This window comes from Myotis yumanensis, unplaced genomic scaffold (genome assembly GCF_028538775.1).
Source record: "Myotis yumanensis isolate MYYU_CA2020_CCGP unplaced genomic scaffold, mMyoYum1.0.hap1 SCAF_1, whole genome shotgun sequence".
NCBI lineage: Eukaryota > Metazoa > Chordata > Mammalia > Chiroptera > Vespertilionidae > Myotis > Myotis yumanensis.
In genome coordinates, this window is record NW_027223752.1 from 197,419,204 (window position 1) to 197,491,292 (window position 72,089).

Genomic DNA, 72,089 nt, shown 5'->3' on the forward strand with positions numbered 1-72,089 from the left:
AAACATATTTTATTGATTTTTTACAGAGAGGAAGGGAGAGGGATAGAGAGCTAGAAACATCGATGAGAGAGAAACATCGATCAGCTGCCTCCTGCACCTCCTACTGGGGATGTGCTCGCAACCAAGGTACATGCCCTTGACCGGAATCGAACCCAGGACCTTTCAGTCCGCAGGCCGACGCTCTATCCCCTGAGCCAAACCAGTCAGGGCAGGGGTACTCCTTTTTAATTAATAATTTTTTAAAATTGTATTGCATTATAGTCAGATGTCTCATATACTTTAGAATTTGTTGAGATTTCATCTGTAATGCTGCATAAGTCAAATTTATAAAATGTTTCATGTGCACTTGAGAAGAATGTATGTACTCTATTTGGAGCTGCAGGATTCAATAGATGAATCTTGTAACTTTTGTTGCCAAAATAATTAATGTTCATACTAATTTGTATTTCGTCTACCAGTTTCTGAGGTATATTTTAAAAATTTTTTCTTGTTAATTCTTAGTGAATTCTTTCCATAGAAATGTTTCTGTTTATCACACTTATTATTATGCCTATTTTATTCTACTTTGTTTGATATTAATAGTATTGCATTAGTTTTCATTTAGTTAGTATTGGCTAAATATACACTGAGTGGCCAGATTATTATGACCACCTGCTGTTTGTAGGCAAATTAGCCGTACACTGCATCGTATGGGATATGGAAGCCCAAGGCCTGTTCGAACACCTTTGCTGTCTGCAGTTACCAAGATAAAACGTCTCCAATTTGCACAGGAACACAAGGATTGGACAGTTGAGCATTGGAAAAAAGTCATGTGGTCCGATGAATCATTTCCAGTTGCATCATGCAGATGGCAGAGTGGGCTGGCCTTCTAGCAACTTCAGTACAAAGTTATAGCTAATTTGCCTACAAACGTCAGGTGGTCATAATAATCTGGCCAGTGTGTGTGTGTGTGTGTGTGTGTGTGTGTGTGTGTGTGTGTGTGTAGCAATTTTAGGTCATTTTGTATTAGTTATTTCTCTTTTAAACAAAAATAACATACATATATTTCCCAATTCTCTCTACTAAGAGGACCCAGAAGCAATGATCTCCCAGTAGCAATGAGCACACCTAGTATATAGATCTCAGTTTCTAGATACTATTCCTCAAAAAAGGAGCAATGTCTTTTTGAACAAATGATTGAGTTTAGTCCTCAGGTAAGAAAAGTACAAGATGGCTTCAGAAAATAAAGTACACAAAATTATGAAAAACAGGTTAAAAGGATATGGGGGACAACTACAGAAGTCCCAATGAGTCAAATATGGAATTATTTCGGCAACAAAATTAATAATAATAGTTATGTACTATTACAGAATAAATTTTTTAAATCCATAAATCTATAGTGATAAAAATAAATAGAGAAAAGGGGATGCTTTTCCTTATGGTAGTCTTTCAATTAATAATTATAGAAGAAATTATTATTATAGAAATTGCCATTAGACAAACACCATCATAATATTTGTTTCATGTAAGAATTATCTATCAAGGAAAACTAAAATTAGAGAGCAAAAGGCATGATGATGAACAGTATTTACAATATCAAAGTATCTTCTCACAAGATAATTTCAAAAGGAAAAATCATAACTTTACAGTGCAGAGCATTGCAGACATCATCTTAATCAGTGATCAAAGTTAACATCACCACCAGTAAGATAGATTAACATCATATGCTTCCTAAAAATGATGTACTGAGAAAAGCACATACTCCTGTGGTATTCTTGCCAAAAATGCATAATTTGAATATATATATATATATATATATATATATATATATATATATGCCAAAGCAACCGTTACAACCAGAACGACCAGAAGTTGGACATCCCCTGATGGGTCCCAGATTGCGAGAGGGCACAGTTGCTATGATGCGCACTGACCACCAGGGGGCAGATGCTAAATGCAGGAGCTGCTCCCATTTGGTCAGTGCACTCCCACAGGGGGAGTGCCACTCAGCCAGAAGCAGGGCTCCTACCAAGCTGCTATGGCAGGAGCAGCAGGCTAGGGTGTGCACAAGCAGTGTGGCACCCAGCCCTGGCTCGGGCTTCTCCCTGGCTGCCTGCCAATTGGCACACTGCTACATCCCCCAAGGGGTCCCAGATTGTGAGAGGGCGCAGGCCAGGCTGAAGGACTCCCCCTCCCCCGTGCATGAATTCATGCACTGGGCCTCTAGTTTAATCGTAAGAAAACATCACGAAAACCTAAATTAAGGGTTATTATACAAAATAACTAGTTAGTAATTCATCAAAATTGTCAAAATTAAGACCCCCACCCCCCCAAAAAAAAGACCAAGGCATTATCCCAGATTAAAAGAGACTAAAGAGATATGACAATGAAATGCAACATATGATTGTGGCTTGGAACCTGATGCAGAAAAAGGTTAGTGAGAGAACAGAAAAGCCTGACCTAGACTCATGCTGTGGGCCCTGCACCTTACCTATACCCACATTAAGAGTCCTTTTCTAAAGAAACTGAAATAGTCTGGGATGAAATAAAGTAACTGGAAATGATGTAACGTCCAAGTAAAGCCTTTCTCATTCTGACATTTATGGGTCACCTTAGTTAATGTCCAATAATACATATTCAGCATAAAACTCAAAGCCAGCCAAACTCAAAGTCCTTTACAGGTACAAAGACATTCCATGAGTCATTCAATTGCTTCATTTTTAAATATAAACATCCAACAAGAGATGAGCACACATTTGGGAAAAGCTAATAAAATGGCAGAGTAAGGCCAAAATAAATAAATACACACACAGGTCAGAATAAACAGGCATAGTGAACAAGATAATTTTTAAAAAGAAAAAGTTTAATCTTATTAGCAACCTCAGAGGTAGTGAAAAATATGTCATCCACAAAAAGAATAATATACTGCAAAATGCAACAAGAGACTAAAGGGAGGGATCTTGTCTATTTCACAACTATTATACTCCATCTTAAACCCATTGTTTGCTCTACTTTTTGCTGTGGCAAGGAGCTTTACACAATTATGTGAGAGCAGACCTCTCACCTTCTGCACTAAGCCTTCTTTGACATCACTGTGTGAAACTGCTGAAGGAACACACCTCAGGTGGTCATTTGTAGGTCTATACCAGTGATGGCGAACCTTTTGAGCTCGGCGTGTCAGCATTTTGAAAAACCCTAACTTAACTCTGGTGCCTTGTCACATACAAATTTTTTTATATTTGCAACCATAGTAAAACAAATATTTATATTTTTAATATTTATTTTATATATTTAAATGCCATTTAACAAAGAAAGATCAACCAAAAAAATGAGTTCGCGTGTCACCTCTGACACACGTGTCGTAGGTTCGCCATCACTGGTCTATACCATACCACACAGCATCTTCCTGGGACCCAGTGGGCTTAATTCCAGTGATGTCACAATGATGATTACCTTGTAACATAATTTACTTTCCTCTCTTCCTGTTTCACCCTTCCTTGACCCCTACTCCTATACCCTATGTTTTTTCAAAATAAACTATTGCATTCTGGTTCTTTTTCAGGCTCTGTTTTCTGAGGAGAACACAGACCAATACAGTTTGTACAGCAACTGCTTCTGATTAATACACCTACAAGATGAGACTTGGATAATTCATTGATAACTGACAATAACGATATCATTACTGATAACATGTGCAATGATGATAACTCCTAGAACTCCTAAAATCACAATTGCATTATTAACTGATACACCTAGTATATTCTAGTATATTCTGCCCGATGTAGGAAAAATGTTTGATTCCTAAAATATTTGAAATTTTTTTTATGACACGATAATTAATTTGGAGAAAGTTGAAATTCTAGATTAATATTTTCCCTCAATCATAGACATTGCTCTGATATCCTCCAGCTGGTGACAAGACTGATGGTGGTGCAATTCCTATTTCTTTCAGGCAATCAGTTTTTTCCCTTCTTAGATCTTCCACATATCCTCCTTTGAAATTTCACAAAAATGAATATTCATCAGTTTGGCTCTCAATTAGCCACTTCTTTTGAAGATCATATACCTGTCTGTACCCTGGAAAACTTTGTTGCATTGTTTTGTTAATAATTTTCTTCTCTTTAGACTTCAACTTCAGTTCCTTTTTATTACTCAGTTCATCTTAACTGGACCTCCTAGATTAGTGCACCATTTATTTCAATTATTTTTTTGCCTTTTTTTTAAACTCGAGATTTCCTTTATGTTATGTTTCAACATACTTTTTGATTTATGTATTTTAATTTCAGCAATTTTTATCTTCTAACGCTATCTACCTTAGCCTAGATTCCCTCAGCTAAAACAGAGAAGGGCTTGCATGCTAGTGTTTTATTTCTGGAACTAATCCTATGAAACGAGTGTGGAACAAGGAAAGTGAACAAGAAAGGAGGGAAAGTCAGGGCCAGGTTATTGAAGCTGGTCATTGCTGTGGATAATTGGTCTCTGTCCTGCTGGGAATATCTGAAGTGGTGCATAGAACACTTCTCAGATTAGTCCCCCTGAATAATGGTAGAGACCAGAATGTTTTAACTGGCTTTTATCTCCTACTAGAAGCCTGATGCATGAAATTTGTGCACTCAGGGTGGGGGTGGGGTGTCCCTCAGCCTGGCCTGTGCCCTCTTGCAGTCCAGGAGCCCTCAGGGATGTCCAACTGAACAAGAAACTGAAATGCAAAAAAATCTTTCTTAAACTGTTTTATGTGGTTGTTTTTATATGGCTTGCTTCTATTGGGAGGAATTAATGGTTAACTTAAAATGTGTAAATATTAAGAGGGTTACATTTTAAAAGTAGAAAAACATCCATAAATTAGCTCTCTTAAACAAATATTAGGAAAGGAAACCTGAAATAAGCAATCATGTGATCAGAGTAGACCCTAAAATGTTATCTATATATATAAAAAGCCAGCGACCCTAATGCTGTAATGACCATAAAGAACAGTCGCTATGATGCCCACTGTGGCCAGCAAACTGGCCCAATCAAGGGGTGGGGACAGCCAGCCAACCTTGTGGCCCCTTCCCCCTGCCAGCCCACCCCTGATCCAACTCTCTCACCCCAATCAAGGGCAGGCCGGCCTGCCAAATGCCTTCCCTCCTACCACCCCGGCCAGCCCCACCCCAGCATGATAGGCCCACAGCCCCACCCCAATAGGGGGTGGGGCCAGCTGGCCAACCCCCCGCAGCTGGCCCCACCCCTGATCAGCCCGCAGCCCCTTCCCACCTGCCCTACCCCTGGTCGCTCCCTCACCCCAATAGGGGGACGGGCCGGCCAACCTCCTGCAGCCCCTCCCCCTGCCTGGCCCCACCCCAGATCAGCTCCCCCACCCCAATCAGGGGCAGGGCCAGCCGGCCAACCACCCATGGCCCCTCCCCATGGCTGACCCCACTCCCAATTGGTCCCCCAACACCAACTGAGGGCAGGGCCCTCCGGACACTTGCCCGCCAGCCCCTTCCCCAAGCTGGCCTGGATCTGATCGGGCTCCAACTGGGGAGGGCTGGCCGACCAACCTCCCACCATCTCCTCCCGACAGGCCCAGCCCCGATCTGCCGCAACTGGGGCCGCGATTGGGGCCGAGCAGGCCAGGCTTCACCCATGCATGAATTTGTGCACTGGGCCTCTAGCCAGATAAATGCTTGAACAAAATGTCAACATAATTCCACTGAGTATCATTAGTTCTTACACTAGAAATAGAAGTAAAATTTTAATATAATTGGCTCAGGTCAATCATTTCTGGCAAAATATGCAAAAACAGGCAAACGACTTCCTACAATTACTCAACACAAAACATTATTTTATGTCTACCAATGCATAAGAAAACAAACTTTCATCAAGACAAGAAAGAAATACAACAGGTAATTGTCAATCTTTACCAATTTATTTTATACAAAACAGTAGCAATGTAGAATGTGGGAATTATCTTCTGCTGCCACACAAGCAAGTTGTGAACATTCCAAGCCAATGTTTAGTTTGGAGGGGAAGGCTAAACAATAGCATCAACCATGCTACTGAACATAGGAATTTTTTTTTTGAAAAAGATTAAAAATTAGATCGAAATGTCTTCATAATATTGCTCTCATCATTGAAGACTGAAGAAAAATAAAAAGTCATTTAAAGTTTAAAAAAGGAGGGGAAGGGAGAAACCAAGAGGCTGCTACAACACTGCCATACAAACCATCATACTTCAATAATTGCATACTTGATAGCAGCATTATTTTTACTAAACCGTGTGCAACTATATGTAGAAACACATCAAAGCAAAATATCATGGCAGTTATCAATCAAAATCCAAAGAAAAGAAAGCAAAGGAAAAAATAACGCTAGGATGAACACAGTATAAGTAGATGAACATTTATGGAGAATAAATCAATATCTACATTTGTGGACTGTTCCATTTTGCCCCCAATAAAAGTGTCAACTCAAATTGTCAACTGTGCATTTTTTGGAGGATTTGAGTTTTTCCAGTTCTTATTATATTGCATGCTTGGAACAAATAGAGTCATAATAAATCCTTCTACACAATGAACTTTAAGTAGACAGCTGAAAATAAATTTACTACTTGTAAACACACACAAAAAAAAATACAAGATTTTTTTTATCTTTAAACAATCAGTGCTTCCAAAAGCTCATTATCTTCTGTATCGACCTCTCTCCCCTCGGTCTCTGTCCCGATCACATAATCGTTCTCTTTCTCTTTCTCTATCACGTCCTCTATCTCTCTCTCTGTCTCTTCTGTTATCTCTGGGGCGGTCTCGCTCTCGTTCCCGATCTCTTTCACGGGGTCTACTTCTCCGGCCACTGACAACAGCTTGTGTGCGACGAAGGAAATCATCCACCCTCATATCATAATCATGCTAGAAAAGGTAAAAGAAATTGCTTAGGTATGTCAAAAATTGCATGGAATACCTAGTCACTATTTCGTAATTATCGTCTTGTAGAAAGAAAGAATCTAGAGAAATGCACTAATGCAGTAATTCACAGAACGTAATTCTGACATTTAGAAACAGGACTCTGAGGTTTTTAACTAATTAGATACCTACAACAGAGGTTTATACCTATCTCATTAAAAATCATTTCATGCAGTTTCTGAATGTAACTTTAATGTCTTTTCCATCCAATCCCTTTAAATAAGATTTAGGCCAAAGTAATAACCTACTAATGACCATCAACCACATCATGCATACATGCTGACAATAATGCTAAATGTCATCAATGTTTTCCTATAACAGTAAACCCTACTAATAATTTCCTCCTCTGATTCTACAAGCTAACTTGAACCAAACTCTAACCTCTTAAAGTGAAATTAGGAATTCTCACAATCCAGATTTCAAACTAAACCACTGTTGATGACAATTTATGAAATTTGATAGAATTTTAAGAAAATATGTACTTCAGATAAGATTCTGGAATCTATTCCACATAAAGCTGGTAATATACGAAAGGCTGAGGAGGACAAGATTAACAACCATCTAAGTGAGATGCAAGTGGTCACTGTTAGCAATTCTAAGCTTGACCCCTGCTCTCGCTTTCTACTCTTACTTCTCACCTTTACTTAGTGACTTTTCCAAAGTCAGCATAAATATACAGCAAATTAAAAAAACACAATTCCACCTTACCTTTCATATATGTGAGTATTATATAAACATTAGTCAGCTAGGATTCTTAAACTGAATATTAAAGGTTCTAATAAGAAGTGATTTATAACCGGTGTGTCTTAAAACTTTCAATACCCGACTATTTAGTAAGGGGTAATGACCTCTTCTCCCTTAGATTGTCAAATAAAAAAATGTCCAACAATAGCCATCCAGCATAAGTGCCCTGTCTTGAACCATAAAAATATAGGTCATATAATAGACTTGCATCTTGCCCAGTTGGTGTGCCTCAGTGGTTGAGCCATTAACCAAGAGGTCACCAGTTCGATTCCCAGTCAGGGCACATCCTGGGTTTCAGGCTTGATCCCCAGCGGGGGCATGTAGGAGGTAGCCTATCGATGTTTCTCCCTCCTTGATGTTTCTATCCCTCTCCCTTCCTTTCTCCTAAAATCAATAAAAATACATTTTTAAAAAAAACATATAAAGTTGCATCTTATTGGTCATGTCACATAATAAGGTTGTATCTGATGGGTTAATTCTTGGTACCAGAAATCCTTATACACACGTATAGGCACCTCATTTTTTAAAAAGTCACTTTGGAACAAAAAGGTAATTATTATTATTACTACTATTTTTTTTTTTGTAAAGCAATAAAAATTATACCTAATATTTTTTGTCAGGTCAGCAAAAAATATATTTTTTTGTTATGCCGCATAATTTTAGTTTATGTGTGCCATGAGATAAAAAAAGGTTGAAAAATCTATGGGATAAGGGAAATAAATGACAATAGCTGAAAGCATCTCAAAGTCAGGGTAGGGTGGAAACTACTGGGCATACTGACCCTCTCAAATATACATACTCTTCACCCAAGTGGGAAGAAAAAGGATATTTATTTCGGGAGGGAGGTATTGGTGGTTGAAATTTCAAACTGTATATCCTATTTTAACAAAATATCCTTGTAAGGCTACCAAACTTACATACAGAGAAATTGTGTTAACAAGTACCAGGAAACAACTTCACTTTTAAAAATAAAAGTACTATTAGGGAAAAAATTGAATACCATTCAATGAACAAAATCAGTCTGATTAGGATTAGTATACCAAAAACCCAATAAACTCAAACTAGAGATTATTTTTCATTTATCCTCTTTTGAAGTGATTAAAAAAAGCTTTCAGCCGAAACTGTTTTGGCTCAGTGGATAGAGCGTCGGCCTGCGGACTGAAAGGTCCCAGGTTCGATTCCAGTCAAGGGCATGTACCTGGGTTGCGGGCACATCCGCAGTAGGAGATGTGCGGGAGGCAGCTGATCAATGTTTCCCTCTCATCGATGTTTCTAACTCTCTATCTCTCTCCCTTCCTCTCTGTAAAAAAAAAAATCAATAAAATATATTTAAAAAAAAAAAAAAAGCTTTCATATCAATCATATGAAATTATTAGAACCAGTAACTACTAAAGTACAATTTACTCTTCTGTTGCATTTATTAATATGTTTGTTATTTGCTAGCATCAGTCTAAGAATCAAAGATAGAAATGAAACAATTCACTTGGTACTAATTTTAACAAAATTTGATAGGAACAAATGACTAAATGAGATTGGAGATTTATCTATTAACTAAATAAATATACACCATCTGTCCTATGAAAATTTACTTAGTCAGAATATACAAAAAGCTTAGAAATGTCTATTTGCGCCCTGCTGGTTTGGCTTAGTGGATAAAGCGTTGGCCTGAGGACTGAAGGGTCCCAGGTTCTATTCTGGTCAAGGGTACATGCCCAGTTTGCGGGCTCCATCCCCAGTAGGGGGCATGAAGGAGGCAACCAATCAATGATTCTCTTTCATCATTGATGTTTCTCTCTTCCTCTCCCTTCCTCTTTGAAACCAATAATACATTTTTTTAAAATGTCTTATTTGCAATAATATTAATTACACATCTATAATTAAAGACAGTGGTATAGAAAGAAAATATCCTGGTATACTATATACCCCTAGGAAATTACCTAAGAGTTTTATGTAGGAGTTGCCTTAACTTAAGGAATTTGTGTTTGATCAGAAGAAATAGTCTATTTAAATAATCCAAAGGGCTTGGCCACTTTAAAAACAAGTTGTGAATTAAACAATCTGCAGTAAGAATATGAAACACCACTCAACATAATAAATATCGTAGCTTCCATATTTAAATTATTTACAGAATTCTAAGTAGTTCCTTCACTTTTGCTTTCTCATGCACTTACTACTCGTTTATCTCTGTATCTTGCTTCATGTGGTACTGGATGATGTCCTGAGTAAGGGGGATGAGCTTGAGGAGGTGGAGCATGATGCTGATAGTAAGGATGATGTGGAGGTTGTTCCATTCCAGGATAAGGAGCCTAAAAAAAAAAGCCCACTTCCATAAGCATGTACCAAATATCCTTATAAAACAACCACCCACCCCAAACAAATAATGTGATCTTCTACTTTGATGGTATAAAGGTTCTTCAAAATACCCTTTATATGCTTGTTGAAATTATGTCCGTAATAAACTCTAAACTCTAGTTACACATCTTTTAAGATTTAATGTTTTTACTTTTATACAATATCCTTTAAATACTAATAAAAATAGTGATCCCTTACATACTATGAGTTCGCACTATCCTAAACATTTTACACGTCTCATTTAATTCTCATAGCAAACCTATGAGATAGGTACTATTATTCCTATTTTACAAAAGAGGACACTGAGGTACCAACTAATTAGGTAACTTGATTTAGATCACACTGCTAAGGGGTGAAGCCGGGACACAACATGAGGCATTCTGGCTCTAGAATCAGTCATCGTAACCACAATGTAAAAATCTAGTCTTAAAAACAAACAAACAAACAAAAAAAACCAACCTTCAGGAGGTAATGAACTTTTAATAAATTAAGGGCAAACCAAAGGTCACTTTCCTTGTTAGTGCCAAGATGTTATTAAATATTTTTATTTTTTAAAATTTTCATAGACTCTAAAAGAAAAAACCTCACAATTCATCTGTATGTAGTACCGTGTTAATTTTTTTTTCTTTTAAAAGGTAAGAAATAAAAAATACTTAAATTTTCAAATTTTTTATACCTTAGGAAGTAATGCTTCAGCTAACCTCAATACCTTAAAATATACTCTAAGAATAATATTCAGCTTTCTTAAAGGAAAATAATTAGAAACAGGGTTTAATTAATCTTATTTTGTATGAAAAGTTTACTGAACATGTATTCTGTAAGTTTAGCTTCTCCACAATCCTATGAGACTAACAGTACTCCATTAAATTTTAAGCCATACAAGGACAGTTATGTCCATTTCATTCACCAATGCATACCCAGAGTAAGCACAATGCCTTACAGAGAGGGGGTAACAAATATTAGTTTGATGAGCCCAAGAATGAAGGAATGTCTTAGTTTTACACTCAAGAAAAACTAAAAAAGAAATAAAACTTGCCCGAGGTCAGAATTTAGAAGTTAAGATATATGAACTCAGGGAGAGTTTACACCATTAGCCACTACAATAACAAACCATAATCCTTATCAATTAAGTCTGCTATTAACACAAGTCAAATCATTTGTTAGTCTTTAGTTTTAAAAACAGCATGCAATTATTTACTACCAAAGATATATATTTAAGTCTCTTAATTGGTAACTGTTAACAATTATATTCCACATAAGCACTCAAAATATATGAAACTGCAAATAAATTTAAATAACTTGCAAAAATAGAATACAAACCATTCCTTGCCAAGGAGGTGGTGGTCCCATGTTATGAAATTCCCTCACATAATCATTGTAGGACTAAAATAAAAGATGATAATGTCAATAACAAATAGAAATCAAACCCAGAACTACAAAATAAATCAGATCCTGATTTTATGTACATTTAATACATGAAGTGAAATGCTTACCCCATTTAAAAATACATCTCGGCGAACTCCTGAAAATCGTCTGTTGGGAATAAGATTTGTGAAACTAAATTCAGGTAATTCATAAACTAGTTCCAAGAATGTAATTCAAAACTAAGCAAGAGTGAACCCAACTTACCTGTCTACTTCCTGGTATCGTGGGTCCTTTAAATACCCTGTTCAAACATCAAGCATTTTAGTAAATCAAATTTATAGTTATTATGGCATCATAATTAAACCTTCCTTACCACTCATCTCAATTCTTCCCATGAATACAGTGATGCTACTAAGTGATACTATAATTATATTATTCCATTTTTTGGATTTTCTTCTTAGATTGCATGATAATCTAGGAAGTAATAATTTACTGATACCATAGAATTATAAACTGCTAGAAATGTTTTTATATGGATCTTCTAAATCCACACCCCAATTTCACTAGATAGAAAATTTCTTCATTCTGCACCATAAGAAAGGGCAGAGAAAGTATCTTGAGAACACTGTAACAGAATTTCTTTAAAACAAATGTTTACCTTCTACCTGAGTATACAGCGTCTTGCTAGATCAACCATAGGATACTTTTAAAAAATGTAAACTTAAAGGGAAGAATAATAAAATTGCAAAAATAAAGATGTATACATTTTAAATGAAAGAACCATGGTGATAATATTCTTTCCCACCTTCTTTTCATAAGGACTCAGCAAATTAAAACACAAACATTTTGCGTGGCCATGTTAATGAAGAAAAATTAATTTCACTCTCTGTAATATCCCATTTTGGAGAATAAGGTTTATCAAGCCACTAATAATGCTCACTAATAGCAATTCCCAAACTGTCAATCTTTATAAATGTAACATTGTTTAAGATAATATCTTCTCATAAATACAGTTTTTACTTGTTTAAATTCCGTTAAGGAAAAGACTAAGTTAAAAGCTGGCTTTCAGATTATAAATAAAGTATTTCCCATTCCTCTCTAATTACATAAAGTTAAAGATTTTTACTTAAAAAAAATGAAGCATAATTTCAGTTTCTAGTCAAAGCTATGTCATATGAAATACTAAATATCATAGGGACTAAAAAGCATAAGGAGTATAAGATTGTTTTCCCTAACTACACCTAATCTTGTGCAATAATTATAAATGAGCAATTTCAGGTAATTAACAGATTTATGATCATGAGTCACACTAGAATAACTTATTCAACCTTAATAAAGGAGAGGATGTTTTACTAGGTAAGGACTATTATTAACTTCCAAAAGTTTAAGTAGTCATGTCCTAGTTTTCTCACTTTTAAAACTACACATTACATCAGAAGTTTTTGTGGTGGTGGTGGTGTTTAGAAATTTAAGTCAAATATCTGCAGGATTATAAAATATTAACCTGGTCTCTGGTGAAACTCAGGGGCATAGTCAATCCTTGGTTTCTTTCTGCTGTTATGAATATCATAATCTTCTGGTCGACGCCTACACAAATTAGACATATTAGAAATTAAACCAAAAACTGCTGGGAGAAGAAATAGCAAAGTAAGAGTTTCTGACAGAAGTACAGAGGATTGCCCATTATTTACTTTAAAATAACACCCAAATTTGTGATAAACAAATAATCTTAAAATGTCTAAATTTTAATTCCTCATATTACTATAAATCAATCTTTAAATGTACTGCTAGAAGCAGATATTCTCTGCAATCCTCACGCTATGATGAGACAGTTGGAAAGAGTACCCTGCTCAAAATACATAAATCACATTTTAGTACTCTAAACAAAAGTGAATGAACCTCGAACTAAAATAAATATCAGTTTAACAATCAATATACTTTCCCAAATAAAGTCTCCATTCAGGTGAAAAAGGGGAAAAAAAACCCAAAAACTTTATCATCATTACACAATTGGTAAAATCTATATATTTAAACTTACTAACGTCACTTTAGGATAAATCTCAACAAAATTAAAAATTTCTTAAATATTTTTCTTCTGCTTTGCACAAAATTATACTTTTTACATCATCATACAGAAAATTTGATATTTATAAAAAGTGACTTTACAGGAAATCTTTGATAATCTTAATTCTATTTTTTAAAAAAGTCTGTATTTAATAACATTTTTAAATTAAAGGAATCTCTTCCAGAGACAATGTCTTAAAATAGAACTGGCAAGTAATGGGGCAGAGTTTTAACAGAGTTCATAAAAGAAGTTCAAAGTGTAGGCTTTAGAAGGGGAAATTTTACTCTGCAGTGTTGCTCTTTACTAAGTCTTTCATAAATCTAAATGGTTAATGTAATACTTTGTTTTACTTAGCATTTACAAAAGAGCTACACAAAATTTTTAAAAATTCAAGTTTTTTAGGTAATAAATATATCTTTTTACCCTTAATGTCTAATAAACTCTATCAAAAACTCTGTCAAATAACCTGGCATCACTAGTTTTCCAGCTATTTCTGTGAATATCAACTGCTTTCATTAACTTTTGCAACATAAGTTCACGTAAACTGTAATTGCAATAACCCCAAGTCCCACCCCCAACAGAATAATACAGTTGCATCTACAATAAATAAGACTAAGAAAATTAAAAGCTGGTTTAAAAAATAAACATACCGCTTTCTTGTAGTTTGGGAAGTGCATTTACGACCGGTATAAAACATGATAGTAACAGTTCATATAGTAGTCCAACTACTGACTTTAAGTTGTAAGCCACATACATATATGGAGGCCCTGGCAGGCTTGAGAGAAGGTGTAGTGGTGTAATAAGTATAGTTTGCAGTCCATTGCAAAACTGAGGTAAAAACTTCAGTTGTATGTACTGTATTGCACTGGAAACCTCTTAGTTTAAAACTTCAAAAGACATCTTGGTGTTCAGTCCTTTTAGGCCAAAAATAAGGGGGCTCTGCCAGGTTTCCTCCTACCTACTTGACAGTGTCCTTTTTAAGCTCAAAGAAATGGGGACTCTTGTTGGATTATCTGTACCTACCACAGGATGTTTCCATCAAAAGGAAACTTAACCAAAGATTTCATCTCATCAACCATACATCCAACAGTCTTTAGCAGAATATTTTAGATTAGCTGTATGCAAATCTATACAGGGGAAGGTGTTGGGTGGAAGGGCTTAAATCAGTCCTTTGCAAAGACTTCTCCAATTCTGTAACAAGTTAAACCCCCTTTTCCTGGAAAATGATGTTTAGTTCATAAAGTAGTGATCAATAACCATGGCGATCCTCTAAAAAACACTTTAAGTCCACAGGTACTGCCAGCATCTGGAAAAGTTGTAAACAGACACAGCAACAGCCCTTCTTTTTGGTTTGTTGCCGGGTCTCCCAGGGCCACTTGATCCCCTTTGGAAAGGACCTATTGTTTTCAGAAGCTCAGCAAGATGTATGAATTCACTGGGTACATGTTAGAGGATATTTGGCAATGGGGATAACACATCACGGTGATAAAATCTGAGACAGTCCCAATAATGCTCCTCTTGAATATCAAAATAACTTAAAATATTTTATCCTCTAAAATGAGGCGTCATCTTCTGAAAAAATATTAGTGATCCTTTATAAAAGTCCCATATCTCATAAGGCTTATCCAGAGACACACCTGCAAGAAAAGGCTTTTTACAAAATATTAACATTTTTTGCAAATAAAGACTTCCTCCTTTCTAGCCTGTTCTGAGCAACAAAGGCCTACCTCATTTCAATTTTATACATTGTATTATCAGAATGGTAACTAATCTAAACTGGTCATTACTCTTTAGCAAATAATTTTTTCTGTATAAGGAAAGATCCCCATTTTCCTCTTGAAAAATGACTGAGACCAAGGTGACCATGTGAAATCCTCAATGAAGCCACAAACTAGTCCATGCAGCTTGATTTGAGGATTTTCTCTTTCTTCTTTATCGCAGGACAAACTTGACGAATCACATTCCTCCATCATGTTATTCTGACACATGTGCCTACTATCAGTCCAAAGAACGTTTCTAACCTTCCCACATCCCGGACTGGTTCTCGACGGGATGGACGTCCTCTTGATCGGGGCTGAGAATGCATTCTTCTCTTGTGACGCATTTTATGAATGACCTGATACAAGTCAATACTTTCATCGGGGGGAAATAGAAGACAAAGCTGGGTTCCACATTCAAGTTCAATTTCCTAGAATAGGAAAGTAGTAAGTTACAAGATGCAAATAAAAGAAACTTCAATAAATTTGTATTTTCATGATGTACAAGAACAAAAACAGACTGTTTTGGAGGTTTCCTTCCCAAAGTTGGTGATCACATGGGATTCCAATAAACTTCTTTGAGAGGTTTAAATCTTTCAACAGTGTTTCATGTATTTAATAAAGGTAAAGCGAAAAAGTGTAACATACCAAGTTAATATACAAATGCAGTTGTGTAAAACTTTGAGACAATAGCCTTCTGCAAATTATTTCTTTGTATCAATACAGAAATATTAGGACAAACCCAACATCCAACTCAATACAGTGGAGGAAAAACATGTATGTTAGTGTGTGCTAACAACTTTGATAATTATGAAGTACTAAGTGCCCTTACATATATTAGATTAACTATGAAGGCATACTAACCAATGGGCTTTTAAAAGTTAAGTTTTGTTTTCCAATTATCAACATTTTCACTTATAAGCAATGAAAACATTACTTCTGGTTCAAAATTACCTACAGAAACTATGAGGGTCAAAGGTTTGGGTTTATTTTAAATAACTGTACTTTTAATTTCATTAGCAGATTTGAAAAACTCAGTACATGTACTGATCTTTTATAAAGCTTCCTTCCATTCAGAGAACATAAGCAAAGATGTTAACTGGTATTTCTAAAATGTATACTAGTACAAAGTTCAGAATATCAATAACATAATGATAAGCCATTTAAAATCAGGCTAATTCTCTCCAAAAACATTTCCTTGAATTGTATTATGAAAGTACCAAATAAAGCTTCTAACGTTATGGAGGTCTTATTAACAAGTCATAACCATAATAATCATAAACCCAAATAAGAACATTATCTCTTAATCCTGCTCCCAAATTCTTACAGAAATGGCTTAGAACGCCCTTCAATCTCAAAGAGGGTTGATTAAATGTATTTTTTAAAGAATCAATTCAAACAAACCTGTCCATCACGTCCAATCTTTACTGGTTTATGTTCATTCCAAGGATTGGTGAGATGAGCTGACTTAGTGAAGGGTAATTCACGCCTAAATACAAAGTAATAGTAATTATATTCTTTTGCAGAATCCTTTAAAGACCTTACACTATGTTCAGCAGTATATGTTACTCATGACTTAAATGCACTAAAAATTAGAGTCACTGAGACTGGCAGAGCTGATTCCCCAGCAGGAAGAGCCCCTTTAGAGATGCACTCTCTCTACACTCTCCACTTTGTACTCAAAAAGAGCTAAAAAATACTCTTCCAGGAAGAGGTCAATGGGGGGAAACGGAGACATATGTAATACTTTAAACAATAAAGAAATTTAAAAAAAAAGAATATAGTGCTTAAGAACATGGGCTTGGAAACCAAGACAATTTGGTGTTTGCATAACAGCTCTTTCAACTTCTCTGAGCCCATGTTTCATCATCTTATAAAGAATATTACCACCTACTTCATATTTAAGTAGTTTGCAAGGACATATAAAATGTTTAGTATATTTCTTGATTCTGTGTCCTCAAAAAAACGGTACTTTTTATTAAGTGATTAACAAAGAGCTGAATCTTAATCAGGTAGTTAATACAGAATCAAAATATGCCCTATCCTTGGTTCAGGGCTGCTTTCCCAGGTTCAAGTAACTTCCCCCTTTAAATATGGCGATTATTACCCATCATCCACAGAATGACTCTTAATATAAATATTTACTTACAAATGTATAATTTGCATGTATTAATTATGCCATTTATACTATAGTGCAGTATTCTATATAATTTTAAATTCTAACTCTTCTCTGAGCCATAGGGCAAAATGGTCTCACTAACTTAAAAAAGGTATGCTTTATTTTTGTAGTTCTTTATCAATATAGCACGGTGCTGAAAGCAAATACAATATCTAATGAATGCCTGTTAGTTGTCAAGGAGTAATAAAAAAAATTAACAGCATTTGATATGGTTTTATTTATTCGTGCATAAAATAAGTAATTAAATAAATGCTTTAATTAAAAAACTAGTATATCTACAATGCAAATGAAACTGTTCAGCCAAAGAATATATACATAGATAAATAAGGTCAAGAGCTGTTTTCATTCCTACTCTTTTTTTCAATAGCTATCAAAGAATAAATAAATAAGCACACACCATTATTCTATAAAAGAGCTGGTACAATAAATAGAATACAAAAGTTTTATTTTGTTTTTAATGTGATGGTCCTATCTCTTCTGGAGAGAAAAATAATCAGAAAACTTCCTGGAAAAAGTAGAACAGGTATAAGCCTAAAAGGCAAATGAGTCAGAAAATACCTTATGTAGAATGGTAAGGCAGGAAGGATTACGACATTTAAAGCAATGAAAAGGGCTTGGAGCAAAAACAAAATGGAGAAGAAAAAACATAAACAAGTAAGCTGGTCCACTGGACAAGCTATATAACCACTTATTTTAATCTTACATGAATATTCTTAAAGATAAATATTGAATGCTCAAATTTTATATACATTTTGAAACCTTAGAAAAATACTGACATTTACAGGGAAAGAGAAGTATATATAAAGTTATAGTGACAAGGTAGCTTGCTCTGTGGTGTGGTGATCTGAATGTATAAGGGAAGTGGATGGTGAGGGATGAATATGCTCACTAGGTAGTACTAACAGATTAGGATTCTTAGTCTAATATACATCTTACATTACACATCAAGAGTGGTACAACTCATAGAAGTCAGCCTTGGACAATATTATGCAAATAAATTTCAGAACCTGGAAGAAATAGATTATGTTCTAGAAAAATCAAGTTTACTAAACTTGATCTCAGTAAAAATACAATAATTAAACAGACCAATATTCTTACACAAAATGAAAATTACCAAAGAAGTACCTAACAGCCCCCCCCCCAAAAAAAAGTGGTACAAGAGTGCACAAAATCTTAGTAAGTGGAATAATTTGGGTTTGTACCTCTTCTTTTGCTAAATACGTTTCAAACAAGTTGGTAAAATAGCCAATAAGTCAATGAAGAGGAATATGAAAATGAGGAATATGAAAATAATAATCTACAAGTAAATTAAGCCTACTTTCTAAAATTTAGAAACAAATTTGCTTATCAATAATCTGAAAATAAGGTCAACAGAACAAGTCACATTCAAAACAAAATTTGTTGAAGCCAATCTAAAACTGGGAGATATTTTGCTCCTACTCCTTAAGAAAGCATCATCTCCCAACTATTTTCCAGTAACACCACTAATGTTTCTAATAATAAAAACATAGATTAAAAAGCTTGTCCTTAGGCTTTTACACTTTTATCCATCCAAAAAAATAACTGTCTATCTCTGTAAGAAATAACTGGAACCTTGTTTTCCCTAGAAACTTTTTCTTTACATTTTATTGATTATAATTATAACTTAATTTCACTTTAATTCTAAGAATTACGGATTTATATTTAAAAACCCTGAATTTATATCATCTACACTCTTACCACCATGACATTATGGTCCAACATTATTTTTTTTCATGTGTTGTATTCTTTTCCATTTTGTATCATGGATAATTATCTCTGCATATTACATTTAAGTAACAAATCATAATTTACTTAACCAATTTATTATATGGGAGAATTTAGATTGCCTCTAATTTTTGCCTCTAGAAAGTAATGAAGAGTAAAGATCATATATTTTTATGCATACAGCTTTTTGCTACTCTATTAACAATCAACCTAATACACTATTTTCACTATATAATTGCCCTTGTATCTTCATAGTTCCTCACTGTCCCATAGTAAAGGTTTAAATCCTTAGGCTGGCCACTTTACTCTTTATCTTTGCCTTTTGTTCTCTTTACTATCTGCTTCATAAAAAAGGCAGCTCTCTATCCCACCCACATACCCTCCCACCCCCAGACATGTTTCTGTTTTCATGTTCTTCCTTTTCTTCTTATTCTTATCCAATTCCACCATCCGCATCAAAATCCATCACCTAAGGCAACATATAACTTACAAAAACATTAGCAGGGTCTTTTTCAGGTAACTTTTATTTAACTAAAATTAATTTTATAGATAATAGAGTTCACTTAAATAATTAGCTCTATATGTGTTTAAATAACTTTCTAGGCCTAACATGGAGGTGCCACATCAGCAAACTGAAACTTAGATTCACTTAGACAGTGTTTCTTAGTCCAAACAAGGCTGATCGTGTAGAAATAGCCAACCAGGTATTTCCTATTTGTCTCTTCCTTGTTCTTTATTCTTTATTCTATAAAAGATTCCTGCCTTCTCCATTTTGCAATTCTCCAAAGGAGACTATCCATTTCATGTAGTGTTAAAGTTTTGTTTGTAACAACTAAATTTACTTCTTTAACCATTTTTTAAACAATGTATGACCATTATTAAGTAAGGACATAATAGTGGCAATAACTCAGTATTCAAAATAAATATTTTTTGTTATAAACATATTTAGACCTTATTTATTCCAGTTTCCAAAAGATCACAACGCCAACTTAGCATGGTTTGCTAAATTCCTTAAAAAACACAATCTATTTACAACTAAATTAGCCACCTCTAAAACGTCAGCAAAGTCAAGGTGACTTTTCCCATTCCACAGTAAATAAATAACATGTTAAATTAACATTACATAGATATATGCCAGATAACATCCCAACCAATTGTCTAATTCATGATAAATTTACTGTTATATTACTAATAGAGAACAAAGTACATAAAACTCGACTAAATAAACCTTTGCACTTTGCATCCTGTAATAGGTTATAAAGGTAGTAAACAAGACAAGCTAAGCATAGTGATGTTGTTCAATTTTATAATCCAAATCAGTCTAGAAATAAGACCTCCCTCAAACAAAAAACAAGAGAGAAAAATAAATTAAAACTAAACAACCATGGAGTTTAACATTCCCAACTGGTAACCCATTCATTCAAAACAAAGGCAACTCTAATTATTACTTACCTGCAAATCCAGTCAATTTTAAAGACACCTCCCAACATCTTAGCATTCATTCCTGCTGGAAGTACCCAATGTATAGGAGATCCTCCATGATGTGATTCTGAAGAAAGTCTTGCAAATCCTAAGGGAATTAAATCACAACATAATATGAAAATGCTAATACAGGATAATCGATGTTTTTGTATGTCCAAATTATTTTTATTCTTTACCTTGAAATTTTCCACTCTCTCTGACAGAAAATATTAAAATAACACTCCTTGAAGATCTGAATGCAGCATTTAATTTCTTCTCATTTACTGGCAGCGTGGACCATACACCCTATATGAATGATGTAACAAAATCATATAGATTGTAATTAATGTAAATCTTTCATATTTCCAGTTATATTTATAAAAAACGAAACTACTAATATTATTGTACTTTAATTCATGTAAGCTATAATGAAGAAAGGTCTTATTTATCAGTTGTCAAAATAATGTAATATTTTTTTAATTCAGGAAAAATACAGAGAAAATTACCAAGCTTTGCAAAATCATTAAAACAATTAGAGAAACACATGTGGGAGGGGGGTATTCAAATTTTATGGACTAGAATTCCATGTAATAAAAATAATTCCCTACAAATATTTTAATATAGCCATTTACTGTAGTAAAATGAACATGTTGTTTGAAGGTGAATCACAACAAATACATTTTTTTGTCTTGAAAAACTGACTGACAAAATAATTAAAAATTATTGTGAATCCGTAAGTGAAGAATTTCTGTCAAGTTTCTAGCATTTATAAGTTTTTCTACCTAAGTTCAAAGTTTTATGTATTAATAGTTTTACTGAAGAGGCCTGTGTTCTTTACATAGAGCCAGAACATAATTAATTTTCAAAGCATTTGAAGCAATTCTGTTATGAATGATTAAAAGAGAGAGAATGATAAGGTCAGGCAACAGCTCTAATTCAGTTTAATCTGCTCAAACTAAAACTCATCCACACTAAATGCTTAATTCTGCCTAAATCCACTCCTCCACTCCTTGGGTAGACCTTTAAACTAACTCTTCCCTTTTCTTCTAAATCCAGTGACCTTACTTCTAAAAACAAAAGAAGCTCTCCATATAGAAATGAATTTTTTTAAAGGTCTCAAGATTTAAAACAAGCATCAAGCCAACTCAGTGGATAGAGCGTCGGCCTGCGGACTGAAGGGTCCCAAGTTCGATTCCGGTCAAGGGCATGTACCTTGGTTGCGGGCACATCCCCAGTAGGGGGTGTGCAGGAGGCAGCTGATCGATGTTTCTCTCTCATCGATGTTTCTACCTCTCTCTCTCTCTCCCTTCCTCAAACAAGCATCAATATAAATCAAAAACTGGTTAAAGAAACCTTTAAAAAAGTGTTAGTACAAATAAATTAGCAATTGATTATAGAAACACAAAAATCAACAGAAACACATCTTTTACAGTATAAAGTATAATACATATACATATTGTTTAATATGACTATCTGACTTCTAAAATCATAAGATTTATTTTAAATCTAAAAGATTAAAAGGAAACTCAGATTACTATTAGACTGCCTAACCAAGTACAAAGCAGACGCTAAGTGGCATTGCTCTGGACCTTTAAAGCTTTTATGAAAATGACAGTATCTTATGCTAATAATTGGACCTTCCCATTTAAAATTTTCAAGATTAGGATAATTTCAACAGAACTGATGCTAATACCTTAGCTTTGGCAAGAGATACATTCTCATGGTTGTTACTCTTTATGAGAAAAAATCTTGCATCTTGTAGGACATATTTGAGTTTACTTGTTTGATCTAGGGAAAAAAAAAAGAAATCCAAATTGATTAATGAGAGGTCATTATCACACAAAGGGATGTAACTCACTGAAATTAGCCCCCCACAACCCAGATAAAATTTAAAAATTCATAGTCACCCATTCAACCTATAAAGCTAAGCCACAAGGCATAATAAAGCAAAGCTAAGAAAAAAACCAGCATTTGGCAAAAAGGTAAACCTAATCCAGTGATGTTCCGATATATCAGATCCATATTTAAGTATCATAATGGCTACAAATTTTATAGCTTTCATCAGATTATTCTTTTAAAGATTAGTAGTAGACTATTATGCTATTAAAAAATATTTATCATCCATTGTGCCCCCAAAACTGTAACATATCCTAATATGTTTACTATTGTTCTAAAAGACATAGAGTAAATGAACATGGAGCTCTATGTAAGACATTATTTTTTTCATTAATATATCAGAACATTACTACATTAAAACCAACTATCAATGAAGAACCAATAAGGCAAAATAATGGCTTTACGCAGCATGCAATGAAAACAATTTCAAATTTAAATGATACCTTTTCGGACAGCACGAACGGAAGATGATAATTTCTCATGCTTCTTTTCTGAACCTGTATTTAGCCAAAGTACATTTGTTCAGATTGAGCTTTAATAGAGATAAGACAAAATTTCTACAGTCTTGTCACATAAAGTTCCCATTTAAGACAAATTATTCTTTCTGGAGCACCCACATACACACAAAAAAATACTTCTCAATGTGTACGAGTGTTTTGCTTTTTTGGGTTGTTTCGATTTTTTTAAAAATACGTATATTTGAACAGTTTCCCACTCAGAAAACTAGTCACTGAATCATCATCTTCCAAGAAAAAAAAAAGTGAAATTCCACTTAAGCAGTAACAGAACAGGATTAAAATAATAAGAAAAAGCTTAGTTTTCTCTAGAATTATTACATTGAACATGCCACCAACAAGTTCACACTGAACTACAGCCTCCACACACTTTCTACAGCAGATTACATTAGAATCAATCAGATATGATTGCAAAAAAGGGTAAAATGAGAATACCTGCATATGACTCTGATGCAGAGCTTCCACTTCTATCAAAAACAATTGGAGAGATACCTCGAGCTCTCTTTCTTTCTTTCTTTTTCTCATCTAAAAAGAATTCAAACAAGAGTTTTTAAAACATTACAACATAGGGATAGGTAGTATCATTGTGTTTTTGTGTAATGCCTAAATACCATTGCTAATCTCTCTCCTGACAACCCTATTACCTCAGAATGAGGCGTTTCATTTCAAAGACACTATTCAGAAACTAAGGACACTTTGTTGTTTCTCCCACCAATTCCAATTAAAAAAAAAAATCCTATATAATAAAAGCCTAATATGCAAATCAATCAAAAGGTGGAATGACCAGTGGAATGATCAGTCACTATGATGCCCACTGACCACCAGGGCGCAGACGCTCAATGCAGGAGCTTCCCCCAGCCCACAGACCTTAGGCCACCCAAGGCAAATGCCAAAGGGGGCTCCCGGTTATCCCACTAGTCGCCCTGCAGAGGGAAGCAACCAGCGGTGGTGGCTGGGGGTGGGGCCAGCCATTGAGCAGGTGGCGGCGGGGCGTGGGGCCAGCTGGCAGGCAGGCCGGCGCCACCCCCAGATCACCCCGCCAGTCGCCTCCTGCAGAGGGAGGCAACTGGCGGTGGCAGCAGCAACAGTGAGGTGACTGAGAGGCAGGGCCGGCGAGCAGGCAGTGCCATGCTGCCCAAGATGGGTTCCAGCAGGGGCCCCCCCCCATCACCCTACTGGTGGCCCCACAGATCAGCCCTGATCACCAGCAGGCCTAGGGACCCTACCCGTGCATGAATTTCATGCACTGGGCCTTTAGTATGCCCATAATTGTGAACCACTTAGTCTATATATAAAGATAGTCTCAACGTTTTTCAACAGGGGGTGGAAAATCTGCAAAGCAAACCCAACTTTTCTTTCAATAAAATTTACTGTATTCTGTTCTATGTATCAGGTTCCACTATTCTAGGTCCTCTTTTTTTAAAGTATACTATCAGGGTTCATCACAATTCCAACTCATTCTATCTTAGATGACTAATGAACTCTAAACCTGAAGCTATAAAACAAAACAGAAATATAATCATCAGTGATCTTGTATACAATCTCTTATTATATGACTACTTGGGGCCCAGTGCACGAAGATTCGTGCACTGGGAGTGGGTCCCTCAGCCCGACCTGCACCATCTCCAATCTGGGAGTTTCTGTCTGTCTTTGCAATCATATGAGCGAATTGTCTGAGACCCCCAACCCAGTTTGGTTTGTTGCTTACAGAATAATAGAGGCATTTTTTTCCTTTGCTTCACTGGTGGGGATTTCCTGGAAGTTTTAGGATATCTTCCCTTTAATTTTTCCTAGACACTCTGATTTTACTTATGTCTCTCACCTTTGCTTTCCCTCCATCCCCCAAAGCAACAGTAACTTGATCCAGGCTCACTTTGCTCTAGTGTCTAGGACAGTGGTTGGCAAACTGCAGCTCGCAAGCCACATGCGGCTCTTTGGCCCCTTGAGTGTGGCTCTTCCACAAAATACCACGTGCGGGCGTGCATGTACAATGCAACTGAAACTTCATGGCCCATGCACAGAAGTCAGTATTTTGTGGAAGAGCCACACTCAAGGAGCCAAAGAGCCACAGTTTGCCAACCACTGGTCTAGGAGATCCGTCTGTCGCCAGAACTACGATTCCCAGCATTCCTGGTGCTCCTCGCGCTCTAGGCTTCCACTTCAGGTCCTGGGGCTGCCACCTGAACTACTATTCCCAGAATTCCTGGTGCTCCCCACGCTCTTGGTTTTCCCTTCCTGCTCTGTCTCCATCCCACAGCCTCCCACTCTGCCAAGTCCTCCAAGCCACCAGCTCTCCCTCTCTGCTCTCCATCTGGCGCTTGGGGAGCCAAGTTCCCAAGCCGCTCCACTCTCTGCCAGGCTCTCCTGCTCTGCTCTCCATCCGGTAGCTTGGGGGAGTGACCGAGGGAGCCATGTCCCCCCAAGCTGCCGGCTCTCCTGCTCTGCTCTCTGCCCAGCGCCTGTGTATGCAAAGTAACCCGCCATCTTTGTTGGGTTAATTTGCATACTTACTCCTGATTGGCTGGTGAGCGTAGCGGAGGAACACTCAATTTACGTGTTTCTCTTTTATTATATGGGACAGAGTATTTTAAAGCTTTAAATAAATTACCTCCCTTAATCCTCCCAACAAGCTCCTGCAATACACAATGCCATTATTCTCATTAACAGAAAAGGAAACTTCAATTTAGAGGGGTGGTTAAGATAATGGGGCCAGTGTCCCACAGTTACTGAGCGGTAGAAACTAGTTTCAAATGTATGTCCTGTAACTTAGAAGTGCAAACCCTAAACTCTACTCTTATTGAGCCAATTTTCAATTTTTCGGAAAGAAATTTTATTACTATTTTTTAAAGGGGATTCTAGGTTTAATATGGAAAACTCCCAAGACATCCTAAGTTCCTTTTCTTTTAGTTTAAGCATCTTTCCCTTTGTAATTTACTAATAACTACTTCTCCAAATAGATGTAACAAGAAGCTTGAAAATGACACTGATTTTCCTAATTTAGAGCTGAAAGGGAGAGCAAAGCAGCACATAATCGAACAATTACAAAGCCAAGCCAAGACTATTTATAGCTAGCAAGCATGGGGGCAAAATGATTATTTCAAATAACAAGCTATAGAGAAATGAATTTATTTCCAGGCTTGCTGGCTTTGAATAATACCTAACTTTGTGAATAGATTGAATCTTTTAGTATACAATGACCGAGAATGTGTCTGTGCGCATGCAAAATTATCTTTCTAAAGCATTTCTGTTTCATTCACCGACTACACATTCCTATACAGTGCCTTGCAACTGTTCACTGAACGAATAAGACATCCACATGAAACTAAAAAACTAAAACCTCCTTAAAATATTTTTACATCATTTCTTTCAAAAATCCTAGCATGTTTCTTTTCATTTTTCCTCTGAGTAATACGTAGGCATCTAACCATTATGAACTGTTCACTAAGGATGATATATATATATATATATACAATGGTTATATATATATATATATATATATATATACACACACACACATAAATTTGCAAATTGTCCTTCAATAGTGAAAGTAAATAGTTCCAGGTATCGCTCATATATAGATAGACAGAAAAATATATCTTCTAGTAAGTTTGAAATCAAGGTTTTATAAAACTACTGGATATCATTCTATTTGAAATACCTTCTCTACAAAAATATAAAGTATTATTAAGTATCTTGTTACAGTATCAGCATCATTTAGAATAGCGGTTCTCAACCTGTGGGTCGCGACCCCTTTGGGGGTCGAAAGACCCTTTCACAGGGGTCACCTAAGACCATCGGAAAACACATATATAATTACATATTGTTTTTGTGATTAATTGTTTTAGACTGGGTGTAAGCTGACATGGTCCTTGCACCTGAAGGGGCTAGCAAGGCTGGGACCCTTATCCACACAGTTTTCCCAGACTTGTTTGGATGGCAGTTATCAGTAGAATGAGAGCAACCTTTGTAGAATGAGAACAGCCTTTCATGGCTTACCAAGAAGTCTGTAACTATTTACTGAGATTTGCTGTACCGAGAATTTGTCCTTCTGCTCTGTCCCTCCCTTAGAGATTAAGAAGAACAAAGAATACATTCCTCTTGACAGATCTCCTATTCAGTGTCTTGTGTATAAAAAGCATTGTGTGGTTAATAAACTTGCTGCAGTTCCTCGACTGAGCTCCAGTCCTCCCAATCCCGCTCTCCTGTCTTTCTTTCTTTTCTCAATCCCCACCTCCCTACCTCAGCCCGGCTCAACCTGTCAGGCTGGCCCTGACAATTAATCACTATGCTTTAATTATGTTCAATTTGATACAATGAAAATACATCCTGCATATCAGATATTTACATTATGATTCATAACAGTAGCAAAATTACAGTTATGAAGTAGCAACAAAAATAATTTTATGGTTGGGGGTCACCACAACATGAGGAACTGTATTAAAGGGTCGCGGCATTAGGAAGGTTGAGAACCACTGCCCCAAGGGCTCCCGGTCTGTGAGAGGGCACAGACCAGGCTGAGGGATTCCTGCCCCCCCATCCCACCCCGAGTGCACGAATTTCGTGCACCAGGCCTCTAGTAAATTATAAAAGGCGTATCCCATCAGTATTCAAAAACTTTTTTATATCAAACCTACCTACTCATCTATTCAATTTAACTAACTCCTTTCAAAAACCTATTTAAACTCCCAAACTTAAAACTCTAGTGAGCAAAAGGTTGAAAGCACTGGAATAGGTGGGTGCAGGGTGGAAGGAGTCAATGGGGAAAAAAAAAGGTTGAAAGTACTTCAGTTTTCAATCACTGGAAAGTAGCTGGCCATTTGCTCTATCATCTACTCTAACAAAAATATGATTTACTAACAATATACCACTAAGGTAGTAGAATTCTATAACAATAAATATGTAACTGTCCTATATTATCAAAAGAATAAAATTACTGTTGTATTTCAATGTTTAGTACATTTTGTTTATGTAGCAGTGCTGGCAGCATCTTTAAATAAGACAGATGTGAAAGTATAATCTTCGTATAGTGGTCAAAGCTCTTTAAGTACCATGACCTCTCTTTGCTGAACTCTCTGAATATCTCCCCCAAAGCACTTAACACAGCTACATTTACATTGCATGGATCAAATAAGGATACAGTGGTAGGACTTGGAGTAATAAAGGAATGACCCAAGATGGCTCTTACCCAATCTTTCCACAAGAATTTTCCACCCAGCCCTTTGGAGACCTTGTACCAGTCAGTCAACACAGATACAAAATTGAATGAAAGCTTGTGCTCCCAAAAGAAAGAGAATTGTTTCCATTTCTATTGCCACATGATGAAAATCTAAAGGCATTTAACATGGAAACATTATACCTAGTGCACAGGTGCCATATGACAACACTCAAGTACATCAGTGTTTAAATAAGCTGTTGGTAATATGAAAATCTAAGAATTTATAACATTATGACCCAAAATACATTTCCGAGAAACAATCAGACTTATGATCATTTATAATATAATACAATCAAGCTGGGAAATGCCTTTACAAAGGTATGTACAACTTATTCAAATGTATTTATAATACTCAAAAAGCTTATAATTAACTATAAAAAAATCACAAGATAGTCTTAACATCCTCCATCTCCTCAAATATTTTACAGTTCAAGAATAAAACCAATCAGGTCAATTTTTTTTTTTTTTAAATAAAAAAAAGGACAAGCCCTGACCGGTTTGGCTCAGTGGATAGAGCATTGGCCTGCAGACTGAAGGGTCCCAGGTTCTATTCCGATCAAGGGCATGTGCCTTGGTTGCGGGCACATCCCCAGTAGGAGGTGTGCAGGAGGCAGCTGATTGATGTTTCTCTCATTGATGTTTCTAACTCTCTATCCCTCTTCCTTCCTCTGTAAAAAATCAGTAAAATATATATATTTTTTAAAAAGGGACAAACTTTTGTATACAAATAGTACCTGATCCATCTGTGCCTGAACCAGATCTGACAGACCCATCTGTGAAGGAAACGGATTCAGAATCAGAGTCGCTAGCTTCACTTCGAGTGTCATAATCATTTCCCTCTTCCTTCTGATCTCTCTCATCCTGTTCATATTCTTCTTCCTCTTCCTCCTCCTCTTCTTCTTCTTCTTCCTCCTCCTCCTCCTCTCCATCTTCATCCACTTCTTCATCTTCCTCTGCATCTTCTTCTACCTCTTCATCCTCCTCCACATCTTCCACTCCTTCCTCCTCATTCTCAGTGTTGTTGCCTTGCTCATCAGAAGAACCACTGCTGCCAGTCTCATGATCAGAGCCATATTCTTCAGAGTTCACCTCTTCCTTAGAAGACTGGCTGGATCTGCTTGCACGCCTATCCACTTCAAGCCCAATTCTCTGATGTTTAAAGAAAAAGGAAATCAGCAGTCATATCACAGACAAGGTCAGAATGAATAAATAGTTCTAAAGCCTCAAAATGAATTGCTTTGTTTTATATCAAAAATAATATTTACTACCTCAGAACCATCTGGTGTAGGGGATTTGGTCCTCCTTTCAGGATCCCTTTTCCGGAGACCAGGTTTTTCTGGTTGACTCTTATAAGGTTCTCTGGAGGCACTGCTTGATAAACGGATCTTCCGATCAGCTTCCAGACGTTTGTTTCTTTCAGACCTTTGATATTCCTCATTTTTATAATCCGCAACCGACTTTCCCTTTGTACTAACTATTCTTTTGTTATTGCTAACTGATGAGCTCAGTGGCTTAGAAATCAATTGTCTTGAATGAACAGAGGGCTTTTGTCGTTTTACGTCAGTAGATTCCATTCTGTCACTTTTTCTTTTTGATCCTTAAAAACACAATTTAAAAGGATATACAGAGAAGTGTTTAAGTATTCCATTTATTTCACCAAAGATTAACAAATGCTAAATATCAGAGAGGAAAAAAGCCTCACTTAAAACTTCTTTTGAAATAATTTTATCCTGAAGTTAATCATAAAGAAAATATAGCTTTCAAACCTTGGAATAAATTCATTTATTTGGGATATTTCACACATTTGAAGGGGGGGGGGGGAACACGTTACTCCTATTCATGTGGAATTAGGTACCTCAGTTTATGATTTTGCTTTAGGTATTAATGCCTCAAATAAGTACAAAAGCAAAGTCACTTTCTTAAGAAATTAAATCTCTATATACACTTATTTTAACAAAAATAATATAAATCTTACCCTTTTTCTCGTTTTTATCTTGTTCACTCTCTGGATTATACAGTTCATCATCCTGTTCTGGTACTTCTGTCAAAATATCATCTAAAACATTAAGTTCTCCATCTGAAAACAAGAAAATCAAAATAAGGAAAATCATTATCACTAAAGCATTTATTTTCAAGTACTTACTATGTTTAGGCTACAGAAGTATAGGAACATAACCTCAAGAACTTATTTCAGGATGAAGACATAAGAATAATTCCTATAAAATCATACAAAGTAAAAGATATGACAGAACCTTATTTTACAAAGCCAGGAGTATATACTCCATAGAGTATAAAAGCATATACTGGGGTATAAAAAGCAAATGTCAGAACTTTTATATTTGTATTTCATCCTTTAATTTATAAATTGTGTAACTGCTTAAAATGTGCACAAATTAGCATGGAAATACATGTGTATAACTTATAAACATGCATTTATCAAGGATTGGGTACTCCCCGCTAGGTACTTATTGACTACCAAGAGAAAAGCTGGCCGAGTCCAGCATAATCAAGTAATCAAAGTTAATATCATCAATAATGGGTGGTCAAAGCAACATCATGGACCTCCTGGTATGGGGCACTGAGAATAGAACAATTCTGTGACAGTCCTATAAAAAATGCAAAATTTAAACTCATGCATGAGGAAACATCAAACAAACCCAAATTAAGAGACATCCAAAAAATGTTAATGTCATGAAAACAAAGTACTCCAGATTAGAGGAGAATGAAGTGACAATACAGCACTTGATTTAAAACATAAGTGGGAAAACTAATAAATTCTAAATAAGGTCTGTAAATTATAGCATCAATGTTAATTTCCTGATTTTGACAGTACACATTCTACAGTTCAGTAAAAGTCAGTCCTAATTTTTAGGAAATACATACTTAAGTTTGTAGGGACAAAGAAGCATTACATTTTCAATTGACAATTTAGAAAAAAGGTGTGTCTGTATAGAAAGAGAATGTGTAAGATCAAGAGGGAATATGAATTAGAAAGGTAAATGTGGTAAAATGTTAACATTTGTGGAATATGGCTAAAAAGTACAAGAAAATTATTTGTACTATTCTTATAGCTATTGTTTATCTGAAATAATGTTAAAATAAAGTTGCAAGAACAAAATTACTGATGTGCTACACAATCAAAAACATTTGAGGCTACTGGTATAGACCGGGGGTCCTCAAACTTCGGCCCTCGGGCCACATGCAAATACAAATATTGTATTTGTTCCCGTTTTGTTTTTTTACTTCAAAATAAGGTATGTGCAGTGTGCATAGGAATTTGTTCATAGTTTTTTTTTAAACTATAGTCCGGCCCTCCAACGGTCTGAGGGACAGTGAACTGGTGCTCTGTTTAAAAAGTTTGAGGACCCCTGGCCTGCACACTCCTCCTGGAGATAGAGCCTGCAACCCCAGCATGTGCAGTGACCAGGGAACCAGCAACCTTTCAGTGCACAGGGCAACGCCCCACCAACTGAGCCCCACCAGCCAGGGCTAAATGACCATATATTTTTTAAATATATGTTTTTATTGATTTTTAGAGAGAGAAAAGGGAGAAGGATACAGAGGCAGAAACCTCGATGAGAAACATCTTCGATCGGCTGCCTTCTGAACGCCCCTTACAGGGGATCAAGAATGAAACCCAGGCATGTGCCCTGACTGGGAATCAAACCAGTGACCTGTAGGTTCATGGATTGACACTTAACCATTATCCACACAGGCAGGGTTAAATGACCATATTTTAAGTTGCTTTTCTCTATCACTGAAGCCACTTACTTATTTACTGAAATATGACACATAGAGGAAAGAGACTTGGAATTAAGAAAATCCAGGTTATCATGTAAGAGCTAGATCTCCTTGGGAAAATCCCAGGCTGCGCTCCAGTTTCTTCACCTCTGATAAGAGGCATTTAGGATAAAAATATCAGTTTGGGAAAGGAAACAGGAGGGCAATTATTTGAATCTCCTAATGAGTTTTTCAACCTGTAAGCCCTTTGCTACCAGATTCTAATAAAGCTTACCTGCTACAAACTGTTAATAACAAGGGTAATATATGATATACAAAACCTAGTCCAAAACACAAAACCAATTTTTTTCCAATAAAGCAAATATATACATGTTTTGGTTATCTACTAATGTATATATAACATGCCACCACAAAACTTGGTGTTTTAAAACAATACAATAATTTATTATTGCTATAGTTCTGGAGCTCAACTGAGGTAGGTCTCCCTCCCATATGCCTGCAGGTAGTGTCCAGGGCTAGAATCATCTGAAGAGTTGCTCATTCACATGTCTGGCTGGCACCTAGGCTGGGAAGACTCAAAATAGCTGGGGTTTCTAGGGCATTTTTTTCTGTGGTCACTCTCCCCCATGACAGCTTCAGGGAATATACATATGTGTGTGTACACATAACTGCCTGTCAATATTTATATGTACTTGCCTGAATGAGTGTGTGTGTGTACATATATAAGTCAAACCCTGAAACTTAGCTTTGGACATCAATAGCAAATGTCACATAACTACTCAGTTTTTAATGAATTCCAACCTGTAATGATTTACAACCACAAAATCACTGTACACCAGGAACTTGGTGAACAAGACATACTCCTGGTCCTCATGGAGCTTCCAGTTTGATAATGTAAGAAAACATATTACTTGTGAAAGTGGTAATTCATTATCCATATCTCTATTCTTTAGAGAGAGCGTTACAAGAACTTAAGAAATAAAATGTATACAAGATGTTTATAGTATAAAAGATGTATACTTCCTCATATAGAAAAACATCATTTAATGTTAGTTAACACTACCAACATTCCAACTTCTTTTAAATATACTTTTTGGACAAATAATCACAAGAATCAGAAGGAACTGGCAACTTGTCCAGTTATATAGGCTTCAGCTTCTAAGTATGGGTATTTATACGTTGAAGCATTATAGACTTAATATCTATTACATAGCCGATGTGCAAAGCCTAATAATCAAAGGACTCTATGACCAAAAATCTTTTAACTGTTCTGTGATTAATCGCAAATTTCTGCAATTTAAACTTGTTTCTTTTCAAAACCTTATACCATTTATGAAATCATTTAGAAGGGACCTAAGGTTTGTGACATGTCTAAGATTATTACAAGGCTTTTCTCTATTATTTCCCAATATTTCATATAAGATAACAGACAACAATAGGTACTCAGTTTCCCACTTTTTCTTGTTCAAGTATGAGAAGGAAAAGTCAAGTATTGATTCTAATTCTGGCTATTATACTAGCCGTGTAACAATGATCAAGTAATTGAGACACCCTGTGCCTCAGTTTCCTTATTTGCAAAATGGGTTATTCCAGAAATCTTCCCATTCCAAAATATGCAATTCCAGTAGATTTGTATTTGCTAGCTCTTCCAGTAAACTCTAGATACTCATCTTTGATGTAAACTATAATGATAAGCACTTATAGCAGAAGTTTTAAAACAGGCAAATTCAATTATGGACATTAAGTTTTACAAAAACTTCACAAATGTGAGTCCTTTCAAAAGTTGGACAATTTATCCTAAGTGCTGCTAACAGGTAGCACAACTACTTCCCAATTATAGTTACAAAGTTTATGTGTTTAGACTCCATTTTCATCAATAAATGCATCTCCAAAACAAAAATATTTAAAACATCACCCACTTTTCTTCCTCAATGTACATTACTGTATCAACTCTATTACTGATTTACAACTATGTTTCAACAGATAATTAATTCTTGACAGTACTGAGTTTTACTCATTTTGTATTTGGTTCATCTCACCCACCACAACCCCCCTGCGCTCCCCACACAGCTCACAGATTACACTGACACAAATGTTGACTGAATTATTGATTAAAATCACTTAATAACTGACTTGACTGCTAATTAAAAGCAGTTTCCTTTATTCACTAACACCATGCAATCCTATATTCACAAACTTTCCAGGTGTCTCAAAAAAGTAGGGATGGAGATTTTTTTTGCCCGGATTCAATTAAGGAAGGAAAATTAAATTACTATGTCCTAATCACTCAACTGCTTTAGGACAGGAACAATACCTTCAACATACTCCCACCCACCCGACTTCCCAAGGCTGTCCCTATCCTAGAGCAGAACATTTTTTTAAAAAAGGACAGGCCTACTGCAACTGGACTCTAGAGCCCATTGAACAAGTCCCCACGCACCCCAAGTTAATGAGGCACAGAGAAGGGCAGATCCGTGAAATACAGGACGGCAGCTGTGTCATATTTTTATCAACTATCACCTTTCCGAAACTACCATGGAATCTTAGGGTTGGAAAAGAACTTACGGCAGCATCTCATCCAGACCACTCTCCAGACACGGATTCATCCAGGATCTATATTCCACAGCAACAGCTCCAGGGCCTGGGAGGTCGGTATTTCAAAAGACCTGACATTCCATTCTGACACCATCCGTTCTTCCTGTATTTTACTGTAAATTCATCCTCCAACTCTATCAGTCACACCCATTTGCCCCTGGTTGTACCCTCTGGGAGCTACGCACAACGTGTTTCTCTAAGAACAGTGGGCCAGGAATCTTTGAAGTCATATAACTATCTTCTCAAACATCATTATTTTCCAAAGTAAGTATTGGAGGAGCCAAATTGGCAATTCTTAGCACTCCGCCCAGTTAACGGTAACAGCCGGGCGTTACTTGCACTTACTCCTCGAGAGTAATCACCCACCTACCTACACGGCTTGTTAAACATACTTACTTACCAGACTACCTGCTGTGATCGTGGCATTACACGCGTTCTCAAAATTTCGCCTAACAGAGAAGGTAGCTCTGCAAGTGCGCATTACATCCGCATACTCCTAGTAGGAAACAAGCCGCAGGGCCTGCAACTCGGAGCAGGCCTCCTTTCAGCCGCGCCCAGGACAGCCGAACGGAAAGTGACGCGGGGCATCGGGACCAAAGAAAAGCCCGAGGCCCGATGCGGGGTGAGGGCGCCCGGAGACCCGGAACCGAAGGGCAGGCCCGGCCTCTGCCGATGCGTGCGGCGCCTCGGCGGGGGCGCCGGCTCCGCGCGGGGCAGGCTCACCTTCCCCACCCCCACCCCGCCACGGAGAACCACCGCGGCGCGGCGCGACCCGCTCCCCGCCCCGCCTCCGCCCGTCACCTCTCTCCGCACTAACCTTTCTCCTCCCGGCTGTCGGCCGCCATTGCTCCTCGCCCGTCTCCGCTGCTGCTGCCGCCGCCGCCGCCGTCGCCTCGACGCGACTCGCGCGTGGGCCGCAGCCGCGGCAGCAGTGGCACCGGAACGTCCGTCAGTCCGTCCGCGTGGCTGCGTGCTTCACACCTTGGCCTCTACCACTCACCTTTCTCGTCTCACTCTTTTTCTCCTCGCTTTTGCCCGTTCTCCCTTCTCCCCTTCCCTCCTGGCACTCCAGCCTCGCCTAGGCCCGGCCTTCCCGTAAGGGCTTGGGGACGGGAGGGGCAGCAGGGGGGGAGGGCTGGGAAACAGATGGCGACGGCGGGCGGCGCTAAAATGGAGCCTGCTTCCTGCGTGAAACAATCCCGCTCCCGAAATGCCCTGCGCTGTTTACGCTTCGTTCCTCCCTGGCAACGTCACAGTGCGGAGGGGGGCGGGGCAGCGAAACGAGCGCGGGAACGTGACGTGACGTCGCATGGAGCCCCGCCCCCTGCGAGCCGGCGAGTCCTTAGAATTAGCCTCCGCAGCGATTAGGTTGCCGGAATTATTTACCGGCGTCAGCTACCCTGACTACACTGGGGTGGCTTGGTTTTCTCACGTGAAACGCCTATTGGCGGACCTTCCAGCTCCAGGGCAAAGATGCTTCCTGTCGCTCCGCGGACTCCTGATTTGGGCCGGTCCCTTTCCTGTACTTTGGTGTCCTAGGTTTACCCAGAGGCAGTGCAGGATGCGATCATGCAATCATCTATCTCATTTGTCATAAAAGCCTACTGGTTTTGCATTTAATTGGGGAAAGGAATTATAATGACTTTTCAAATTGCATTCTAATTCACATAATAAATTTGATTTAAACATATATCCAGGTTTTGGGGTACACAGTTGATTGAAACAGACTATTGAGAAATTGAAACTATCGAAGTGACCAAAAATTACTTCACTACATAATATGGTAAAATATGCAAGGAATCTTTTTAAGTTCATTGCCCAAAGGAATGATAATGGAATTTTGTTTCACTGCGCCATAACCAAGTTTACAGGGGAAGGAAAATGGGAAGAAAAAAAAGAGTAACATTGTTGTATGAAAAGAAACAATTATGTTCAGAGAATGAGAGTGTCTTGTTCCTTGATGGCCATTGTAACAAACTGAGACCAAATTGAAGGCAGTGGGAAATTTTTATGCAGTGGAAACACATGAATGGAGAATTGTTTGAAGCTGTATGGAGGGTTTTTAGGGAAAAGAGAAGGAAAAACAATTCAGTGACTATGAAACCCATCTATGTATCAGATACTTAGGAATAGTTTTAACAAGACAGCATTTCTGCCGTTAAGGAATTTTAAAAATAATATATGGAAGAGACAAGTTAACAGGAAATTACTGTGTAAGAGTAATAGCGAAAAACTGTATGTTCTTACTCTGTGCAGGTACTGTTCTGAGCACTTGACCTACACAATGTGATTTGATTTTCCAAAAACCCAGTTAAATTATATTACTAGCTCTATTGTACATAAAGGGAAAGTGAAATAATAAGAAATTAAGTGCATAAGTTCAGGAGTGTAAATAACATGGTTCAGAGCCAGGTCATTTAGCTCCAGTAAGCCCAACCACTAGATAATACACATCGCCTCATATGGAGTAAGCTTAGGTTAGTATTGGAACCCTTAGGTGCATGTCACTTAGACTTGGGAGGGAATACAGAATAGAGTCAAGAAAAGAGAAGAGCAAAAACAAAGTCTAGTTGAGAAATAAAAGACTATTGGTTTAGGTGAAGAGGAGAGGACAAGGGTGATGATCAGGACTGGTTTTTATTATGTTAAAAAAATAAAAATAAAGGCCAGGGGAGTCCTAGCCAGTTTGGCTCAGTGGATAGAGTGTCTGCCTGTGCACTGAAGTGTCCTGGGTTCATTCAGATCAAAGGTAGGTACCTCAGTTGCAGGCTCCTCCCCCACCTGGGCCCTGGCTCATACAGGAGGCAACCAACCAATGTGTTTCTCTCACATTGATATTTGTCTCTGTCTTCCCCTCTCTCTTCCACTCTCTCTAAAAATCAATGGAAAAATATGCTCGGGTGAAGATTTAAAAAAAATAATAATAAACTTTAAAAAAGGGGGGGAGTCCTACATGGCAGATCTGCCCATGGTTCAATTCAGATTGGTAGTCAATGGTTGGGTAAGAAAAGACTGAATCAATAAAATTGTTCTATAATGTTCTACTCATTTGTTAATTCAGTTAATTAGTATTTACCAAATTCTTATTCGGTCCCAAATATTGATATTCTTTTTTTTCATATATTTTATTTATTTTTTACAGAGAGGAAGTGAGAGGGATAGAGAGTTAGAAACATCGATGAGAGAGAAACATCGATCAGCTGCCTCCTGCACACCTCCTACTGGGGATGTACCCGCAACCAAGGTACATGCCCTTGACCGGAATTGAACCTGGGACCTCTTGGTCCGCAGGCTGACACTCTATCCACTGAGCCAAACCGGTTAGAGCTTGATATTCTTACTTGGTCCCAAATACTAATATATATATGTACTAGTATATACACTAGAGGCCCGATGCACGAAATTTATGCAAGAGTAGGCCTTCCTTTGCCAAAACCGGTTTGGCTCAGTGGATAGAGCGTCGGCCTGTGGACTGAAAGGTCCCAGGTTCGATTCCGGTCAAGGGCATGTACCTGGGTTGCGGGCACATCCCCAGTGGGAGATGTGCAGGAGGCAGCTGGTCGATGTTTCTCTCTCATCGATGTTTCTAACTCTCTGTCCCTCTCCCTTCCTCTCTGTAAAAAAATCAATAAAATATATTTTTTAGAAAAAAAGAGTAGGCCTTCCTTCCCCTGGCTGCTGGCACCGGCTTCCCTCTGGCACCCAGGACCCTGGCTTCCCTCACAGTCCCAGCTTAGGTCGTCCAGAAGGATTCATTATTTACCTTGTCTTTTCTATTAGAATTGCATCTCAGGGTTACCAAGCAAGTAGTTGATGAAGGGAAGTTTCTCTTTATGAAAGTATCGCAGCTAATTAGCATATTATGCTTTTATTATTATAGAAGATGATGTAGGAACTGATTTATCTCTAGTTAAGGAAACAAAGTATAACTAAATACATAAAAAATCATGATGAATTCTATGAAAAAAACAAGATGCTAATATGGCAAGGCGGGGAGGAGTGAGTACTTTTTATGTAGAAAAACTAGTAAAGGCTCTCTAAAGAAAGGAGGTTGAGACTGATACCTAGAAAAAGGTGGAGGTAAGAGTCTTCCAGGCAGAGAATAGCATATACAAAGGCTCTGGGGGAGAAAGAGGCCTTGGTGTGGTCAAGGATCCATGGAGAATGCCAATGAGCTACAGCCCAGATCGTGAGTGAGAGGGCGAGTGCCTGAGATAATATTTGGGGACAGGCCACATCATAGAAGCAAGGGTCTAACCTAGACCCAGGCTAAAACAAAAGCAGTTCAAGATGTGCAGAGAGACAGGATTTTGAGGTTAAGCCCACTGGAGAGTGGGAATGTAAAATATCTTAGACTTTTCACAGATCCACTTCTGTAAAATTAAAACCAAGCCTATGCAAGTTTAGAGTGATCAGTATTCCTCACAGGAAGAAAACAAAATCTAGAGTCTCTGAAACATATTTTCACAATACTCAATATGAAGCAGGCCAGGGCCAGGTCACATAGCACGGGTTGCAAACTGGTTCCCACTGACCTAAGACTTTTCTTGAACTAGCAGTATTGTGTGCTTTTAATGCCATTAAGGTCAGGTGCTCTTTAATGCCTTTAATAGGCTCATGCCCTTTTCAGTAAGTCTTGGCCTTCACCATCCCTCTCAATTGCCTTATCCCTGGTAAATATTACTGATTGAAGTATATATCTATCAAGTGTGTGGATTAAAAATATATATCGGTAAATGGATTTTGTTGCCCTGGAAAGATTATTTAGAGCAAGGTGCAAAGGAAACAGTCCAGAGTCTTAGAGAACATCATTGTAGGGAAGGCAAATTTACAACATCAACCTAGAACATCTTGTCATACCAGAAAGAAGTAATCAAAAAATGCTAGGGCCCTATCAAAATTACTCAGAAGAGTTGCTATCTAAACCATCTCCCACTGGACAAATTTGAGATATTACCTTTACCTATATAAAGGTAAAATTGCATTGGATTGAAACATATCAAGTATGTTTTATTCCATGAATTGATAATAGTTCAAAAATTTTTTCATCATCCTTTGAATGATGCTAGGGAACAGTTCATTATCTTGAAAACTGGTAAGCAAAAAGAATTCATTATTTACCTTGTCTTTTCTATTAGAATTGCGTCTCAGGGTTACCAAGCAAGTAGTTGATGAAGGGAAGTTTCTCTTTATGAAAGTATCGCAGCTAATACATGGCCAGGGGGAAGTAATGATGGAACTAGGACATCATCATTATGTATCCAGGAATGAAATAAACAGATCAAAGCAATGGTAGTTAATGGCTGCTAATTAATATAACAAAAGATAACCAGATGTTATATGCCTCCTGATGGGAGTACATAACACTGTCTCTGAAGAAATCTTGCCCCAAAATTAAACCTGGATCTCATCAAGACTATTATCAGGCAAAGGTGATTCTGTTCCCAGGGCACATTTAGAAATGCTTGGAGAAGTTTATGGTTGCCACGAGTGAGGGAGTGTGCTACTAGAATGTATTGGGCAGAAGCCAGGAATGGTGTTAAACATCTCACAAAGAAAGCCCCTGACCCAATCACAAGGAATTATCCCACCCGAATGCCAGTAGTGCTCCAGTAGCTGAGAAATCATGCTCCGAGGCACGGACAGAGCACAGGTGACTATGTTGAGCATGCCACACAAATATTACCAAAATGCCCACAATAGGAAACTATGGAACAAACAAGCAGGTGTCTTTAAAAATAAATAGAAAGAAGGGAGGAAAGAAAGTTGGAATAAGTAATCTATACATTAAAATAAATTTATGAGAAATATAAAAATTATAAACCAATTGCAGTACATGAATGTTATGTGTTGAATTGTGTCTCACAATATAATGTGTTGAAGACCTAACCTGCAGTACTTCGGAATGTAACCTTGTTTATTGCATGTAGAATTGTTTCAGATGTAACTAAGATAAAGTCATGGTGGATTACGGTGGACTCTTAAACCAATGTGATTAGTGTTCTCATAAGGGAGAAGGGAGACAGAGAGGCATACAAGGAAAGCGCAGCCATGTGACCATAGAAGCAGAGATTAGAGTGATATAGCTAAGGAATGCAAAGAATTGCCAGCAAAAACCAGAAGCTAAACAAGACAAGGAGGATTCTTCCCTACAGTTTCCACCAATTATCACTGGTGAACTTAACCAGAAGGCATAGTACTAAAAACTCTAGATATTTGATTTAGTTATGGATGCAGGTGATTTCCTGAGTAAATATGGATAAACCGAAAACCTACAGCCAAAAATTCTCTTCAGACCTAGGGATCATCATTGTTTTTAAAATACAACACAGCTTCTGAAGGGGGGAGTTCCTTTTAAATTGATGGCAATGAATTGTAATTAAAAGAATTTATGTGGCAATGAAAAGTGCCCAGAGGTATCCATGTACAGAGTAGAACAATGAAATGATTACCAGATTTCAGCTATTATTGGGCTGGTATCAGAACAGAGACACTAGAAGACAAACAAAGCTAGGGAAAGAGCAATGGTAAGGAACTCTGGAGATCTGGCCCTCCCAGGGAGAAGTCACATCAATATCTCATAATACCCCTTATATCCAAACAGGCCACACCATAAGAATAAGAACCTTGGCCTAAGGTAAACTTTAATCATGACTTATGTCCACAGGGAAAAGAAAATTTGAAGGTTGAGTCTCACATAATGTTAATAAATGACTTGGGTTTACCATAGATCTTCACCCATTAAGCATAAAGGTGAAGCATAAACATCTAGTCTACACAAACACAAAGTGATCAGCATTCACCTGACTGCAGCCCTAATTAACACCTGACTGCAATTTCACGAGCCAGAACTGCCTAGATAAGTGGTTCTGAAATTTCTGACAGGTGGAAACTGTGAGAGATAATAAATACTTAAGTTATTTTTAAGCCACTAAATTGGGGGTGGGGTGGGGTGTGTTTTATTGCACAGCAATAGATAACTAGTACAGAAGATCATATGTAAAAATCACTTGTATGTCTAACTACAGCAACAAAGAGTTGGAGAATGAAATTTTAAAACATTTATAATGGTATTAAAAACAAATACTTAGGAATACTGAAAACTACAAAACAATGTTGAGAGAGATCAAAGAAGACCTAAATAAAGGAATAGATACTCATCATGCATCAATATAAATGTCAATTCTTCTTAAACCTATTTATAGATTCAAAGCAATTCCAATTAAAATCACAATAGGCTTTCTTACAGAAATTGACAAGATAAATTTAAATTTAAATTTGTGGAGAAATGAAAAGGACATGGGATAGCCAAATCAATTTTGGAAAACAAGAACAATTTTGGAGGACTAACACTATCTGATCACAAAAAAAGCTATAGTAAACATGACAGTGTAGTACTTAGTAAAGTAAGACAAATAAATAAATTAATAAAGTGTTTCATACCTAGGCATGAAATATAACATTAATTACATAGATAATTTGTGTTATATTTATAGTTGTGCAATATAGCATTAAGAATGAATTAGAGCCCTAGCTGGTTTGGCTCAGTGGATAAGCATTGGCCTGCAGACTAAAGGGTCCCGGGTTTGATTCTGGTCAAGGGCACATGTCCAGGTTGTGGGCTTGGTCTCCAGTAGGGGGCATTCAGGAGGCAGCCGATCAATGATTCTCTCTCACCATTGTTGTTTCTCTCTCTCTCTCTCTGAAATCAATAAAAATATATTTTTAAAAAATGAATTAGAGGTATATGCACCAACATGGTTAGATTTAGAAAATATAACTGCCAGCAACCAATTCCAACATGTCATAATTTCAAGAGTTTCATCAAAAGGTTGATAAAACTTGAGGACTCAACAGGGTTGAGTCACACATGTAGTCACCTGTTGAAAATGGCTAAAGGCATTTCCCCAAACCTGAATAGGAAATTGATTGTGGCTGCCAGACAGCTAAAAGGCATCTTAATCTACATGTTATTGCCTCCTACTGGCCAAACACCTGAACAGCCATAGGCTAATTCCCCCATTCTGACAATGCTTCTGTACCCTTTGAAACCTTACCCTTTGATAATAAAGACCATTACAAACTTTTGAACAATAATAGATACAGAGGCAGAGCTGCCTCAAACTGATTGTCAAACTGCAGTGGGAAGGCCAGAGAGGGTTGGGGGGCAGAAGGGAGGAGAGTGAGAGATCAACTGAAGGACTTGTATGCATGCATATAAGCATAACTAATGGACATAAGACACTGGGGGGTACGGGAGGGCAGGGGATTGTCAAGGGCGGGGGGTGGGGGAAGGACACATATGTAATACCCTTTGTAATACTTATTATAATATTTTTTTAAAAAGAATAAAAAAAAAAGAAACCTTACCCTTTGAAGTGTATTATCTCCGCCTTGCCTTAGGACAAATTGTGTTAATAAAAGCAAGGGTCCAAGACAAGGAGGGAGTCTTCAGTTCCTTTAGCTGAAGGTCCTCTGACCCCCCAATGTCTTTCAAAATTATATCTCGTCTCTGGACTCTTTTTTTTTTTTTTTAATATATTTTATTGATTTTCCACAGAGAGGAAGGGAGAGAGATAAAGAGTTAGAAACATCGATGAGAGAGAAACATCGATGAGAGAGAAACATCGATCAGCTGCCTCCTGCACATCCCCTACTGGGGACGTGCCTGCAACCCAGGTACATGCCCTTGACCGGAATCAAACCTGGGACCTTTCAGTCCGCAGGCCAACGCTCTATCCACTGAGCCAAACCGGTTTCGGTAACGTCTCTGGACTCTTTATTAGTCTCTGGATTCCTATGTCATCTACACACAGCCTTTTCCAGATTCCTGAACCCTTCTTGATGCTGGGACAAGAACCCCAGCATATAACATTAAGTGAAGAAAGGAATAGAATGGAGAAAGAATACAAAGAAGACTTCACCTTTCATCCGATATGCTTTATTTATTTAAAGACAAAAAAAGACCTGAAACACATGGCAAAGTAATAAGACTAGTGAGTACATAAAGATTACATTACTGTCTTTAATGTTTTGGGAATATTTTATTATTTAAATTGCACATGAAAAATGTTAGTCTAAGTTTAAAATAAAACTCATTATTGCATAATACACCAGTGTCTAAAATAGTTGGTCAAACCAGTAAAAAAAAAAAAAAAAAAACTGACCCTCCCATAGTCTTTGTCTCTTGGCCTTCTCCACTTCTGGCTGAGTTTCTGCTCATTCTGAACCGCTTGATGCAGACTTAAGAGAACATTCTAATGGAGTGTGTGCAGGTGAGAGAAAAGCACAAGCAGGACTGGGTGTCTTTTATTAAAATGCTTATCTGGATCTCCAAATGCATAAAGCCCAGCTTGAGGTCAAGGAGAGTCTGTTCCATGACAAGACCACTGTATGTCCTGCAAGTTGGACCTGGGCCAGAATAGAGACTGTTTCCCGAAAACCTCCTCCAGACATTGTCTGATCCTAATCAGTGTTCATTCCGACATAAATCAACACCCTGACCCTGCCTCTAGCTAAGTGCTAGTTCCTGGAACAGGCCATTGTCCTGATCTGGTCAAGCATGTAATTTCCCTAACCTGGTAACATACTAGTACTCCTGACTATCCCCTCCACATGCCCCCACCTTTTACCCAATATTTGGCTTGGAGGGTATCCACTTTGTCTTACAGCCATCCAGGACCCACCCTTGTATGTAAAATTGCCTTAATAAACTCTGCTAATTGCCAAACTGGAGTGGCCTGCCTCTTTCTTCAGTCTTTCCCTGCCATCCACCTACAGAGGCAGATTTTCAGTTGAGGTTTCTCCCTAGGTCTACGTGCACTGACACTCGCTTTCACATCCCAGACTCTCTTCTGTTTACTGCCTGTCTGTGAACCACCGTAGGCTGGTGTGTGAGCTAACATAGCTGGATCTGATTTGCTGTTTGCCCATGCCTGGTAAGGATGAGGTCTTTTTGTAAAATATTGCACCAAGTTGTCTAGCACAGTAACAGAAAGCAATAATAGCAGGAGAGGTACAAACTTTCAGTTATACAATGAATTAGTTCTAGAAACCTAATTTACATCATGGTAACTATAGCTCATATTACTCTACTATATACTTGAAATTTGCTGAGAATAAATCTAACTGGTCTCATTACATCCAAAAAGCGGCAACTGTGTGAGGTGATGGATGTGTGTATTAACTTGCTCATGGTAATCATTTCACAATGTATATATATATATATATATATATATATATATATATATATATATAACATTTTTCACTTTGTGTTTACATTTTTTATTTGTCAATAGAGCTGGAAAAAAGTTTAAAAAATAGTTTGGCTCAGTGGATAGAGTGTTGGCCTGTGGACTGAAAGGTCTCAGGTTTCATTCCAGTCAAGTGGATATGCCCAGGGTTGCGGGTTTGATCCCCAGTAGGGGGCGTGCAGGAGGCAGCCGATCAATGATTCCTTCTCATCATTGATGTTTCTATTTCTCTCTCCATCTCCCTTCCTCTCTGAAATCAATAAAAATATATTTAAAAAATAGAGAGGGATTTCTTGTACAGTAGCTATTAATCTCTGAAGAACATCTGTCAAGGACCTACACTTCTCAAGGGCAAGGGCCTTTTTGGCTTGACCAGAGAAGGAGAGGCCACATGATGGGAAACCCTGAGGTGGAGGGAAGAGGCTAGAAGGGAGAGTCTAAGGAAAGCCCTAGAGAAGGGAACCTCTAGAACCTACGTGAAGTAGATTGATAAAGTCTTACAGATAACTTGTTGTGAATCATTGATCCTTGAGCAACACGGCTTTGAACTGTTTGGGACACTTATACGTGAATTTTTTTCAATTAATATCTACTATTTTTGATCCACAGTTGGTGCCCCATCCCCTGCATGATGCAAGGATCAACTGGATACCACAGTAATCATTGTTGAACTATTGAGTGTGATGCCACAGAGTACTTGGTGTCTTAAAAAAATAATATTTTGCCGAACCGGTTTGGCTCAGTGGATAGAGCGTCGGCCTGCGGACTCAGGGGTCCCGGGTTCGATTCCGGTCAAGGGCATGTACCTTGGTTGCGGGCACGTCCCCACTGGGGGGCGAGCAGGAGGCAGCTGGTCTATCTCATCGATGTTTCTGGCTCTCTATCCCTCTCCCTTCTTCTCTGTAGAAAATCAATAAAATATATTTAAAAAAATAATAATAATATTTGACTAACACATTTTCTGGCCTTTTTATTATTCCAATGAATCAGAGAATTACAATGGGCTGTCACTCAGGAAAGCAGTTTCTGCCTCATCATAGGGAGAAGGAACTAAGAAATTCCCACTTCTGAGAAGTATTTGCTGGAGTTGCTATTCAGCAAAAGTCTGTGAAACAATCAGAGCTATTTCTAAATCCTAAATTGCCTTCCGGTTGTTTATTTTTTCATGGTACTTGCCTACAAGGCTGTGAACTGGGCACCTCACTGCTCCCTATACTATAAGGAATCCAACATGCTTTTCAGTTGTGAAGAAAAGCCTTCTACTTTTCTTTAATTGACTTTAGTTTTCATCCATTTTCTATAAAAATGTATACCTTGTATAAAAAGAAAACTACATATTTATTTGATGTTTCTTTTTTTTTTTTTTTTAAGGTCCCACACAGCCTGCTTCAGTGACTGCTGCCTGCTCCCCAGTCCTTTGACTCTTCTTCTTTGGCTACCTGTTTACATGGCTATCCATTCTGATACCTACCCAAACTCACAGTCATCTCCATGTGAAAAATTACTTATTTTTAAAATTACCTTCTGGCCCTGGCCGGGTAGCTCAGTTGGTTAGAGCATCATCCTGATATCCCAAGGTTTTGCATTCTATTCCCGTAGGGCATATACAAGAAGCAACCAATAAATGCATAAATAAATGGAACAACAAATCAATGTCTCCCTCATCTTAAATAAAAAAAATCAAGAACAAAAACCCTGCCCATTTTTAAAATCAGAATTGGAATGCATATAATTTGAATTTCCAAATGGTATAATTATATAAAGCATTTATGAGAAAAAATGGTAACATTTTTTAAAAATCCTTTGAAATGTTAGAAATGTATGATACTTATAGTATCTATTCTTTTATTCCCCTTTAATGCTAACCAAGGTGATAGCTGTTCTACAAATATTTGTTAATGCAAACATGAAAACTAAATTTAAAAAAATTTTCTTGGTATATGTTTGAGATTCTGACTTCAAAATTAAAATTGAGTACAGGGCCATTATATTGAGGCTATAGGTAATACATGGGTGAAGGTTTCATATATGCATGTATATTGGGAGAATTAGGAAGACTGGAGGTAAAGGAAACAGATACATAGACAATAAGGTCTTAAGGTGACTAGTCAATATTTACTAATTATTCAATGTCAAGACTGTGAAAAGTGCTTCATACACACTCTCATTTCACCCTCATTTTACAGATTTCTAGATAGAAACTCATGGGTAGTATATTGTGGAACCAGAGTTTGAACTTGCCTTTTCTGATTCCAGTGTCTGTGCACTTAACCTCCATCCTTTACTTCCACTGATGAGAAGATTAGAAAAAATATTATAAATCAATAATTTGAAGAACAAATTCTTCCATAAGTAATACATTTGTATGTGTTTGTCTTTGAAGTTTCCTGAACAATTAACTTTTGAGTGTGTAACCCAGGCACACAGTTAGCTTTTCTATAACTTTATTAGAAAGTCAAAAGTGATAGAAGGAACAATTGTTATAGCTAGTTTGAAAAACCTTATCCTCTATTACAGTAGAAGTAGTAGATGGTAGACTGAAGGGCATTTTGACTCCTTTAGCTCTCCAGAAGAAAAAAACCTTCTTTGTAGTGTTTGCCAATTTCTGTGGTATAAATACTCCCACCATGACCTATATTAAGTTACCAGTGTGATGTCACATCACTGAGCAGCGTTAAGAAGTATACAATAACACACAATAATGTAGTGTTCTCATCATGCATAGGCAATAGATGTATATAACCTCAAGAACATAGGTAATAATAACTTTTAGTTCAAAGGATTAGGAAGAGTAAATTTTGAAATTTATTACTTTTGTTTCAATATAATTTACTTAACTATAATTTTATATAAATCTAACTTTTTATAATCCCTGTGTTTAACAACCAGCTTGCAAAATTTCTGAAAATCTAACAATTGGCTCTTGTAAGTCATTATGAGCGAGCTCCAGCACACCATTGCCCTTAACTGTCTCCCAGATACACAGCTTCCAGTAGCTATATTTGTACAATATTATAATATTTCCTGGACACAGCTGATCAGAATCAGTCCTAAGTCATTCATCCCAGAATTTATAAATGCAATCAGACCAGGTATCATTTTCTCTGTCTGTGTGGCTGAAGCTACAACTAACATGTGAATATTTGAAGCTAACCACTTTCTGACCATAATGTGGACTGAATAGCAGATAAGATTGATCTCCCAGTAAAGAAGGAAGAAGAAATGCTAAAGGAAAAGCAGAAATGGGAAAACACATCTTGGATGTCTTACAGCATTCTGGTTTTCAACTGTAGTTCTTCTTGAAGACTGGCTGCATTTTTACCGTTGGACTTCACAGATAACCTGGCCTCCTGTTTAGTTAAATACCGAGGCCGTTAGACTGAGGTCGCTCTAACTCGATGGTGGCCTGTGTAAACAAACAAAAACCTAAGGCTGTACATTTCTCAAGGTTATCAAATCAAAACCCCTCAGACAACCACTCACAATCAGCCATCTAGGATTTAAGCTATAGTCAATCAAATAATTCCCTTTCTTTGCTCCTACACTTTCCCTATACTGTGCAAGCCCTGGCTTCTGTCAGTCCAGGGCTTCTAATCACTTCTGGTTTGATGCTGCCCTCTTGAATCCATTTTTGCTCTTAACATTTTTAATATGCCTAAGTGTATCTTTTAACACTGGTGACGATGTAAAATGGTTTAGTCACTTTGGAGGACAGATTGGCCATGTCTTACAAGACATAATCTTACTATATGATCCAGCAACCTATACTTCTTGATATTACCCAAAGTTGCTGAGAACTTAGGTCCACACAAAAACCTGTACATGAATGTTTACAGTAGCTTTAATCATAATTTCCAAAATTTGGAAGCAATCAAGATATCCCTCAGTAGATGCATAGATAAACAAGCTGTGGTACATCCTGACAGTAGAATATTAATCAGTGCTACCAAGACATGAGCTATATTAAGCCATGGGAAGACACAGAGAAGACAAATGCATATCATTAAGTGAAAGAAGCCAATCTGAAAAGAACACATACTACTAGTATATGTTTCCAAATATACAATATTTTGTAAAAAGGTAAAACTATGAAGACAGTAAAAAGATCAGGGGTTGGAGGTAGGGTGAGAATGAATAGGGAGAGCACAAAGGATTTTTAAGGCAGTGAAACTACTCTATTTGATACTATAATGATGGATATATATTATTATACATTTGTCCAAACCCATATAATGTACAACACCAACAGTGAACCCAAATGTAGACTATGAACTTTGAGTGATTATAATTGTTAATGCAGGTTCAATTGTAACAAATGTACCACTCTGGTGGGGGTGTTGATGATGAGGAAGGCTGTGTGTGTGTGGGAACAGGGGGATACAGGCTGCAGAATCTCAGAGGGAAGGTGGGGGTGGATGGGATGGGAGGAAGAGATCAACCAGAGAACTTCTATGCATATATGCATAACCCATGGACACAGACAATAAGGTGCTGAAGGCCTGGGACAGGGGGCAGGGCAGGCTAGGAGGAGTCAATGGGGGAAGAAAGGGCACTTATGTAATCCTTTCAATAATAAAGATTTTTTTTTTAAATGAGAAGTCTCTGTACTCTCCTCTCAATTTGGCTGTGCGCCTAAAACTGCTCTAAAAAGAAAATCTTAAAAGAAAAAAAAAAATTAGGAGACTTTTTACTTGGGCAAGTTTGGATATAAATTGTGCCAGACTCTGAAGAAGTTTCTAGGACAAATTTCCAGGAATATTGTAGAAATGTTGTGGGCTAACGGGAACACAAATGTGCAGTCACCATGGGGTGCGTGTGTGACTATGTACACCTCAGATGGAGCTCAGCACAAGTTGTGCTCCTAGAAATCAGTGTTCCCATTTAAACTGCTTTATTTGACAAAAACAACCGGTTCATATGCCACTGCTGTTGTATTGCAAATCGTCGAGCTGGACCAGACGCCTTAATGAGCCAATTAATTAGGAGTCATCTTTATTGCGCACGGGTTCAGAGCAGATTACCTCTGTCAAATTCTGAACACCCAAAGGAGGAAGCATTCTCTTTTTATATATTTTTTAGGTCCTTGTGTAAGTTCTTTTTACAGACAATTTGTAACCTTGAGCACATATCATATCTAACAAACACCTGTAAACTTGAGTACATATCATATTTATACAGACACTTGTAACCTTGAGTATCATATCTATACAGGCACCTGGCATCAATATCAGCATATCAGTTAGATGGCTAGCTTGCAAGGTCAGACTATTAAGTTTTGCTTGCAAGGTCAGACAATTAAGTTTATCTTTACTATTCAAGCAAAAAAACAAAGTTATTTTACAGTCTAAAAATAACAGAGCTGACCTATAGAATAAAAGACTGTATAAGAATAACAGAGTAGTTCAACAGCAGATTTCCAAAGGAGGGATTACTATGCTTCACTGCAAGTAGAGAAAGGGGAAATAAAAAGGAGAGAATAAACGGCATTTAAAAGCCGAGTAGTTAACTTTTTGCTTAGTTAATCATTGCATTTGTTTTTTCAAGGGCTACCCAACGTTTTGGAGAAAGAAAAACAAAGTGGAAAGCAGATAGCAGGTTGCCATTAGAATGTGCAGGATATCTGTAGGATATTTCATGTAGGTGCCTTATCTCTCCAACTCGAGCCTTAGTTTTATCCAAAACTTAAGTAGCCTGATCTACATCTCTCCCTTTCCTCCCACAAATATTTATTGAACATCGATTACAGGGCAAGACATTGTTTTCTGTGCCAAAATAACAAGTTTAAAATTGATCTTCTTCATCTGGAGTTCTCAAATATACATCTTACACTGTGCATAGGATTCATAAGGAATGTGGTAGGCAGTCAGACAGAAGGACCATGGGCCGTGCATGTACAGAAGGTCACCAGGGCAGAAGGCCCTGGGAAAACAAGCACCTGGCCTGAGGGTAACCTTTCCTCCCCCAGCATATCTCTAGTCAAGTGATTTAGATCCCCTGACCTTTCATATCACTGGTCTTGCACTTTGGACCCTCCCTCGACCTTTCCTCCCTTGGCATGTTGCTGGTCATGCAGGTTAGATCTCCTTAGAGGGGGAATGTATAAGGGAGCTGGAGAATAACCTTTAAGCATGAAGCCCCAAGGACAATGAAGTTCTGACCCTCATCAGTTGTGTTTGATCCAGGCCCCGAAAAGTAGCAAAGCCAGATAAGTGATGCCATGGCTGACTTCAGCACCAGCTGCAATGACTAAGGTCCCCCTGCCCTGGCACCAACCAATCAACAGAAACCACAACTCCAAAAGGAAACACCTGGAAAGCTGATGAATATTCTATTGGGCTCCTCCCCTGAGACCTCCAAGTAAATACCCTCAAGACTAGAGCTCAGCGCACTCCTCTCTCCAGCACACCTACACTTTTCCCCACCCCCTTTCCCCAGGTGCTTTTTTCTTGCCTCTCTCTTTCTCTTAAGCTCCAAGGGCCCTTCTTTTGCTGTAACTTGTTTCCTGATTCCATTTCTTCTACAGATCACTTCTTCGGCCTCTATGATTTTCTAAATAACCTTTCTCTTATAGTTTGAGTCTTGCATCTGAATTCTTTCTTAGCCAGAACTCAAGAATTGAGGTTGCCAAACCAAGGTCTGGTCTTACTCCACTGGTCTAACACCTGGTGCCGTTATGCTGCCAATAGGACAATTTATTGAAAATGCAGATTCCTGATCTTAAACTAGAGCCAGGTTTAGGAGTTTATTATATGACTGGGAATCTGCTGTTTTAACCAGCATCTCAACTGATTCAAAAGAATAACATGATTGGATTTACATTTTAAAAAGATAATTATCAATCTTTATACATCTAGTAATTGGGTTTGTGGGCACTCTGCCTCTACGGATTTTTATCTCTCTTTAAGAACTCTGGAATTAGCCTCTCTGTCCTTATTTAGACTCTGCTGCTTACCTATTGGTCAAGTCAACCTCTTTCTTCTCTAGGGTATGTGGGAATCAGAATTTTATCTCAGAGAGTTATATGCAGACTTAACAAGTAAAGCATGTGGGGTATTTGGCACATAGCAATAAGTTCTCTCTCTCTCTCTCTCTCTCTCTCTATATATATATATATAGGGGCCTGGTGCACGAAATTCGTGCACTGGGTGGGGGTGGGGGGGAGTGTCCCTCAGCCCAGCCTGTTCCCTCTCACATACTGGGAGCCCTCAGGCGTTGACCCCCATCACCCTCCAATCGCAGGATCAGCCCCTTGCCCAGGCCCGATGCCTCTGCCAGAGGTGTCAGGCCTGGGCAGGGGACCCTCATTTTCCCCCGATCACTGGTTCTGCCCCCCACCCAGGCCTGATGCCTCTGGCCCACGATTCAGGCCTGGGCAGGGGACCCCCCTCTCCCCCCCGATCACCGGCTCTGCCCTCACCCAGGCCTGATGCCTTGGCCAGAGGCATCGACCCCCATCACCCTCCGATCACCTGATCGGCCCCTTGCCCAGGCCTGACGCCTCTGGCCCAGGAATCATGCCTGGGCAGGGGACCCCCATCTCCCTCTGATCGCTTGCTCCACCCCCTGCCCAAGCCTGACGCCTGACCCAGGCTTCAGGCCTAGACAAGGGGACCCTCATATCCCCCCAATCACCGGCTCCGCCCCCCGCCCAGGCCTGATGCCTCGGCCAGAGGAGTTGACCCTCATCACCCTCCGATCGCCGATCACCGGATCGGCCCCTTGCCCAGGCCTGAGGCCTCCTGCAGAGGTGTCAGGCCTGGGCAGGGGACCCCCAGCTCCCACCATTCCCGGCTCCGCCCCTGCTACCCATGATCTCTGGCACCGCCCCTGCCAAGACCTAAGGCCTCTGGTGGAGGCATTAGACCTGGGCAGGAGACCCCCAGCTCCCCACGATCTCCCGCTCTGCCCCTGCCTAGACCTAATGCCTCTGGCCAAGGCCTTAGGCCTGGGCAGGGGACCCCCAGCTCCCCGTGGTTGCAGGCTCCGCCCCTGCCCATGCCTAACGCCTCTGGCCGAGGCCTTAGGCCTGGGCAGGGCACCCCCAGCTGCCCAGGATCGCTGACTCCGCCCCTGCTCCCCACGATGGCTGGTTCCGCCCCTTCCCAGGCCTAATGCCTCTGACTGAGGCATTAGGCCTGGGCCGGGGACCCCCAGCTCCAGGCGATTGCAGGCTCCGCCCCTGCCCAGGCCTAACGCCTCTGGCCGAGGCGGCAAAGGCGCCTGGTTCTCTGATCACAGCTGGGGGGCAGGGCAAAGGCGGCCCTGGGGGCTGCCTTTGCCCTTCCCCCGGCTCTTAGCTCCCCCCTGGGTTTCCGATCACCATCAGTGGCAGGGGGCTTCTTCTGTCCTTTCCCTTTCGCCTCCCAGCACTGTGCCTGCATATGCAAATTAGCCGCCATCTTTGTTGGTGGTTAACTGCCATCTTGGCTGGCAGTTAATTTGCATATTGCTCTGATTAGCCAATGGGAAGGGTAGTGGTCGTACGCTAATTACCATGTTTCTCTTTTATTAGATAGGATATATATATATATTATTGTTGTTATTGGTAGGAGTTTTACCACAGTGTCTTTTAGAGGAAAGAGAAATAGGACATAACGTTTTACCCACAACATATGATCAGGCTCTTGGTGCCCAACTAGATAGATGACTGCTTTAAAAGAGTTTTAATTACTTTTATTATCTAGAAGCCAGGCAGAAATCATTGTATTAGTACTGTTAAAAAGAAAGCCACAGGTCCAAAATGGCATCATTTATGCTAAAAGTCCATGATGCCAAACCTAGATTTAATGCCTAATCTGCCGGAAGCCAGTCCATCCTTGCTGCTTGACACAGTCGCTGCAGAGAAGAAACGTCTGCACAGCATATGTTTCAAGGGACCTGGCATATATGGCATACTGTTCTTAATATGTTTGCACCCCTTGGCGCTATGTGTTTTAACCAAGGTCACCTCTCCGAGAAAGGTTGTTTTCCCAGGTAGGGATTTTTCCCTGAAGTTAGGGAGGGGATAAAACCTCTTAACTAAGTGCCAGGCAGGTAGTTAATCACTTTAACTACAAACAATCATGCTTAAGCTACATAATCTTTACTCTCTGGAATGGAGATAAGAAACGCCCTAACCTTTGCAATAGAAATTGACAGGATTAAAATCAACTGGTATAAATACAGATGTAACAAGACAACAGGAGAGAGAACCTAGAGAGAGAACCAAGAGACAGGACTTGGCTGGAGATCCTAGACAGAACCTAGAGACAGGACTTGGCTGGAGATCCTACGGAGAACCTAGCTGAAGAACCTAGAGACAGAACCTGGACACAGAACCTAGGGAGAGAACATGGCAAAAGATCCTGGACAGAACCTGGCTACAGAACTTCTCTGGAGAACCTAACCAGAACTTCGCTAGAGATTCTGACCAGAACTTCTCTGGAGATCCTGGAGGGAGAACCTCGCTACGCTGATCAACTGAACGCTGACCCCGTGCCATTCCTTCTTCGCCGACTCCGTCCACACCTTTGGGGACCCCTGGACCCGCTGGGGTTGGACCCCAGCACTAATCTAATTGCAGTTTCAACCTCTCCCAGAAATGTAGTCTTGATTAACCAGTCTGGATTTTTCTGGTCAAGCACCAGTAAGGTAACCTGTCACATTGGCTCTCTTTATCCCCCACAGAAAGAAGAGGCAATTTACCTGATAAATATCCTTCTTTCCCTCCAAAAAAAAAAAAAAGTTAATAGTTCCATTGCCACATTCTGCTACCTATAAAAACCTTATATTTTGTAGATCCCTTCTGAGTGCCTTCCAAGTTGTTACATGGGATGCTGCCTGAATCATGAATTACTTAAGCCAAAAAGATCTTTAAATGTACTCTGTTAACATTTTTTAAAAATATATTTTATTTATTTATTTTTTACAGAGAGGAAGGGAGAGGGATAGAGAGTTAGAAACACTGATGAGAGAGAAACATTGATCAGCTGCCTCCTGCACACCCCCTACTGGAGATGTGCCTGCAACCAAGGTACATGCCCTTGACTGGAATCGAACCTTGGACCCTTCAGTCCAGAGGCCAACACTCTATCCACTGAGCCAAACTGATTAGGGCTAAAAAAATTTTTTTTATAATATTAAATGTTTTATTTTACAGTTTCCATGTGTTGTCATTAAATTCCTGGGTACTGTGTGCTACCATCATTGCTGCTCTGAAATTTCCTTCTCATTGTTTATTTTAAAAGAACCAAATGAAAAGAAAGGATTACTCAGGACTTATTTTCTTTGGTGGGAAAGGGATTTTAATTATGCAGATGGACTCTTCTATGGGGGATCGGGCCTAAACTGGCAGTCGGACATTCCCCGAGGGGTCCCAGATTGGAGAGGGTGCAGGCTGGGTGAGTCCCTCCTCCCCCGCAGTGCATGAATTTCATGCACCAGGCCTCTAGTAGTCTTTATAAACCTTAGAAAAAGGGGCTTGGTTGGTTACCCACTTGGGAACCCCTTCCTATGTGGAAGTTTGTATTTGCTTGCAATGAATTTCCACCCTTTTACTAACAAGTCCTTTTCGTCTGTAAATTTTATTCTTCAAACTTTGTGAGGCAAGAACCTGCAAGGGGGACATATGCTCCCCTCACCTCACGTTTCAAAAAGAAAGAAAATTATTTGATTAGCTATAGCTTAAAGTGTGGTTGGCAGTTTGTGATTGGTTGTCCTTAGGTTTTGATTTGTTAACCTTGAGGCATTTACAGGCTTAGGTTTTGGTTTGCTTACATAGACTGATGGGACATAGAGCCACCTCAGTCTAATGGCCTCCTTGTTTAATTAATTTAACACAGCTAAAGGAAGTGGTATAATTATATCAGAGGGGAAAGAAATGTCTGTACTGTTTCCTTCCTCTCTTGTAAAGAATGGAGACAACAAGCAGAAAACTACTAGATTAATTGTTCAGAAAAAAAAAAATTGAAACCATGCTCCCAATTTTCCTCTCTTCCCTAAGAATTACCTGAGCAATTGAAACCCTAATATGCAAATTGACCGAATGGCAGAACGACCAGCTATGACGCGCACTGACCACCAGACCTGGTGGTGGGGGGTGGGACCAGCGAGAAGGCGGCGCCAGGTCAGCCAAGGCAGGTGTGAGTGGGGGCCCCGATTGTCCCGCCCGTCACCACACAGATCAGCCCTAATTGCAGGCCAGGCCTAGGGACCCTACCTGTGCACGAATTTCATGCACTGGGCCTCTAGTAATTTTATAAGCTCTGTGGGCTACTTGTGCACCCATCCAGACTCTGAATGTCTAGCCACCCACAATAAGAGCCTCCGTAAGGAAGAGCACTATGATTCAGAGAGTTTTGAAGGGCCCAAAAATACAGCTGTCATTGTCTTCTGGAATCTGCTGAAGGAATCACTGACCTTCCCTGATTTAATGTGGCCGGATGAATTCTCAGAGAACCTTTGGGCTGTTAGAACAACATTTCCCACATCTTTTTCTTCTAGAGGGTAGTATGTATGGCATCCAGACTAAATTGTTAAGAGTTTGTTTGATGGATTGATTTACTATTCCTGGGCTAAAGATTCTCTAGTTTCTTCCCAAATAAGTTATAGATTTAGAGGTGGCATTAAGAGAAGGCTGTTTTATTTATATTTAATAACTCATAGGGGAAGACCTTATTCTAAAATCACCTTTGAAACTAGAATATTTATTTTTCATCAGGTTAAAACAAGACTCCATACAATATGCATTATACTTAAACAGCTACCTTTAAAGGCTGTTTACAAGACCATTAAACTGTCATCACTCTCCATCTAGTGGCAAGATAGGTTAATTGAAAGAAGCTCCTAAGAAGAAATATTCTGACACTTTAGAGTTTTAGAGCCAAATATTTAAAAAGAGAATAGTAAGGGCTGTTGTATCAAATAAACCCCACCACTGTTCAACCGTTAGCTATGATGCACACTGACCACCAGGGGGTAGACACTCAATGCACAGGCATGGAAACATGGAACAGACTGATGAATCTCAGAGGGGAGGGGGGAGGGGAGTGGGTGGGAAGAGATTAACCAATGATCTTACATGCATACTAGAGGCCCAGTGCACGGATTCATGGACTGGTGGGGTCCCTCAGCCTGGCTTGCAGGGATCGGGCTGAAACCGGCAGCCTTTCATTCCCCAAGGGGTCCCGGATTGCAGAGGGTGCAGGCAAGGCTGAGGGACCCCACTGGTGCATGAATCTGCGTACTAGTCCTCTAGTGTAAAATAGTCCATGATTGTAATTTGATATTGTGGCAGGTCATTTAATTTAGAAATTAAAAGAGTACCCTTGGTGAATGTTAAATAAGAATATTCATGGGCCTTTTCTCTTTTTTAAACATATTTTTATTGATTTTTAGAAAGAGAGAAACATTGCAACATTGATTGGCTGCCTTCTGAATGTCCCCTATGGGGGATCAAGCCTGTAACCCCAGGCATGTGCCCGACCAGGAATTGAACCATCACCTTTTGGTGCATGGGGCAATACCCAACTAACTGAGCCATACCACTCAGGACTACAGGTCTTTTCTTGAAAGCATTTATTCTTAACATTATAAACATTTTATGATTATAAAAACCTTATTGTTTTTTTTTTTTTAATATATTTTATTGATTTTTTACAGAGAGGAAGGGAGAGAGATAGAGAGTCAGAAACATCGATGAGAGAGAAACATCGACCAGCTGCCTCCTGCACATCTCCTACTGGGGATGTGCCCGCAACCCAGGTACATGCCCTTGACCGGAATCGAACCTGGGACCCTTCAGTCCGTAGGCCGACGCTCCATCCACTGAGCCAAACCGGTTTTGGCAAAAAACCTTATTGTTTTTTAAAAAATTCTGAATTATTTTAAATTATTGCAAGGAGAAGATTTATTTATTTATTTTAAATGCCATTTTATTTTATTTTTTTTTTCCATTAGCAGAAGAGGATTTAGAGAGTATGTTGGCAATAAATTTAGAGCAAATCAACATCGGAATTTGGTCACTGTGTTACCTGAAAAGGGGCCTGGTTCTGACTGGGTTTCTCTAGGGCCAGCTGGTAGTGTGTGGGTTCTTGACTTTGTGCAGAAAAAATTTCACAACAGGAGTCCAGTGAATTTAAGAGGATATTTATTAAAGCTGGGGGCAATGAAACCAGGAAGGGTTGGGGAAATGAGCCTAGGCTGGGCTGCTTTGGCTCACTAAGAAGTCAGAGAAAAGGGGATCTTGGGGACAGGCTCAGAGGGTTTGTCTGAAATGAATTGCCACTGGCCATTGCTGCCCTGGTTGCAAGCCATAAAGATGAGTAAATTGCAACCCCTCCCCCTCAAGGAGTGAACATTCAATTCTTAAGGAGGACTATTATTTCTGTTGCTGAACTAAAGGGATTTGTTTGCTTGTGTGTATCAAAGCCCCATAAAACTTGAACAGGAGTTTACAGCAAAGAAAGTAAAGGTTTATTAAGAAAATGATGTTAAGTCCAGAAACACAGGTGAGCTGACACTGTAAAACTGGGCTCCCTGATGACTCCCTTAGGGACAGATTCTATATGGGGAAAATTGTTAATCATGGTGACTATGGGAGTTTGGTTCATGGGTTTTATCGATTGGTTGGGGCCAGGGTAGGTTGTAGTAGATTATTGTATCAGGTCATATATACATATATACTATAGTGTCCTTTAGTTTGTCTTGGTGAGGGTGTGGTCTAGGATGGTCTGTTTTCATTGGCCTGGGGCTGAAACACAACTGAACTTGTATGTGTATATGCGTAATCTATGGACACAGACAATGGGGTGGTGAGGGCCTGGTGGGGGGTGAGAGAGGGTGAGGCTGGGAGTGGGCTGGAAGAGGTTAATGGGGGGAAAAGGAGGACGTATGTAATACTTTCAACAATAAAGATTTTTTTTAAAAGATGTTATCTTCAGTGCTCTGTCCTGGGAGCACATTCTTGCCTCTTTCTTCCTCCTCTTCTTCCCCCACAGGGTGTATCTCCTAAATTCTAAGGGACCCCCCCAGAAGACTTGCAACCAGGGAAGCAATGGGCAGTGGCAGCTTGTCTAGGGCTAACCTCTGAACCTGTCCCCCAGGCCCCCTTTTCTCTGACTTTCCAGTGAAATTCAAAGCAGCTCCACTGAGAGGAGTTAGCTTGAAATGCAGGCAGACTGGGCAGGGGTCCAGTGGAAAACAAAGGCAGGTGGAACATAGGCAGGGGCAGACATGGCGGTTTGAGCCAGCCTAACCACAGGACCAACCAAGCAGAAATAATAAAATGTTTCTGGGCTCAAAGCGGGAGGCATGGGAAGCCAAGGGAGGGCCTGCAGTAAACAAAATGTACGAACACATAGAAACAGAAAAAGTTTAGCATAGGAACAGAGAACACATAGAAACAGGGAAAGTTTAGGCCCATTGCTGGGGAAAAACAATTGAGGGAATCAATCAGGTGACGACACAGGTAGGCATAGAACAGGCTTGTAGCAAATATATACCCCTTGACTACAAGGCTTTAACCGGCAGCCCATTCTTGGGTCCCCCTCCCCTTGCAGGGAGTCTGAATCTGCTTGCAATAAATTTTACACACTTTTGCTTAAATCTTCTGGTCCCTGTAGCTCATTCTTCGGTGTTGTGAGACACGACCCGGGGAAAACACCTCAGCTCACCGTTCTGGTCATCACCACCTAATCTTTCTTCTGGTGTTTCTTCTATCCTAAACCCTTCCTTGTTTCCCTGTCCTCAGCTTTAATGAATATACTCTCAGAAAAAAAAAAAAAAATGTTATCTTTAGTTTGACCCAAAACTGTTTCCTTGATCAACAGTCCTGAGGCTTCATTCTTTTTAAAATTTATTTTATTTAAATTCCTTAACCCTAACCGGTTTGGCTCAATGGATAGAGCATCGGCCTGCAGACTGAAGGGTCCCAGGTTCGATTCCGGTCAAGGGCGTGTACCTTGGTTGCAGGCACATACCCAGTGGGGAGTGTGCAGGAGGCAGCTGATCGATGTTTCTCTCTCATTGATGTTTCTAACTCTCTATCCCTCTCCCTTCCTCTCTGTAAAAAAAATCAATAAAATATATTTAAATTCTTTATTGTTTAAAGTATTACATATGTCTCCCCCGCTCCCTACCCCCCCCAGCCCATTGACCTCTCCCAGCCACTCCCACCCCCCATGAGGCTTTATTCTTTTTTAAAAAAAATATATTTTATTGATTTTTTACAGAGAGGAAGGGAGAGGGATAGAGAGTTAGAAACATCGATGAGAGAAAAACACCAATCAGCTGCCTCCTGCACACTCCCCACCGGGGATGTGCCCACAACCAAGGTACATGCCCTTGACTGGAATCGAACCCAGAACCATTGAGTCCGCAGTCCAACGCTCTATCCACTGAGCCAAACTGGTCAGGGTGAGGCTTTATTCTTAAAACAGTTTGACACTGACCAGAACCTAATGCCCTAAGGCTTAATGTTTAAGGGAGTGGATGTGCAGAATGTCATGCGGCTATTCAACTGGAAAAAGCTAGCTTGAATTAAGGAAAAAGTCATGCTGTTACAGAAGAACAAAGAAATACCAAGCACGCTTCCTAGAGAAAGGGAGGGACCCCGTTTATTAACACCAGTGGACTCCAGGAATAATTTCCAAATCAGAGTGAAGAAACATGCAGAGGGCTTCACTTTTTATAAACTTCTGGGGTCTTTGTCTTGCAGATATGGTTCCGCCCCCTTTCGTGGGCTTACAGGAAGGCCCCCAGGTGTTGGGGGTCCCCAGGCCATATCCAATGATCTGTTCTGGGGCCAGCAACAAGGACCTTCTCCCCCTCCCCCCAGGGCAGTGCATTGTTCACAGTTTTTATGGCCTGACACGCCTTGCAAGACCAGTTTCCTCCTTAATGCTAAAGAAATAAAGTTCCTGTGAGGTTACATTCTGCACCCAATTCCAAGGTGTGGGTGTTTTTCTCCATACCACCAAACAACTCTCTGACACCAGCAGGGTGTCTTACAACTCAACTCAATTCTGACACTTATCTATTCAGATAGCATCAGAATCCAAAGGTTAAGAGCTCAGTCCTAGGAGAGATTTTGCTCCACTTCAGATGCTAATTACAAATCCAGGTTGTTACCTCTGCTTCTGACCCACTGGCTATAAATCTGGGATTCCCATGACTCCTCCCTATTTTTGATTAATTTGCTAAGACAACCCTCAGAACTCAGGAAACCTTATTCACCAGATTACTGATTTATTACAAAGCTTATTAAAGGATATGCATCAACGGCCAGAAGAAGAGATACATAGGCTGAAGTCCTGAACAAAATAGCTTCTGTTCCTGTAGAGATTGGGGCCTGGCACGGTAGCATCTGGAAATGTTCTGTCCTATTGGTGTTTTATGGAGACTTCAATAAAACATGCTTGGTTAGATAATTGGTCTCAATCTCCAGCCACTCTCCTCTTCCCAGAGGTCAGGATGGGACTAAAGGGTTTAGCCCTCTCATCACAAGTTTGGTTCTCCTGACAACCATCCTCCACACTTCCTTGACTTAGTCTTAGAGCAGCGGTTCTCAACCTGGGGTCGCCTAAGACCATCCTGCATATAAGATATTTACATTACGATTCATAACAGTAGCAACATTACAGTTATGAAGTAGCAATGAAAATAATTTTATGGTTGGGTCACAACATGAGGAACTGTATTTAAAGGGCTAGAAGGTTGAGAACCACTGTCTTAGAGGCTTTCCAAAAGTGATTCATTAACATAACAAAAGACACCTTTGTGGTTTATCACTAAGGAAATTCCCAGGGTTTCAGGAGCTTTGTGCCAGGAACATGAACTGAGACCAAATATATACTTCCTATTACAAATCAAAATATCACAAGGACCCCCAGACCTGTAAAGATTCTATTTTAATCCAGTGAAATAGTTGGTATAGTGGTTAAAAGCATGAACTCTTAAGCACTCTTAAACCAGATTACCTGGGTTCAAAACCAGCTATTTCGTTTACTGGGTATGTGACCTTTGAAGAGTTATTTAACATTTGTGTGTTCAATGGGGATAATAACAGAACCTTCCACATAGAGTTAGTTTGAAGTTTAAGTGGGTTAATATATTTAAAAACCTAGAATAGTGTCTAGCATATAGTAAACACTATATGCATTTACCATGATTACAATAGCAGATTCTATGATGTATTCTGGGGCAAGGAGAAGGAACAGGCTAATTTAGTCTGCAAGGTGGAAAAGCACCTTGGAGGAGCTGAACTTTGCAGACTTTGGGGGATGAGATGGGTATTAAATCAAGTGAAAATTAATAAAAGTGAAACAGGAATTTTTGGGGTGAAAAAGACAGGTTTTAGGAAATTTTAGAAATAAAGGGGACCATGGAAGAAGCACGGGGCTGCAGAGCAGCAGAAGGTATTGTTAGGTTTAATCTGAGATGTAAGATTTAATCTGACCAAAGCCAATAAATTGACGAAGACAAGCAGGGTAAGAGCGAAATATCGCGTTTATTGGAAGCTCTCGGGTGAGGTCCCACGGTCTGGGGGTGCAGGCCGGGGGGAGTCACACCCGCCTATGCCTGGCAGAGATTTTTTATGCTGCTGTTGGACCAATCAGGTTTATCTGAGGTAGCTTGTGGCGGGTGATTGATGAGTGGGAAGTTGGTGCAGCTGCACCCTGGCCATCTTGAGAAGTCTCCGGTGGTTATTTATTGGCCATCAGCACAACAGGATGCTCTGGTGGGTCCCAGGATGGCAGCTATTGTCCAGCAGGATGTGGCTCGGCAGTTCTGGGTTGTTTTGTTCAACTCAGCTGGTGGGATCAGGAAAGACCCTATTTTCCCAGCCCCAGACCTTACAGGTATATTTTGATAGAATAGGGAAACTGAAAAGCTGTAACAGGTATATTTCCATAGAATGAAGGAGATGGGAACAGCAAAATATCTATATTTATAAAATAAAGAGAAGGAAGCCCTTCATCCAGAAGGAGAAGAAGAAAGCCCAAAGGGATTAGGGAAACAATAAGGAAGGAGGGGGGAGAACCTCTCATGTCCCATGTGAGGTTCCACCTTTGAGCCCAGGAGTTACTATAGTAACCAGTCTAGGGGAATAGTGACCAATCAGAGGGGATATCAAGGCACCAAGATCTGCAGCCTTTATAAGGCATAGGGAAAAGGAACTCGGTGGGACTCTTCCCCCTCCCCACGTGGGAGTCTGTACTTGTTCTTTAATAAATTTCCACGTTTGCTATACCACCTTCTGCCTGTGGATTCATTCTTCAATTCCGGTGGACAAAGAATCCAGGTTCCAGTCCAAAAATTCCACATCAAAAGAAACCTCAACTAAGATAAGGAGGACCTGCAGGGGGAGCTCTTATGTCCTACCACTAATCAGTGGTTGCCCCAAACAGAAAAGACTGCCTTGCAACCGCTATAGGCCCAGCCAATGAAAAGCCACTACACTTTGAATTTCCAATTTCCTCCAGTGGATTCTTTCTTCCAGCTCTTCCTAACTTCCCCTTCTCCTATAAAAGAATTTTCTCTCTTTATTCTCTGGCCTTGCTTATGCTTTTGCCATAGCCGTTATATGCCAAACTGCAATTCTTTATTATTCCTGAATGAAGCCATTTTTGCTGGTAAAATAACTAACTTTATTTTTAAGTCAATAATCATATTTGAGACATTTTACAGACTGTGTTAGGTTTTAGAGAATGCTGTCTGGGTGAACAGGGTTGGATGAATCCTTTAGCATGAACTCATCATTCAAAGGATGACAGTATGCCAAATGAGTATTTATGCTCTTCGGAGTCTTATATAAGAAGTTAGACCTGACCAGAAGCAACTTTATTATATTTGGCTTAATGCTTACAACTTGGTCAATAAAGCCAATTTATCTCTCTCCCTCTCCCTTTTTTTTTAATTGCACTTATAATAGTTATGCAGTTTAAGTTTTTATTCAGAGCAAAGAAGAGGATTGGCTCACACTTAAGAAATTTTCTTCCATATTACCAGTTATAAAACTTGCTCAACTTAGTAATAACTAAGGATTTTGTGGTGGCTTCTTAGAAATGAGACAGTGATACTAGCTCCGATGACAGGCAACAAGATGTCTAAATCACACATCATACTTCCAGTTGACTCTTTTAGCCGAAAAGTATACAAAAGGTCAAACAACTTCTAAGAGATCTCTTCCAGGTAAGAATGAAAGGACTTGCCAATCCACTGAAAAGGCTATCAATGAGCGGGAAGTTGGTGCAGTTAATGAATCCATTGGCTATCTCCTGCCTCTTCTCTGTATAAAAACGATTCTTCATTTTTTTTTTTTTTTTGGAAAATGGGAGAACTGTTAATCTCTTAATTTCATCCTCAGGAACTTTCAAATTTTCATGTTTTACTATGAATGAGGCTAAAAATCAAAGGTTTTCAATGTTCAGCCTTTGCCCCAGGGCTTTGCAACCAAAGCACCACCCTGCTCCTTTTTGAGGTGACTACACCCTCTCTTCTCCAGGTCATAGAGTTTCTCTTGCACATGTACAAGCATTTGTCAAGGAATTTCTAGATAGGGATCTCTGAGTTAAAATTCCAAATTATGTTACTCTCTTGAGGCTTTTAAAAAATAGCTACACACATGAACAGTTTCACAACTGCTCCAGTGAGTGGCAAGATCAGTAGGCAAACTCCTAGAGAAATTATCTGAACGCAGTTATTAATGTGCACATTGTTAAAATGTTTCAATGTTGTCATGATAGACCAAGGCGCCAAGTTCAAAGATTCCATCCACATGATATTGTTCAATTTTAGAGATAAAATAGGCAGGTTTAGGGAGTTTAAGGAATGAGGAGGGTCCATGGGGGAGGAATACATAGGTGGAGACTTGAAGACGCCAGGGTGCTTATCTGACTTGTACAGAGGACAGAGCAATGCCACAGGCAGATGGAAACATTTCTGGCCTGAGCAATTCAAACAGCCATAAACCAAGGACAGACAGGGGTATCTCTGGCCTGAGCAATTAAAGTGACCATAGTTAGACCAAAAGTAGCCCTGACCTGAGTAGCTGGGAGAGCTATGAGATGAGGCTTTCTCTGCCAGCACAACTGGGAGAAAACCACAAGATAAATCAAAAGTGACTCCACCCTAAACAGATAAGATGACCAAACGAGGAAAAGTGCGGATGTGGGGGTCCTGGGAGGTGATTACAGGGCTAAGGTCTCACGGCAGAAAAGGAGGGTCTCCAGCCTATTTAATGTCTGACCACTGTCATAGACTATTAGAATTGAAAAAGACCATAGAAATGTTGATTTTACTAATGAATAGGCTATGTTATTTGGTCCAGGAGGTGAAGTGAGTTGCATATCCAGTTGTGTAGAGCCTATAAATTTCCTTAAGTTATTTCTAGGCCCTTTCACCTCAATTTCTAATTCAAATTACACAAATTATGTGTGTGTGGGTGTGTGTGGGTGTGTTTAGTCAAATCATTTATTTTCAGAATTGAAATAGTATAAGAAAACATTTTATGTCCTTTTTATTTCATTTAATACTAATTACAGACATTTCTTTATTCTTTAAATGGGCTTCAAGGTCATGATTTTTACTAATTGTATAATAGTCAAACAGATAGAAATAACATATTTATCTATTCTCCAAGTGACAAAAGTTTAGGTTATTTTTACATTTTACTATAAATAATGCTGCAATAAACATTCATATTTATGTTTCTCTCTGATTTTTTAAGACCAAATTCCTTGAAGTTGTATGGCTAAATAAAGATAATTTAAGCTTTTAACATATATTTTTGAATATATAGGTTGTCCCAAAACAATGTATATACACTTAACAGCTGATAGGTCAATTTATGTTTCTTTTTTTTTCAGAGTTATCCCATTGGAATTAATAATTATTCAAAGTGTGTATACATTGTTTTGGGATATCCTCTATGATCAAATTGCCTTCTAAAAAAGTTGTATCAATTTATGAACTCACCAACAGTTTCTTTCTATTTTTTAAACATCTTTTTAAATTAAAAAATAGTTTATTGATTTTAAGAGCGAGAGGTAGGGAGAGGGAAAGAGAGATAAACATCTATGTGAGAGTGCAACATCCATCAACCGATTCCTGCCTCCCCCTACTGGGGATGAAGCCCACAACCCAGGCACATGCCCTGACTGGGAATCAAACTGGCAACCTTTCTGTGCATGGAATGAGGCTAAACCAACTGAGCCACACTGGCCAGGGCTATTTTTAATTTTTATTGAATTGGTTGGAATGATATTGGTTAACAAAAACATATTGGTTTCAAGTGTACAACTCAACAAAACGTCATCTGCATACTGCATTGTGTGTCCATGGTCCAAACTAAAGTCTCTTTCTGGCCTCATTTATTCCCCTTTGCTCTCATCCACCTTCCCCAACCCCCTTTCCTTCTGGCTATCACCATACTGTTCTCTATCTCTCTGTCATAGCACAACATAGCAGCCGCTTATTCTGCTGTTCGGTTGATTTTCATATTAGAGTTTTATTATATAGGATTTTTAAAATATATTTTTATTGATTTCAGAGAGGAAGGGAAAGGGAAAGAGAGAGAGAAACATCAATGATGTGAGAGAATCATTGATTGGCTAGCTCCTGCATGCCCCACACTGGGGATCGAGCCTGCAATCCAGGCATGTGCCCTTGACTGGAATCAAACCTGGGACCCTTCAGTCTGCAGGCTGATGCTCTATCTACTGAGCAAAACCAGCTAGGGCAGTAAGCATCTTTTTAAAGCTTCTATCCTGTAACCTCTCAAAGTAATGAAAACTTTCATCATTTGGTTAACTACTTTAAATACTTCAGTTGATCAGACCTCAGACAAAATGTCTACTATTGGTAAGAAGAATGAGCTTTTCTTAGGTTGATATCAAGAACTGACAAATAATATAAAATAATGGAGAACACACATAGGCAATTTTCAGAAAACAAATTATTATGGATTTGTATTTATTGTGCTTTGAATATTTTGATAAATAGCTTAAGGAGAGTTCTCAATGATCAGTCTGTTTATGGAAAGAATCACTCACTGTGATTATGGTTCCATGAGCATTTATGGAAAGTCCTGTTTGTTAGGATTTAATCCTTCTTCCCCCTTTTTAAACACACAAATTCTATTTTAGCCATTCTTCTGTTTTACTTAGACCTCTTACCTTGATTACCCATGGGTCTCAGGAATGCTGCCCTCCCTCATTCTCAGGTATTTCTCCATTCCTTTAGCTAATTTCTCACTTGTTATCTATCCTCTTAACTGATGGAGAGCTTCATGTTCAAACCTCCGACTTTTGTTCTCAGCATTCCTCAAACCAACTTTTGCCTCACAGATCTTCTGTCTTGAAAGTCACTGCTAAAGTCCCCTTTGCTTGATCCAGCAATCTGTTTTTGATTCACCTTATGGCCTCAAATCTATAGCCAGGCTGTCTGTGTCCTAATCTAGTTCCATATTTACTGACAGACTTCAAGTACATGACTTATCTTCTCTAGGCCTCAATTTCTTTATCTGTAAAATGGGGTTAATAGGTTTGTTGTCAGGGTCAAATGAACTAATACATATAAATAATTTAGAATAGTGATCAGCACACAGTTTCTTCACCCATCAATTGGGGTTCTTCAATAATAGAAAAGAATGCTATGGCTAAAAGAGAAATTATTGTCTATTCTCTTTAGATAATCCTAGTCTTCTGGTTTTTCTGACTCTACCCCTCTCTTTAACTCTCTAAAAAATCAATGGAAAAATATCCTTGGGTGAGGATTAACCACAAAAAATCTCTTGCCTGGATCTCAGTGAGGAGGAATTTGCATAGCATCCTACATGACTTGGTACTGGATTATAGTAACCTTTTCTCCCATTAAAGGGGGAAAGAAGACAATACATTATAAACTTACATGAAAGGACTGCTATCTTGGTTGAACTTAGATAACAAGGTTTTGATCACAGCGTTGCTAAAATACCATAGTGGTCATTCAATGGAGGGGTAGTTCTGCTTTCAGAAAGGGTACTGATATTGGGGCCATGGCTTTAATGGATTCACTGTTAAAGAACGTCATGCATTTGACATCATAAGAAAATTGCACAATAAACTTTGAGGATGTTGGAAAGGTACAGGTACACAATGGGGCATTTAAAATTATGCTGTGGAGCCTTTTGCCTCATTGCTACAGTGTGAGCAAGATAGGTCACCAGCAACTCTACTTATCACACCTATCAGAATGGCTATCATCAACAACTCAACAAATGACAAGTGCTGGCGAGGATGTGGAGAAAAAGGAACCTTCGTGCACTGCTGGTGGGAATGCAGATTGGTGCAGCCACTGTGGAGAACAGTATGGAATTTCCTCAGAAAACTAAAAATGGAACTTCCATTTGACCCAGTGATCCTACTTCTAGGAATATATCCCAAGAAACTAGAAACACCAATCAAAAAGGATATATGCACCCCTATGTTCATAGTGGCACAATTCATCATAGCTAAGATTTGGAAACAGCCTAAGTGCCCATCAGCAGATGAGTGGATTAAAAAACCCTGGTGCATCTACACAATGGAATACTATGCTGCTGTAAAAAAGGAGGAATTCTTACCATTTGCAACAGCATGGATGGAACTTGAGAGCATTATGCTAAGTGAAATAAGCCAGTCAGAGAAAGATAAATATCACATGATCTCACTCATTTGTGGAATATAATGAACAACATAAGCTGGTGAACAAAAACAGATCCAGAGATAGAGAAGCATCGAGCAGATCATCAAAACTCAGAGGGAAGGTAGGGAGGGATGGGGGTCAGGGGGCGAAATCAACCAAAGGACTTGTATGCATGCATATAAGCCTAACCAATGGACACAGACAATAGCGGGGGAGGGGTGAGAACATGAGTGGGGAGGGGATGGGGGGATAAGGACACATATGTAATACATTAATCAATAAAGAAATTTAAAAAAATAAATACAAAACATATAAAATTCTAAAAAAATAAAATAAAATGATGCTGTGGAATTGCAAGTGTTGATGTGGACAGATGTTCATGATATAGCATTAAGTAGACAAAATACTAAACTGTAGGGTGTCAGGATAATTTTGGCAGCATTCAACTTAAAATGAATTTAAAATGATATGGTTATTTTTATAATTCTAATTGTTAGATTTATTAATCCAATTGATCTAGTCTAGGGGTAGAGCAGTTTTCAGGATTGGTTGATTCAGGGACCCAGTGATGCTATCAAGGAATCTGTTTCTCTATTCTGTTACCCAAAATGTCTGCTTCATCCTACAGCTGGTTCCCAAAATAATTATAAAGTAGATTCCAGGAGTAATTGGGTATAACTACTTGCTTCTTCATTCACATTAAGCTAGAGAAGGAGAGAATGACTATCATTTGCTGTAAAGACTGAAAAAGAAAATTTGTAAAAATCTCTAGCAACCATCTCCTAATTTGTCATGGGCTAGATTTACATCATATGCCAATTAATAGACTCAGTTGGCAAAGGATATGTGCTTCTTTCTTTAAAAATTAAATTAATGGGGATGACATCTCTTTATATAAAACCCTAATATGCAAATAGACGGAATGGCAGAACAACCGAACAACCAAACAACTGAACAACCAGTTGCTATGACATGTGCTGACCACCAGGGGCTGCAAGTGTAGAACATGGCGGGCATTGGTAGCAGGTGGCAGAGCGTGGAGCATAGTGGGTGTCAGCCACAGTGGGATGGTGGAACAGGTGAGCAGAGGCGCCAGACCAAGGCAGGGCGCTAGTCACTGTCATCTGGGCGAGACGCTTGTGGTTACTGAAAATTCTTTGCTCCTGTGTGCCGTGATTTTATCTGGTGCTCACACCTGGTGCCCATGTCGGCCCCGCTCACACCTGCTGCCAGTGCCGGAGCCACTGCTTGCACCCGCTGATGGCGCCAAGTGATTGGGACTGGTGCCAGGCACCAGCAGCGGGTGTGAGCGGGGCTATCTCTGGCAGGGGGTGTGAGAGGCGGCTGCTGGCCCCGAGCACCCCTCAGGGCTTCTCCACCTCCTCCTCCTCCTGAGGGGCGATTGGGGCCGGCAGCCTCCTCTTGCACTCACTGCTGGCAATAGCCCTGCTCGCACCCACTTCCAGTGCCTGGCACCAGTCCCAATTGCTTGGCGCCATCAGTGGGTGCGAGCAGCGGCTGCCGGCCCCGATTGCCCCTGAGGGCTTCTCCACCTCCCCCTGCTCCTGAGGGGTGATCAGGGCCAGCAGCTGCTGCTCACACTTGCTGACGGCCCAGCCCCGCTCACACCTGCTGTTGGCACCAGCCCCAATCACTCCACGCCATCAGCGCATGTGAGTGGGGCTGGCACTTTCAGCACATGGGAGCGGCAGCTGGAGCAGGGCTGTGGCAGGAGGGGCTGGGAGGGGGCGTGGAGGATGGGCTGAGACCTGCCCCTGTGCCCACTGTGGCCTCATGGCCCACAGTTCCTTTCAAGGTGCACGAATTCGTGCACTGGGCTCCTAGTTGGTTAATAAGATTATATAGGTTTTAAGTGTACACTTCTATGATACATGCTCTGTATATTGCATTGTGTGGCCACCATCCAAAGGCAAATGATCTATCACCATATATTTGGTTCCCTTTACCCTTAGCCCATGCCCCTTCCCTCTGGTAATCACCATACTGTTGTCTGTGTCTATGAGTTTCAGTTTTATATCCCATATATGAGTGAGATGATATGGTTCTTAGTTTTATCTGACTGACTTATTTTGGTTAGCATATATTCTCAAGGTCCACATTGTCACAAATGGCAATATTTCATCTTTTCTTATGGCTGAGTTGTATTCTATTGTATATATGTACCACATCTTTCTTATTCAATCATCTGCCTAAGGACACTTCAGTTGTTTCTTTAGAGCAGTCCAATCACTCATTGAGCTAAGGTGTATTTCCCAAACCAGAGTGCTGCTAATTAATGAAGAGTAGCATGGAATGCATTAGGAAAGTAAAAAAAAAAACACAATTAAAAAAATCTATCTACTATATCTATCACCTGTCTAATCTCTATCTATGAGTAGACTAGAAAATTAATCCTACAATATGATAGTATCTGGGTACTGGGATTACATTTCTTATAGATTTTTAAAAATTATTAATCTGTCTGTATCTATGAATAGTCTAGAAAAGTAGTACCATAAAAGGATGATATATGGACAATGAAATTACATTTTTAAACATTTTTTTCTTTTTGCTCATCTATACATAATATTAATTACCATGCATTGTGTTCACCTCTTTAACCTTTTAGTTGGCAAATTTAAAATAACCCCTCAAATAAAGGGAATAGTATAATGAACCTTCAAGTATTTACTACTTAACTTCAACGATTATCAGCTTGTGACAAACCTTGTTTTAAGCATTGTTTCATAAAAAACATTATTTTAGTTAAAAAAAGTTAAGAATTAGTTACCTACTTAACATTTCACCTTTATGCAAACCAGTGAAGTTAAGGATAGCTCAATATTGTTCTTGTCAGTTGCCCAAGATTCCTTTCAAATTGTTTTCAATTATTTTTTTTAAAAGTCTGGTGTTGCTCACCTTCTTACCCTACTTATGCTTCTCAAAAATTTGTACTGTAGTATCCCCGACATCAGGGGAAAAACACATGGCTCTAAGAATTTGGGCATATAAAATGAAATGGCTCACTAAAAGCAGTTATTTTGAAATTTCATTTTTATTATTAAAATCAGGGCAAATTTGCATGAACCCTCTTTCTGTTTAATAGAAGTAGAATGTTTAATGTACTCACCATTGAATAAATTCGACACTGTGGGATGATGGTCCATGCTGGTCTTATAGCTTTCTGTCCTCTGAGGCAGCCTGACAAATACCCCTGCGAACACAAGGTCCCCAGGTTGAGAGGCACAGCCTAGGGTTTTCTCCCCATTTTAAGACCCTGCTTCTGCCCCTAGACCTTGTTTCTTTGACTTTAAAATTCCAATCTTTTTAAGGACTTTGGCTTCCATTCAGTCCTTCTGCTCTTTCTATCACGAACCTCCTCAGTTAGTGTGTCCTACCCTAAGAACTATTCCTTAGTCACCATTCCTACTGACACTTGTCCAGGCCTGGCCCAGTACTCTGCAGGAGGATCCTGAACAGACAAAAACACAAGTGTGAAGATACTTGTTTATTTAATAGGTCTTTATTGAGAGTTAACTATGTGAATGACACTTAATAGGTCTTGGGAATACCATGGTTAAAGAGCAGGACACAACCCTTGTCTTTAAATAGTCTACATTGTTATGAGGGACACAAATGTACAGA

At 39.0% G+C, this 72,089-nt stretch overlaps 1 protein-coding gene across 6 annotated transcripts; it reads right to left on the bottom strand.

Annotated features, from left to right (window-relative positions):
* Window positions 1-5,865: 5,865 nt before the first annotated feature.
* YTHDC1 (YTH N6-methyladenosine RNA binding protein C1) lies at window positions 5,866-35,744 on the bottom strand. 6 transcript variants are annotated; one of them, XM_070395635.1, is made up of 17 exons: window positions 35,366-35,744; window positions 30,188-30,289; window positions 29,481-29,809; window positions 28,947-29,361; window positions 23,433-23,522; window positions 22,926-22,979; window positions 22,280-22,374; window positions 20,784-20,892; window positions 20,578-20,695; window positions 16,605-16,689; window positions 15,465-15,631; window positions 12,883-12,965; window positions 11,643-11,679; window positions 11,507-11,546; window positions 11,334-11,396; window positions 9,833-9,967; window positions 5,866-6,863 (listed from the first exon to the last, which is right to left on the bottom strand). In XM_070395635.1, exons 1-17 carry the CDS (start codon window positions 35,391-35,393, stop codon window positions 6,639-6,641), a joined length of 2,175 nt encoding a protein of 724 aa, XP_070251736.1. In that variant the 5' UTR covers window positions 35,394-35,744; the 3' UTR covers window positions 5,866-6,638. The 6 variants fall into 6 exon arrangements, with proteins under 6 accessions (XP_070251736.1, XP_070251734.1, XP_070251739.1 ...); XM_070395633.1 differs by having other exon boundaries at window positions 11,507-11,570; XM_070395638.1 differs by lacking the exon at window positions 35,366-35,744 and adding an exon at window positions 34,949-35,082 and having other exon boundaries at window positions 11,507-11,570.
* Between the last annotated feature and the right edge of the window lie 36,345 nt (window positions 35,745-72,089).

Coding starts and splice junctions, on each gene's coding strand:
- YTHDC1 (XM_070395633.1), bottom strand. CDS start 35,393: ATGGCGGCCGACAGCCGGGAGGAGAAAG. Junction 20,893..22,279: donor TATCTCTTGCCAAAGCTAAG/GTATTAGCATCA, acceptor TCATTCATATAG/GGTGTATGGTCCACGCTGCC. Junction 16,690..20,577: donor AAAATTGACTGGATTTGCAG/GTAAGTAATAAT, acceptor CTTTGTATTTAG/GCGTGAATTACCCTTCACTA.